Source organism: Phascolarctos cinereus, unplaced genomic scaffold (genome assembly GCF_003287225.1).
Source record: "Phascolarctos cinereus isolate Bilbo 61053 unplaced genomic scaffold, phaCin_HiC Scaffold_3;HRSCAF=262, whole genome shotgun sequence".
In the NCBI taxonomy this organism is placed as follows: Eukaryota; Metazoa; Chordata; class Mammalia; order Diprotodontia; family Phascolarctidae; genus Phascolarctos; species Phascolarctos cinereus.
The window spans coordinates 123,334,374-123,387,780 of NW_027555736.1; the positions used below are offsets into that span (position 1 = coordinate 123,334,374).

The 53,407-nt window shown below is 42.6% G+C and overlaps 1 protein-coding gene across 1 annotated transcript; it reads left to right on the forward strand.

The window, feature by feature from the left end:
* The first annotated feature begins 4,472 nt into the window (after positions 1 to 4,472).
* On the forward strand, positions 4,473 to 50,999 carry KLHL25 (kelch like family member 25). Its single transcript, XM_078151147.1, is given in 5 exon segments — positions 4,473 to 4,637; positions 4,890 to 5,000; positions 36,574 to 37,266; positions 37,269 to 38,396; positions 48,885 to 50,999. Coding segments are annotated over 3 exon segments (1,836 nt in total). The 5' UTR covers positions 4,473 to 4,637; positions 4,890 to 4,942; the 3' UTR covers positions 38,354 to 38,396; positions 48,885 to 50,999.
* Positions 51,000 to 53,407: the final 2,408 nt, after the last annotated feature.

Sequence of the window (53,407 nt, forward strand, 5' to 3'; positions counted from 1 at the left end):
AAGTGTCAGGGTAAACAGAGTCTGAACTAACCCTCCTTAAGGTGTGAAGGACTGATGGCTTCCCAACTTAAATCTCCCAGATGTGAATGTTTCCTAACTAAAATAAACCTCTAATTGGTAGAATTTCAGCTGGAAAGCAGACAAATATGTTTGAACAGAATAGTATTGCAATGGCTCTGAAAGCCTAAAAACTCTTGGCTATGTGGGTTGCTGTAGGTTACGGAAAAGGAGTCTTTGGAGCAACCTCTAGCTTGTTCCTAGCATTTCCACTGTCTCTACCAAGGGACCCCAGAAATGCATTCTACCCATCAGGGCTCACTGCCAGCACTCCTCAACTTCCAGAGCTATTCTCTTTCTTCCTTTGTTTTCCTGAGACCTGAGCTTTTGCTAACTAAATAACTTTTACCTAGTCTTCTTCCCTAGATCACTAACCAGGGTGACATAGACCTTCCTTCGGCACCCAACTTTGAGAAGGATAGCTCCTTTGAGAAGGAGAGGGAGAGTGAAGTATGACAGGAACCAGATTTGGGGTGGCTAATATTTCAATTTTAACACATAATCCTGTATGGAAAAATAAACCCAGCTTTGAGAAGGATAGTTCTAGACTCAGCTGCTTCCTCCTTGGCTGACCCCTCTAACGCAAGCCTTTTACTTCTTGGGAGCTTGGGTGGGACCAGAGGAACTTCCCTATCAACATGACACTCTAGTGACTAAAACTGCTTTGCCCATGATGTTCAGACAAAATGCTACTACCTATTTATTCAGCAGCTACTATCTGCAAGAAACCATGGCACAATCTAAACTCACTAAGGTTCTGTTGTCAATCATCAGAGCTCAGATTCATGCCTGAAAGAGCAAATACTACATAGGCAGTAATGTTAAAAGTTTGCCTCCCTTTTGTAGCTACACTCCCTGAGAAGGCTGTATACACTAGGTGCCTCCACCTGTTCTCCAGTCCCTCTCTTCTCAGCTGTTTATAATCTGGTTTCTGACCAAAACTTCTCCCTCCAAAATTACTAACAATCGTACAATCCATTAGATTGTAAGCTCCTTGATGGTGAGGACTGTCTCCTGCCTCTTTTTGTATCCCCAACATGGTGCCTGATACATAGTAGGTGCTTAACAGCAGGTTTTTGATTAATTGATCTCAATTGCCAAATCAAATGGCCTTTTCTCAATCACTCTTTCTCACCACCCTATTCTGATTCTCCTCTTACCTATCTGACCACTCCATCTTGGTCTCCTTGGCTGGATCTTCATCTAGGGCATGCATGCTAACCTTGAATGTCTCATGGGGCTCTGTCACAAGCCCTCTTCTCTCTCTATACTTTTCACTTGATGATCTCATCAGCTCCCATAGATTCAATTGTCATCTCTATGCCAATGATTCTAAAAATCTACTTATCCATCCTTCACCTCTCTGCTGACTTCAGGTCCCACATCTCCAACTACCTACTAGAAATCTCCCACTGGATGTTCCACAGACAACTTAAAATCAACACAGCCAAATTTGAACTCATTATCTTTCCCCCAAAATTCTTTCCTCTTCCTAGCTTCCCCATTACTGTTGAGGGTACAATCATCTTCCAAGTAACCCTAGCTTGAAACCTAAGTGTCATCCTATCCAGGGATGGGGAATCTGAGGCCTCAAGGCCACATGTGGCCCTCTAGGTCCTCAAGTGGGACCCTTTGACTGAATCTAAACTCACCCTGAAGTTTGCCATGTGTAGCCTCGAGGCCTCTGTAACCTAAAACCTGCCTGACCATGTGACTTGCCCTACTCAATAAACTCTAAAAGTTCCCTAACATCTCCAGGATCAAATATACAATTCTGTATTTGGTGTTTAAAGTTCTTTACAACCTGCCCAACCCAGCCATCTTTCCAGTCTTCTTACACCTTCCCTCAATCCACCCACTCTGGGATCTAGTGACACTGGCCTCCTTGCTGTTCGATGAATAAGAAACTCTCCTCTGCAAGCCTTTTTTCCTGCTGTATCGCATGCCTGTAATGTTCTCTCTCCTCATCTCTCCCTCCTCGATTCACTGGCTTCCTTCAAGTCCCAGGTAAAAATCCCACCTCCTACAAAAAGTCTTTCTCTATTCCCTTTAACTCCAATGCCTTTCCTCAGTCATGTATTTTCCTATTTATCCTGTATATGGCTGGTTTGCACATAGCTGTTCACATTCTCTCTCCCCCAATAGACTGTAAGCTCCTTAAAAACAGGGGCTGTCTTTTGCTTTTTGTATCACCAGTGCTTGGCATAGTGCCTGGTGCATAGCAGGTGCTAAGTAAATGTTTATTATTTGTCACTGACTGAGCTAGGGAAGCAAGGGGGGAAATGGGAAGAAAATTAATTTCTTTTTTTCGCCCTTTACATTTGAGTGCATCAACTCTATGCAGATGTTCTTTGACTGGCTTCATTTCATTTCCTATATTTTATTATATTCAAGCTACAAATTTAATGTAGTGAGGGGGAGGGGAGAGTGAAGTATGACTGGAACCAGATTTTGGGTGGCTAATATTTAAAATTTAATACATTATCCTGTATGGAAAAATAAATGAATGAAGTCTGTTTGATATGAATCTGAGGAACTTTTGCTTGTGGATTTTAGACAACAGCATTTATACAAGAAAACTAGCCTCACAAACTGTTAAAATGTTAAAACTGGAAATGTGTTTTTTCAAACAGACAAAATGAAGAGAGAATTTTTGAGGACAGTTCCCCACCACCAGGCCAAACCCATACTTAAAATCACTGGCTTGAAAGGACCTCAAGAGAACATTTTTGCCTCTGGAGAAGAATGTACTCAAACCATCTTGAGTGGTCTTTCACTCTTTGAAGTCTCTAGATTACACTGAGGGTCTGTTCTAACATCTGACAACTTTTATAACTCATCCTGGGTTTTAAAGCTAATTTGTCGTGTGCAGAGAACAGCCAAAGACAGATGGTTTTCTGTCCATCTTCAGTGTTCATTGAGTGCTATATATGCAAACACTGTACTATGGGCAGTTAATATGAAAAAGGAGAAAAGTGGCCCCCAACATTATCTAATGACAGACCCCGGAATACATAGAAAAACCACAACTAACATGAATTCATTTAATTGTACACTGAGCTTTTAGGAGAAAAAAAAAGGCAAACTTATATGAGCAATTTTGACAATGTATCAATTTCTTGGGATTATGTTAGAGTTATTACAATCAACCCATTCACTTGTACATTTCAACCCACCTTTCTATCCCTTTCTATATAAATACTTCATTCAGGCCAAATGGAAAATAGTCACAATACCTTGCACTTTCCCAACTATGTACCTTTGCAAATACTGAGCCTGCCACCTGGACTGCCCTTTCTCCCAAGCTCCCTGCCTGTTGAAATCCTAAGACCCAGTTCAAATGCCACCTCATCCAGGAAGCCTTTATTGTCCCTTGCTGGGGACTATAGGTCTCCTTTCTCTGAGCTCAGAGAGCACTTTTCACTTTTTTCAGGGCACTTAACATACCACCTTGTATGAATAGGTAGAGCATCTGGTCGGGAGTCAAATCGAGCCTTAGACGCTTTCTAGCTGTGTGACCCTAGGCAAGTCACTTGACCTGCTTGCCTCGGTTTTCCCATCCATAAAATGGGGATAACAATAATAGCACCTACCCCCATCCCATTGTTGGATCAAATGAGATAATAATTGTACAGTGCCTGGCACTGTGTAAGCGTTATATAAATGTTAGCTATCATCATCATTATTATTAAAGGAGACACCAATCGCATAGCACTTAGCACACGCCCCGCACATCGTAAAAGCTAGTTAAGCGTTAGCTACTTTTATGTAAATATCTCACCTCTCCACACTTGAATAAAAGCTCTCGGAGGGACCTTGTCTTACTCGTCTTTATAGTCCCTCACATTTCTGCTAAGCGCACCGCAGCCCCCCAATAAACCGAGGGTAAGGGAGCGAGGGGGTTTTGATGGTGGCTTAAATACACAGTTACGAACAAGTTACAGTTTCCTAGGGCTTTGTATAGCTATCAGAAAGGGGGGGGAAAAGCAGTTGCCGCAGACAAAGCACAGAGAAGTCTAAGCTTGAGCCAAACCTGCGATGAGAGAGAAATGAGTGGCTCCTTCAAAACCACGCAACTCCCTCCTTTACGAAACCTAGGTTATGTTGCGTTTTGTTTCCCAACTTCAGTCCTTTGGTGAACAAAAGCGCCTGTCCCTTTAAGAATCAGGACCGAAGCTCTTTTTTCCCCCCTCAGTTCTCCTTCCCTCCCACCCCACTCCAATTAGGCAACCTAGCCTTGGCTCCCACCCCTTTCTATTCCGGGACGGCGAACTATGGGTTCAGCTTCCCGTCCGTCACACTGGAGGCTCTTCTGATTGGTTTGTTGCCTTCAGGCGGGGGAGGGAGGAGCGAGGGCCGGGAAAACTAGTTTGTTTGCAGCGCCCTCGCTACATTGTATCCAGAGTGCTCGTTCTTGGGGTGGGCGAGGGGGAGGGACCGGAGAGGCTAGGGAGAAGCAGAGGAGGAGGAGGAGGAGGAGGCAACATGAGCATCGTCCGAGAGACCGGAGGTCACTGATTGGAAAGAGCGGCGGCAGGGACCGGGAACTGGGGATCAGCGGGCCACGGAGTGTCCCTGGAGTAAGTACCTGTGTCCGCGCTCAAGGTGCCCAGAGGGAGCGCTGCCCTGTCCGCGGGACGCACCGCTGAAGCAGGTTTGCCCACGCACACGCGCTCAGGCCCTTTGCAAAGTGCTGGCACCGGGGCAGCAGCGGGGGAGTGGGCACTGTCCGCCAGGCTGGCTCCTGTATGTGGGTCTGGGCTCTGCTAGAGGGTGGGGAAGGCAGCTAGGGAAGCCGGGTGTGAGAGCTGTCAAGCCTTCCTCCTTGACAGGCAGCCCTGCGGTCTGGACTTGACTGCGGGACGATCCACTGCAAGTGAGTTCCATGTACGGGATCCAGCAGTTCCTGGGAAAGAGGAAACACCGAGACAGGCTCACCCCAGGCAAGAGATACCACAGGGGCATTTCTAGGCTTTGAGTCTAAAGAGGACTGGCATCCTAACCCCTACACACACACACGCTTTTTTTTTTTCACCTTTAGGATTCTGGGAGAACATTTGTTGAGCCCCGGGTGAGGGAATGAATTGTTTTGCAAATGGGTGTTTGGCTCTGGGAGCCTAAACTCTTTCCCCTGGGAGTAGTTTCTTCATTAAGTCTACAATCTTTTTTATTATTATTGATCCTGGAAAGAGGAAGATGTTTGCTTTTGAGAATGCTGTTGTCCCAGCTTTTTTACCCTAAGCTAAAATCCTGTGGTGCTTTGCTCTGAAAGCCAGATGGTCTTCTTTCCATAAACCAAGATCCTTCATTTAAAAAAAGAAAGAAAGAAAGAAAATGTTGTATACAACATTAGCCCCTTCCAGCAACAGAGCATAGGAATTGCTCATTGTGGGAGTAAGGAAAAGTCCAGCATTCTGCTCTGATCTGTTTCCCAGCTGTGAGCTACAGTTGTGAACGGTTTAGGCATCCACAGTCCAAAGGAAGTGGGATGACTGGATGATTTGGGTCCCATTCTGCTTTGAAATGTTACTCTAGTAAAGTGCTTGTTAACTGGATGACTTAAGTAAACAGCTTTTTGGTTTTTGTAAGAGGATAACCCCACATATGCATTCTTACATTGATTTATTTATTCAGCTATCATTTATTAAGCACCGGCTGTATGCAGGGAACAGGAGCTGGGGAAGATACAAAGATAAATAAGAGAAGGCTGAGCCTGAGAGGGGGCCATCACATCCATATAAAATACTATAACTAGTGCAGAATATAGGATAATTACAAAGTTCCATGGATGATTGGAGGAAGAAACCATAATTTCTGACGGCATTGTCTACCCACATGATCCCATGGACATAAATATGCAATTTAGTGGAAATGAAGTCCTAAGGCAATGGTAGTTCTCTGGGACCAAGGCTCCTTAGGCGTCCTCAGAGGGAGCCCAATTGGTAGACTGCAGCAAAAGAGGATGTCTTGTCTGGGTAACTTTAGAGAGCAGCAGTTGAGTAGTGGAAAGATCAGGGAATTTGAAGTAAGTCAAAGAGGACTTGGGTCTATAAAGCAGGGAAAGCTTTGGTCTTGAGGCCACAGGTGGCCCTCTAGGTCCTCAAGTGAGGCCCTTCGACTCAATCCAAACATCGTGAAGTGGCCTCAAGGCCACAGCTTCCCCACCCCTGCCTCTAGCCCTATCTCCATTACTTATTGAGTTAGTCTTTGAAGATGATTTGTCCTCTCTTCCTCATGCGATAGTTTTGAGGATCAAATGAAGTAGTGTGTGCATATGAAAGTGATCTTAATATCAATAATATAAGGCAGGATACAAGCATAAATTGATGAAAGGGATGCATCTGTTGTGTTGAAGGAGTCTGCAAAGGGAAACATAGATTTAGACTTAGAATGGATTTTAGAGATCGTCTGGTACAAGCCACTCCTTTTACAGTTGAGGAAACCAAGGCCCAGAGAGATTTAAGGGACTTGCCCAAGATTCACACAGGTGGCAATTATCAATGAAAGCATTTGAACCCAGGTCTTCTGCCAATGAATCTGGTGTCCTCTCTGCTGTAGTATCACGCTGCTTCCTCTCTGTAAGGAAAAAGGCAGCTCAAATCACTATAAAGTTTACTTAGAATGCATCAAAACCTATGTGGGGTTTATGAGAGTAATTGGTATAGAAAAAAATCTGTTACCAGTTTGGTAAATAAGAGGAAATTTTCAGGTTTCTGGAGCTGCTAATGTTTACCTTTATTTTTGAGTGTGAACATCCTCTTTTGGGGATAAAGTTCACAGAATTGGAAGCTCTTTAATCCTGACTTAGTCTTTCATCTGCCTTTATCCTGGGATATATTCCTTTGCTTCTTTGGGCCTCAGTTTCCTAATCTGTTAACTGAGGATGATGTTTGCCAGCTAGGGTTCACTACCACAGGAATGGGGGGTTAGGATTCATGAGAGGATCTTGAGGTGCTGAGGAGAAAATGACTTAGAAATACATATCTGCAATTTAAAGAGCAGATTTCAGTGGCAGACTGAAAGCTACTTTGTATGTTTCTAAAATAGAAGTCCAGTGCTACCAGGAGAGGTTCTGAACAGCTTGTAAGGATGATTGAATCTATCTTTTCCAAGGCTACTGTAGTTATTATCATATTGAGTTCAAATGACTTTAAGGAGAATAGTGGAAAGGGAGATAGAAGTGTAAGAACCCTTCAGTTCCTTTGTATTTATGGTGCAGAGAAGTGGGAGAGTCAGAGGTCACTCCAGCAAGTCTGATGACAGGGTAATCACAGTGAAACCTACCTGTACATTCAGCATCCTTACTTGTAGGTCTTCTCATAGAGGTAAGAGAACAAGGGAAGAGGAGCTAATTACCTATAGATTCTTGGGCTCAGTGAATGTGTTCTTGAATTCTTTCAGATCTCCCTGCAAGGTATCTAGGAAGGAAAATTGAGACAGACATCTAGCTGGGAGAAAGAAGTTCCACAGTAACCCCTGTGAATACTTAGACCTCTAGCTTCTATACTCTGCCTCCTACCCCTCACTACTCCCAAAGCCACATTCCAGTCCAGGTTAGGAGTCAGGAGTTGGGGGGTGGGGGAGGGAGGAGGAGGAGGGTTGAAAATCGTAACTTGACTTTTAACCATCCCTGTCACATGTTCTCACTTTCACCCCTAACAGAAGCTGGATTGATTTTTGCTCTTGCCAGGGTTGGTTTTGAAGGTCTTGGACCAAACCGATAAACTGCATGGTGGAATGAATTGGATTTGGAATTCAGAGAGCTAGGTAGAAATTTTTCAGTGGATACTTAGCAGCTCTGTGACTGGGCATATTACTTATGCCTCAGTTTCTTTATCTGCAAAATTAAAGTAATAACACTGGCTGATCTTAAAGTAGTATTTGAATGGTGTTATATTATTATCATTGTCCATCTTCTCTGGGGCCATGTAGGAACCTAATTGGCCCCCTTTATGTTGGAAAGGGGAGGAGGCAAATACTGATTGATCTGGTGTGTTAGGTTCCTTATCAGTCTGTGAGTGTAACAGTTCAAAAATCCCTGTTCAAAGACGTCCCTCCCTAATGGGGGAAGGCTTTAGTTGTCCTGAGAAAATGCAAGCTTAAATGAATTGGTTAATTGAGATTCTGATTTTCATTTAATTTGGTAAATTCAACAATTGAATTATCTCAGCCCCAGTCAATGTTCCTTAAATCTCTCCCAGTTGGAATGAATGCCAGCTAGGAAGCATTTAGCAACTATAATCTACATCCACCACCCCTCCCCACTTGACCTTTAACGAGTATTACTTCAATGGGTCTTTGCTTATCAACTTTACATCCCCACAGTGGCAGTTAGCCCTATTCAAGCAATCAAAATTCCTCCTTAGCAAAAATGAACCAGCTGCCTTTCTCAGTCCAAGGATTCAGTGCCACCCCAACATCAAGGGCAGAGAGCTGACAACATAGCAACTTGGTAGGCATTTAGTTGAGGGGCAGAACATTTCCTGCTCACTCTTCATGTCAGGAGCCAAGGAAAAGACAAGCAACTTGGAAAGTGGAGCTGCTGTATTACTGGTTTGTAGTGATGGGCAGTGGTTAACATCATGTATCTTCATCTGTATTTTTGAGATTTTGGAACAATTTCTCAGCCTTCTGACTTGTCTGTTTCCTGACCCTAGTTCCTAGCTATGCACATTCCTCCTATTTCCTTCCCCCCCTCTACATTTGCCCTCCATTTTTTTTCCTGAGGAAGCAAGCTGGATTTGGAGGCACAGGACCAAGGTTTAGATACTTTTTTTTTTACTACTTAATTAACTATAACCTTTTGACAAAGTAATTTCCCTTCTCTGGTTCTCAGTTTCCTTACCTGTAAAATGAGGATAATGCTTAATTACTTAACTTCACTGTATTGTTTTAGGGATCAAATTAGATTACATATATCAAATGCTTTGTAAATATGAGTGAAGTATGATATAAATGTGGGCTGTCGTTGTGATGAGGATAATGATATTCTTCTAATAGCTCTCATTACTTCATTCAGACCAGATAGGATAAGCCATGGTCTCCAGACTGTGGGTTTCTTGAAGACAGATGTAAGCTTTCTCAATAACTTTACTGAAACAATTTTTTCCCAACTGTAGCTGCTTGTTCCCCCCCCATGACTCCACCCCCCCCATTTCCATTGATTTAAAGACTTTGAATCTTGTTTTGGTGAACTCCCAGCCCCTTAGACTGACTTGCAAGCTTCTATGTACTTGGCTCCCCAATCCTTTGGCATTTCCTGCCCAGGGTGTGATCAATGGGGATGAGTGAGCAGACAAAGTATACACAAGCTATGAATGAGCCCTTTCACCTGCCCAGGCCTCCCTGAGCCAAAGGATAATGGCAGAATGGAGCCAGGTGGGGTGAATGGAGAAACAGGTGTGGACACAAAAGAGACAGGTGAAGGATGCATTTCAGTAGAGGTGGTGCTGATTTACCAGGGGCAAGGGAACTTGGAAGCAGATGTTCGGAGATGTCATGTGTCACCCACCTCGAATCTGACTAGAGAATTCTGTCCCAAACTGGAACCACTGGCTTCTGTGATTGAATGTCAGGGTAGGGTGTTGGCCCAAATCAGAGTTAGAAAAACATCCTGGAGGTGAATGGCTCAGCTAAAAACCCAGGAATACAAAGTAAGTGTAATCTTATCTTAATTCCTTTCCCTCCTTTTCCCCAATTTCCCTTAGGGACTCCTATAAGATTAATAAAACCAGATGGATTGATCTGCCGAGGAGGGAGAGAACCAGCAGGGGTAGATAAAAAGCTAGCATTTATATAGCGCATTAAGCTTCTCAAAGTACTTTATTATCTCACTTATGTGATCCTCACAAGACGGCGAGGAAGATATTATCCCCATTTTACAGATGAGAAAACAGGCTTAAAGAGGCAGTGATTGGAATGCCTCTTCTGCTTCCATTCATCTGCTGATGCTGTGTTGGGTGAACTGTCTGCGGTTCAAGGGCCACACCTCCTACAGAAATCTGTCTGAAGAACTAAAGCTGTGCCTTCCGCCCCCACCACCACTGCCAAGAATAAGCATTAGAGTTCTGAGATGTGTTGCCAATACATCAGAAAATGTAGGGATGGAAAGGGAAAGACCTTTTCTGGTAAGAGGAGTATGAGGTAGCTCCTGCTCTGCCTGCTTCCTCTCTGCCCACAGGGGAAAGCTGTGATAAATCAGGACGTTAATCAATTACCTAATTAGAATAAGAGAAACCTTTCTCTTTCAAGGTCCACCAGGCTGCCTTGCCCAAACTATTACTTGTGTGTTGACAGTTGGCAAATTGTACCTTTTGGTGTTGGAGATAGTGAGAAGAGAAAAGGGAGGTGACAAAACTCTGATCTCTAAAATCAGGGTGATTTCTTGATAAGACGTAGTGGGGGAAGTCGAGAGAATTGGCTTCTAGATACGCCTTTGCACTAACTAGCAACCAATTAATATCAGTCAGTCAATAAACATTTATTAAGTGCCTACTGTGTGTCAGTCCACCTTTCTGGGCCTCAGTTTCTTCCTCTAGGAAATGGGGCTGCCCACTAAGATGATTGTGAGGAAAGTTTCTGGGAAACTAAAGAGCTTTAAAAATTGTAGAATGATTTCTTAGCTTTGTTGCTGTTGCAAAGTCATTCTGATTCCTAGGGAAACAGAAGAGTTGGAGCCCTTTTATTCTCACAGTGAAAACCAATCTGAAGCCTGTGTCACTGTAACAGCCAACATATCATTAGGCTCTTCACATCATAGCCTATGGGTGGTGGCATTGCCCTCAGAGCAGGGGTTATTGAGGGTTGGGGTTTTCTTTTTTTTGGTGATATGGACCCATCCCTCTGGAAGTCTGAAGCCAATGGACTCCCTTCTCAGAATAATGTTTTTAGATGCTTAAAATAAACTACATGGAACTACAGGGAAACCAGTTATAGTGAAATATAATTATAAAAATATTTTCTTTTTATTTTTAATTTATGGAATAAAAAGCATTTGCCTAACATAGTGCAATGAAAAAAAGATTGTTGCACATGAAACTACAAATCTGCTATGTACAACTTGCTATTCCTTTCAAATATACAACAAAATTATCATGTAAATTTCTTTTTTTCCTTCCTCCCCCCTCCCTCCCTAGAGATGGCTACCATTAGACACAAATAGGTGTGTGTATATGTAAAATTATTTTATACATACTTCTGTTTATCATTTCTTTGGATACAGATAATATCTTTCTTCATATGTCCTTTATAGTTAATTTGGATATTTATAACTGTCAAAATAACTTATTTACTCAAAGTCATTCTTAAAACAATATTGCTGTTATTGTATACAATGTTCTCTTGGTTCTGCTCCTTTCGCTTTTCATTATTCGCGCGTCTTTCCATGTTTTTCTAAGATAATTGAGCTCATCATTTCTTATACCACAGTAGTAATCCCTCACATTCACTCATATCTCACAACTTGTTCAGCCATTCCCCAATTGATGGGCATCCCTGCAATTTTCAGTTCTATGCCACCACAAAGAGAGCTTCTATAAATATTTTAGAACAAAGAGATTCTCCCCCATTTTCCCTAGTTATCTTCAGAAATAATAATCTTCAGAAAGTAGTGGTATTGCTGGGTCAAAGGTTACAGGCGGTTTAATAACTCTTTGAGCATAATTCCAGATTGCTCTCCAAAATGGTTGGATCAGTTCACAATTCCACCAATGATGAATTAGCATCCCAATTTTTCCACATCTTCTCCAACATTTGTCACTCTCCCCTTCTATCATTTTAGCCAATCAGGTAGCTATAGAATGTTATCTCAAGGTTGTTTTCATTTGCATTTCTCTAATCAATGATTTAGAACATTTTTTCATATGACTATAAATTGTTTTGATTTTTTTTATCGGAAAACTGTTGATATCCTTTGACCATTTACCAATTGAGGAGTGACTCATATTCTTATAGATTTGACAAATTTTCAAAATGTTTTCAAAACAAGTTCATGGAGCCCAGGTTAAGAACCCCTAACTTAGAGGGTCCTAGCAGCACTTGTTCTCCTTCAGCAAGGTCATGCTATTGAGCCTATCACTTAGTTATGAAGAACAGTTGGTTAAATAGGATGCTACCAGTTGGTGGTTGTATCCTAGGTGAACTCCCACACCCCAGTCCTCTCTCATGGGCCTTTCTAGATCTTAGTTACCACATGTCAGGGAATGCCTTGGAATCTATCTTTATGAAGCCTTGCATCCTGAGGCCTGAGTACTCTGCTCCAGGTTTCCTGACCCCCAACTGAATTTGTCCTTAAAACTTAATTGCATTCATTCAGCAAGCATTTATTAAACATCTTCCACATTCGAGGCACTTGAGATGCAAAGAAACTGTCCTTGCCTTCAAGAAGCTTACACTCTAATGGGGGAGGGGAAGGCAATGAGGGTAGAAAACCTGCATACAGAAAAGTAAATACAAAATCTATACGAGGTAGATACAAATAATTTCCAGGGTGTGGCAATGACTCCAGTAACCAGAGGAATCAAGACAGGCATCCTATAGGAAGGAGGGACCATTTGAGGAGAACTTTGAAGGAAAATGAGGATCCTCTGACATGGTATGAAGGAACATGTTTCAGGAATGAGATGAGTAGCAAACATCCTGTGTAAAGTCACAAAGGTGAGGTTTGGGAAGCCATGAACAATCAACAGCCAATATGTCAGATTTGGCTAGACTGAAGTGTTCAATATGCCTGGATAGGAAAGCTAGAGTCCAACTGTGAGAGGCTTTAAAAACCAAATGGGAAACTTTGTGCTTTATTCAAAGGGCAAGAGGGAACCACTGGACCTTCTTGAGCGTGAAGGTTACTATGGTGGGACCTGTGTTTTATTTATTTGTTTGTTTATTTAAGGCAATTGGAGTTAAGTGACTTGCCCAGGGTCACACAGCTGGTAAGTGTCAAGTGTTTAGTCTGAGGTTGGATTTGAACTCAGGTCCTCTTGACTTCATGGCAGGTGTTCTATCCACTGCACCACCTAGCTGCCCCCAGGGACCTGTGTTTTTAATATCACTTTGGAGGCTATGTGGAAGATGGATTGGAGAGGAAAGAGACTAGAAGCAAGGGAAATAAACTAGGAGGCTCCTGCTATAGTCCAGGCAAGAGGGGATGATGAGAGCCAGAACTCCAGTGATGTGAATGAAGAGGAGAAAGATGCAAGAGAGAGTGTGGAGGAATGCCCGTGGTATGGTTTATGGTGCTTGCCCCATACCAGGAGGGCCAGTGTAGAGTTGCTAGGTCCAAGTCACATTCTCAGTCCAGAAATTGGCATTGAACTGCCAACTCCTGAAGGGCTCAACAAGAAACTTGGCATGGCAGTAAGTTCCCTCTGGAGTAGCTCATTACAGGTGGAATTCAGGCCCTTTAGGGAACCACAGCCAGACATAATTTCCATGCCTCAGGCACATTGTACAAAAAGAGTAGCAGCCTCTGGGAAATGACTTGAAAAGGGTTTGGTGGCCTGGCTGTCTTGGGTGATGATTCCCCAGTTGACCTTGAGATGACTCACACCTCTGAAGGATGAAATGCTCTCAGTTATCCTTAGCAGGTTTGCCTGGGCAGTACTCACTTCAATAGCCCTTGCTTCATTTCCTGCACAGGAAGGCAGAACCCACAAAGATAGACAAACAAAAGCTTTCAAAGGAGCATAGGGCTAGAGACATATAGGTGTGTCAGTTTTGTTCACAATCATTGCTGGTCTAGCTATTGCTTGTGTAAATGTAACAGATGGAATATACAGAAAGCAGCTCCCCTTAGAGAAAGCAAACATTAGACATTTGAAAAGTTTCCCATCTCAAAGGGTTGGGAGACTTTGGAATGCACTGAGTGTTTGAGGATTCTATAATGACTGGTTTCGCTCTCTCTTCACCTGTTCATCCCACTAGTTTCCTTGGTCCCTACATCTAGGCTTACTTAACCCCCAACCTGCAGGCTTCGCTTTGCCCCAGGTCCTGAGGACTTTGCTCCAAGTGTCACTTTGATCTCGTATCCCAACTCTGTTCACTGAATATACTTCATCCATTGTAACATTCTCCTATCTCCCCCCCCACTCTACCCTCTCCCTGCCACCCTGCTACCAAGTAGTTACACCAGTCCCAGTGATTAGTCACTGTCATGTTTCTCTCTTCCTAAGTTTCTGCCTTGGTGTACCCTCCCCTGTGCCTCAAACCCTCCAGGATGGAATCTTTCCCTTGTTCTTGCCAGTGTTTCTGGGGACTAGTTTTACCCCTGGACCACAATCCCTATGGCTAGGCCCTATACCTTGCAGCTAGATTCCCCCAACATTGCCTTTCTACCTAATTGAATCTCTGCCTAGTGTATTACCTGCCTACCATTTCCCCTACCTTCTAGGATAACTCCACCTATATACCTATCTGCTTCTTGCTTTGATCTCTATTATCTACTTCTATAATCTCCTTTACTCCATTCCCCTGTATTTCTTCCTTTCTATATTACTTCTGTGGCTCTCTGTGATCATCTGCCCCAATCTCTGTGGGCCCATTTTGGATCTGTCCCATCCTTCTGGACACTGAACTTTACTTTGACAGACTCCTGCTTCTGAGGCTTTGCTAAATCTTGGGTAAAACAGTTGTTCTAAGTAAGTTGACTTAGGGATCATCCTGCCTACAGGCAGGAGACATGAATTACAAGACTTTCCCAGGTCTTCTAGATTGATTATTCTGTGAGTGTCTGAAGATCATTTCCTTTAAGGGGTGGAAGGAAGTTGACTCTTTGAACCGTATCCCCTTTGACACCCAGATGCCCTTCTGGATTCCCCCAGTCTACAGGCTCCATATTGCAGGATGTTACGGTTGCTATTTTTATCATTCCAGCCAATACTGTTTACTGGAAAGGTATAATTAGTAAAAAACAAAATGTCTAGTGTTGGCTGGTCAACTAAGCCATGTATGTAGCTTCAGGCAGGGGAGAGAACACAGGGCTGTTACAGATTTATGGTTTGTTGGTATGTAAAACAAAATACATGCACGTGCCCAGTGTTGGAATTGTCTCCTCTGAACCATGCTCCTGTTTCTTCTGTTTGGCTCACGGAGGTTTCTTGGAAGGGGTTTGCTCAGACACTCACATCTCAACTTGATGCAAGACAGAAGTGTAATAATGCCACCAAGTAAGCTCAGGTGACTGATTTCTTCTTCGGCTGCTTTAAGGGAGTGGCCAGGACCAGTGATATATTAGTCCCGTTGTACCCTGCCCTTGTGGAGCAGCTAGGTGGCACAGTGGATAGAGCACCAGGCCTGGAGTCAGTAGGACCTGAGTTCAAATGTGGCCTCAGACACTTACTAGTTATGTTTGCCTTAGTTTCCTCATCTGTTAAATGAGCTGGAGAAGGAAGTGACACTTCAGTGTTTTTCCAAGAAAATGAGATCCCAAAAAGTCAGAAACGACTCAGCAACAACGCTGTGCTGTTGGCAGGATGCAGCTAGAGTACAGTACTATGTTCTGTTCTAGGTGCCACATTTTATGAAGGATGTTAATAAGCCAGAGACCATGGGGCAGCTAGGTGGTGCAGTGGATAGAGCTCCAGCCTTGGAGTCAGGAGGACCTGAGTTCAAATGTGACCTTAGACACTGTACACTTACTAGCTGTGTGACCCTGGGCTGTCACTTAACCCCGATTGCCTCACCAAAAAGCAAAAACAACAACAACAACAAAAGCCAGAGAACATCTAAAGTTAAGGTGGTGAAGGGCCTTTTAGTTGATACCATATGAGGAACTCAGGATGCTTACCCTGGAAAAGAAGAGTCTAAGGTAGAATATAATAGCTGTCACATAGACTTGCATGCTTGGTCCTTGAGGGATGAACTTGGAGAATCGACTAGAAGTTGCAAAGAGATAAATGTAGGCTTGTGGTAAAGAAATTGGTGCTTTCCCCAAGTAGAACAGGCTGTACAGGATAGAATGATAGACCTGGAATTAGAAAGACCTGGATTCAAATCCAGCCTCAGACATTTGAGCCAAGGGGGTACTATGATGAATGCTATTACCATTTGCTAGCTGTATGACCTTGAGCAAGTAACTTTAACTACTCTTTACCTCAGTTTCCTCATCTGCAAAATACAATAATAGCTTTCTAAGGACAAAATGAGGTATTTGTAAAAAGTACAAGCAAATCTTAAAACACTATATTGTATACACACACAAATTACTGTTGTTGTTTGCAGTTCCTCACCCTCTATCTCTTCAAGCAAAGAAAGCTGGGTGACCTGGTAAACTGTAGTTAGGCTTCTTGTTCAGGTATGGGCCTCTGAGGCTCTTTCCAATTCTGAGAGGTTGAACCCTGGTGACATGTGGCCGAGCAAAGCAGGCTGGCATTCCTATGCTGCCAAGCTTTTTAGGCAGTTTCCAAAAGCAGCAAACCTTTGCTATTCGTTCTGCCCCCAGAAAAGTACAGAAGGTTCCAGTTACCCACATGTACATGTTATTGCTACAGTCCAAATCAAGACTAGCGTCGCCATCAGTTGCATTCATTGGCTAATGCCCAGCGTGTGTTTGAACAATTGGCAATTCAACACCAGCTGTTTGACTGACGTGAATGACATAAAACTAGGGTTGAGAATATAGCCTTACTGCCTATCATTTGTTTTTATTCTTAGCTTAGCTAGGGATTTGGGTTCATTTGTTCAACCAATATTTACTGAACAGTGGACTTAGGAGTCAGGAGCCTAAATTCAAATCCTAGTTATAAATCTGTTTCTTCGTCTATAAAATGGGCATAATATTTGTACTGGCTGTTTCACAAGGTGGTTGTGAGGTCTGTGATTCATTCATAAACTTTAAAGCGCTGTATAAATGTGCTGCTATTTTGTTTCCTGTGTATTAGGCTATAAAGTAGTAAAGTAGGAGCCACAAAGACGTATTCTATCCAGGGGGTAGACTAGCTGACCTCTTAGGTCCTTTCCAGATCTAGACCTGTGATGACCCTATGAACTTTATCTCCATCTATATAAAGGAGCTTAAAAGCCAATTTTAGAGACAAAATGTAAAAACAAAAATGAGTCAATATGAAAATTAATAGGTTTTTGAACACCTGTAATATTCTTATACAGTATCAAACTTCAATATAGCATCAAATCAACAAGTATTTATTGAGAATTTAGTGTGTGCAAAGATTGCATCATATGACACAAAGATCTATTGTTTTGGGGGGGGGGTGTAGGGTGTTCCAAAAGCCTTAGTGTGGTTTTAGACTGTTAAAGCTTAAAACTGCACTAAGACTTTTGGAACACCCTATATTTGTCATGTATTTCCAGTTGCCTCCTGGATTATTCTGTCCAGATGTCCCAGTAACACTTTAAATCAGGGGTTCTAAGCCATTTTTGTGTCATGAAGTCCTCTGGAAGTCTGGAAGAGGCTATGGACCCCTTCTCAGAATAATGGTTTTAAATAAATGAAGTGGTAAATTTCACTTAGATATTAGTGAAAATAAAGATATATATTTTTCCCCATCCAAATTCATAGATCCTCCAAAATCGGTGTTGTGTAGTCCCCAGGTTAAGAACCTGTGCCTTAAATTTGTGTGTCCAAAGCCAAATTTAACATCTTTTCCCCAAAGACTCAGCCTTCTGTCTTTCCTATTTCTCTGTGGTGTTATCTTTCACTGAGTTACCTGTGCTCAAAACCTTAATGTTATTATAGACTTTTTTCCTTTTCCTTTACCTTACCTTATCATCCAGGTACTTACCAAGTCCTGTCAACTCTGCCTCTCAACTAGAACTGAAATCTGTCCCCTCCTTTCTATTCCTAATCCAGGCCCTTATCCATATTACCTGGACAACTGTGAAAGTTACCTAACATACCTTCAGTCTCTCCAGTCTTAATCTCTCCTTCCTGTTACTACCACATTAATTTTCCTAATAGACAGATGTGATCACGTCATTCTTTAGCTAAAACCCATTCAAGGGCTCTCTGTTGCCTACTGAGTAAAGTCCAAGCTCCCCAGCCTGGCACTGAAGGTCATCTAGCCCCTGGGACCTTTCTATCTTTCCACCTTATCTCACATTCCACTCCTATACATATCTTGTTGCTGAAGGTAATCTGGACTATTTACTGTGTTTTATACATGCTTTTTTCCTTCTCTACCCTTTATCTGGAATACATTCTACCCCCATCCCTGAATTTTGAAATCCTACCCATTTCTCAAGGCCAACTTCAAATATTGTGACTTCTATGAAGTCTAACTTTTCAGGACCACTCCCCCCCCATCTCCCAGTGGAAATTTGTTTTTCAATCTCAAACTCACATATAACATTTTGTACCTTTCTTGTGCTCTTATGTTATATTCTATTCGACACTATACTTACATGTAGCATTATGCATTCATATACATGTGGTCTCTCTAAATTGTATCTATGAGGTCAAGGATCATGTGTTTATATCTCCACCAAGACTTAACATGGTGCTTTGCATGTAACAAATATTTAATAGGTGATTATTGAATGAATATGATAATTAATACAATTAAGTGACAAAGTGATTTAGAAATTAAGATCAGAGGAGGAAGAAAACTATGTGGTTTTGCAAAAAGAGGCCTAGATTTGTAATTACAGGATACAAGCTTGAATTCCAACTCTCTGGCCCCTAACATGCTTTGTGACCTTGAATAAGTCACTTCTTTCTGGCCCTTACTTTCTTCAACTGTGAAATGAAGGGATTGAACTAGATAATAACTACTATTATGTAATACTTTAATATTAATATAATGACTGTTGTGTAAAGTTATGCAAAATGCTTTCCATATTTGTCTAATTTCTTTCTCACAACCCTGTCAGAAATGCATTACATTTAGCATTATCCCTATGTTACAGATGAGGAAACTGAGGCTTAGAAAAGTTAAGTGACTTGCCCATAAAGATGAAATTAATAGGCTTTGGAAGTGGGATTTAAATTTAGGTCTTCTGACTCCAAGTATAGCATTCTTCCCACTATACCACACTGCCCCTTAGATACTAACATCCCTTCCTGTTCTGATATGACATACATGTTGCAGTGGTCAGAGAAGGCTTCATGAAGAAAATGTAGGTGGAGTTGGAAAGGACAGGTAGAATTTGGTTAAGCAGAAAGAGAAGTAGAAAGGATATTTCAATTAGAGGAAATAATGTGAATAGTGGATGAGGGCAGGAAAACACATGATATGTCTGAGAGGACAAAAAGAAAGCCCTATTAAGCTGAAAGGATACTGGATGTAATAGGAGATACAGCTGGAGGGAAGTGGGTGAAATCAGATTGTATGAGGCCCTCGAAGGTCAAGATAAGGAGTTGATCTGTAGGCAATGAGGAGACATTAAAAGGTTTTTCTTTTTTATGGTCTCTCTACCTCATTAAGAGCAGACTTGACCATATCACTCCCCTACTCAATAAACTCCAATGGCTCCCTATTGTCTTTAGGGTCAAATATAAATTCCTCCCTTAAGTTTTTAAAGCCCTTCACAACTTTGGCCCAACCTATCTTACCAGCCTCGTTGCAAATATTACTATCCCAGATGGGATGCCACCATCCAGGTAAGAAGTGCTGAGGGCCTGATCCAAGATTGTGCCTATGGGACAGAAAAGAAGCAGGCAGATTGAAGAGATGTTGGAGGTAGAAACAACAAGATTTGGTGACTGATTGCATATGTGAAATGAGAGAGTGAGAGGTTAGGAGATAGCACCTAGGTCATAAACCTGGGAGTCTAGAAGAACAGTGTTATCTTTGACAGAAGGGAAGTTTGGGAGAGAGGCATGTTTAGGGGGGAATGTGAGTTCTATTTTAAACAGATTGAGTTTGATATGTTTCTGGACATCTGGTTTGAAATGTCCAATAAGCAATTGGTGATGCAGGATTAAAGCTTAGAGGACAGACTGGGGTTGGCTGTATAGATCTGAGTCCCCAATAGAGAGATTATGATTAAACCCATAGGAGCTGATGATAGATAGAAGGGGGATGGATGGGGACTTGGGGAGCACCCAGAGTTAGGGGACAAGACACAGAGGAAAAATCAGCAAAGGAGACTGAGGAGGAGTAGCAGGTAAAACAGGTAAGGAGGCAGTTAAAGGCAAATCAGGAAAGAGTAATAGCTTGAAAACCCAGAAAAGAGAGAGTATCCTAGAAGACAGGGTAGTCGACAGTGTCAAATGCAGTAGATAGTCACTAAAGGATGGAGGTTGAAAAAGACCTTCAAACTGAACGATTGAGAGTTCATTGGTAACTTTCTAAAGAGCAGTTTCAGGTGAGTAATAAGGTCAACCTGAAGCCAGATTGAAGACTGAATGAAGAAAAATGGAGTAACAAGGGTAAATAGCTTTTTGCTAGGAGTCTGGCTCAGAAAGGAATGTGTGATAGAAGACAATATATATATAGTTTGAGAAGATGGCAGCGTTTAATAGTTTTTTCAAAGATAGGGGAAAACTTGGGCATGTTTGAAGGAAATAGGGAAGGAAACGAGAAAGGAGGCTAGAGAAAGGAGGAAGGACAGGGGAAAGGGAGGTGGGGAGAGTGGGAGGGAGAGAGACATGGAGAGACAGAGACATCTAGATATCTATATCTGTATTCATCTTTTCTTTTCCAGAGTCATATAAGGGATCTCTCTATTATGGATATAGAATCTCAGGATTGAAAGGGATGCCAAATGCTTTATATCATCAACCAGGACTCCTTTACCAGCTCTCCCACTGCCTCATTCCTTCTGAACCTGCATGTCCTTCTCAAAGTGACCTCTAGGCTTTCAGTCCTTTCCTGTTCTTCACTTGTATCTGTTATTCTGGCCCTTGCTTCACATTCCTTGATTCTCTATCATGGGTTCTTACCCTAGGTCTGTGAGATTTAAAAAATTTCAATAACCATTTTAATATAATTGGTTTCCTTTGTAATCTAGTGTATTTTATTTTATACATTTAAAACAACGTCTTGAGAAGAGGACGCAAGAAAACTTTAGAAGACTTTCTCTAGATAATCAGTCTGACAAAGTACCCCCCTCAATTACTGAATTACCTGTTAACGTTATCTTCTTGCTCTTCGCTCCCTTAACCTTGGATGTCCTCTTTCATCCCCCTTCACCCATACTCCAGAGGCTTTCAGTGCTCCTAGATGAAGTCATGAACATCCTTGGTCTCTATAAATTCCTGTTATCTAACCTCAGCCCACTCCTTTCATCTTGTCCTACATATGTGATATACACAAGGGCTATAGGCTGTTACCATGACAAAGAAGCCAAAGGACGGGTCTCGGTCTTCTTTACCACTGTTATTGTTGTTCAGTCATTTTCAATTGCATCCACTCTTTGTGACCCCGTTTGTTGTTTTCTTGGCAAAGATACTGGAATGGTTTGCCATTTCCTTCTCCAGATCATTTTACAGATGAGAAACTGAGGCAGGCAGGGTGAAGTGACTTGCTCAGGGTCACAGTTAGTGTCTGAGGCCAGATTTGAACTCAGGAAGATGTCTCTTCCAGACTCCAGGCCTGGCACTCTATCTACTGCACCTATCTAGCTGCAATCACCAGTACCTGGGCCATAATGAAAGTCTTCTGTATTTGGGAGAAAAAAAGACAAAAAGTTTACTATATTTAGCATGGGAATTTTTTCAGTATTACTGAGTTTGGAATATAATAGTATCTAACATTTATATAGTGCTTTACAAATATCTCATTTTATCTTTACAACAACCCTGGTGCTTCTATTAACACCCATTTTACAGATGAGGAAACTAAGACAAACAGGTAAAGTGACACAGCAAGTAAATATTTGAGACAAGATTTGAACTTAAGTCTTCCTGACTCCAGGCGGAGCTCTATATGTAGCTTTTAATGAGACATATAGAGGAAAATCTAGGTCTGGGGAAAATGTTAAATTGCTTAGAAAATATACCTCATTTCTGATGTGTGCTATTAGAGCAGTATTCTTAAACTTTTTTGTATCATAGACCCCTTGGCAGTCTGGTGCCTTCATGAACCTCTTCTCAGAATATTTAAAATGCATAAAATAAAATACATGTTGTTAAAAAAAAAAAAAGAAAGAAAATGAATTATACTGAAATACATTGATCATAAAATTTTTTTTTAAAAAACCTCTTAGACCACAGGCTAAGAACCCCTGAATTAGAGTTTTTGTGATAGTTTTAACTAGAAAGATAAATTTGTTTTCTCCTCACCACCTTCATCAAAGGCATTTAATGTGTGTTTGCTTGCTTGCTATGTCAAATGTGGCATATAGAAAATCACAGAACTCCCTGAGGAGGGCTTAGGAGCAGAGCCAAGAGAAGGGATCTGGGCTAGGTAAGCATCTTTCTGGGGCACAACACTCAAGGTGGAGTGCCATGAAGAGCTGCTTCTATTCGTTTTTATAATTGCACATTTTTAATGCCAGAAAATTCTGTACTGCGTAGAGGTATTATAAGTCAAGTCACACGTGCCATGGTGGAGGTTTAGAACATCTGGCGAATATTAAATATATGCAGGCAAACCTTGCCTAGAGTCTGCAAATACTTAGTTCCAACTCTTCCTAACAGGAATAGAGAAAAAAGACCACCCTCTCATATCTAGAAGATGCTTCTGGGTTCATTGTCAAAGTCCCAAGACTTCAGAAAGTATCTACTTTGGGACTCATCCTACCCTGTTCATACCATTTGTCACTGTTATCATAACCTACAAAGATTTTGCAAACCTTGGAAGTGCTATATAAAAACTAGCTATTATTATCATCCCTGATGTCCAGATGGTGCTGTGAAGTTTACAAAGAATTTTACATATATTATCTCACTTGATCCCACCTCCACCACTTAGTCAATGAGCATTTAGTGCCAAGCGCTGTACTGAGCTCTGGGATTTAAAAAAAGAAAAGGAACAAAAGAGAAAAACCATCATCCCTGCCCTCACGAAGCTCATATTCTAGGCCTCGGCGTCCTCACTTATAAAACAAAGGGTTTGGATTTGATGGCCTATCAGGTCCTTTCCAGCTTCAAATTTGTAATCCTCACAGCTGCCTTTTAAAAGAGGGATTAAAGGTATTGTTATGATCAGTTTCTCAGTGAGGAAAGTGAGACTCAAAGAGGTTAGCTGACTTGTCCATGCTTACATGTTGTGTCAGATGGAGGGAAATTGGACCCAGGCTCTTCTGGCCCTAAGATGAGGGCTTGTTCTACTCTGTCTCCTTTGAAGGTTGACACTGTAGCCCAAGAAAGCTTCAGGTAACTACCATCTTAGGGGTCAGATTTTCCTGATTCATGCGTCAGCTGTAGTATCTCTGCCACTCTCTTCCTGCTCAGTGGGTGGTTGTCACAGTGCAGTGTTAAAAGTCAGCTAGGTGGCCCAGTGGATAGAGTGCCAGCTCTGGAGTCAAGAGGACCTGATTTCAAATGCAGCCTCAGACCCTTACTAGCTGTGTGACCCCTCGGCAAGTCACTTAACCCTGTTTGCCTCAGTTCCTCATCTGTAAAAGGAGCTAGAGCAGGAAACGGCAAACTGCTCTAGTATTTTTGCTAAGAAAATCCCTCAAAAATGGAATGGGGTCATGGAGAGTCAGACATGACTGAAACAACTCAACAGCAGTGTTAGAGTGATGACAGGTTCCTAGTAGCCTTTTTGTAAATGACTAAACAGCCTTAGTCAAAGGTAAAGTGTCCTTGCCGTTATTTAGGCTCTGGTGGAAGTACCACAACACAAATCTCCTTCCTGTGATGTAAAGGTGATCCTGATGTCTTATTTATTTGTTTATTTATCTGTTTGTTTGCCTGTGGTTTTCAGCATTCACTTCCATAAGATTTTGAGTTTTACATTTTCTCCCTCTCCCTCTCCTCCTCCTCCTAAGACGGCGTGCAATCTGATATAGGTTCTACTTACACGTTCATTTAGCATATTTTCCCATTAGTCATGATGTAAAGAACATTTAGAACTAATGGGAGGAGCCACAAGAATGAAGTAATAAAACAAAATGACAAAGGAAAAGGAGAGCAAATAGTAAGCTTCCGTCTGCATTCAGACTCCATGGTTCTTTCTCTGAATGTGATAGCATTTTCCATCGTGAGTCTTTTGGAGTTGTCTTAGATCCTTGCATTGCTGTGAAGAGCCAAGTCTGTCAAAGTCAGTCATTGCACAGTGTGGCTGTTACCATGTACGATCCTGGTGTCTTGAAGGCCACAAGAGCAGAACACAAACTCTAGTGGGTTCTACCAAGCATGAAGGGCTTCAAGCAAAGCATCAGCCTGGCAGCAGACTACCAGTCTGTTGCCTAAAAGAACAACAGTTTCTGAAAACAATTGTGTTTGGAAAGTAGGATTCAATGCATCTCACTTTTAATAGAAGATTAGCTACTAGGTCACGAATATTTTTTGACCATTATCACCCATCAGTTTACTAAGCTGTGGAGGGAGTGCTCACACTGAGGAAATTATCGATCTTCTGAAGTATTGAAGTAGGTTCTGAAAGAGGAAAAGTCTTCTGATTATTTTCCATATATCTCTTCACACTTGGTGGTTTCCTTCTCCTTTAGCTCTTACTTCTTTTATATCTGACTTACAGAATCCCAATGCTTTGCCAGGAGTTTATTCAGTGGGCAAGGGTAAGGATCTTTGTTGCCTTCTATCTCTTTTCAAACTAAAATTCGGAGCATGTATGAAGAGGCAGAGAAGGAATCTATGGGAAAAATTAAGAGGAGAAGAGCAGTCCTCAATCCCAGGCACTGATTCACAAATTATCTAGCCTTTGGGAAAAGAAGCCTGGACTTGAGAAAGAAAGAAAGAAGGAAAGAACGAAGAGTGTCCTTCGGTCTGTATTCAGACAACATCAGTTCTTTCTGTGGAGGTGGACAAGCCTGGACAAGAACCCTGAATAGATAAAAGGTAACTTGAATCAACAGGCATTTATTAGGCACTTACTGTGGTCCAAGCACTGTGCTAAGTGCTGGAGGCATTACAAAAGGATCTGAGCCACGGCCATTGAGCAACAATAAATATGCTAAAATTTATTTTTGTCTTACTTTGCCCTTTATCTCGTGAGAAATCTGCGTGTTTCACCTCCTCCTCTCTGTCCCTCTAGATGACTCAATGAAAGCAACTTCAAGGCTACAGTTTCTTTTAGCAAGACCAGTGTGTGTGTGTGCTAGATGATCTGATGGGAAATTCAGCAAGGGATATGGCTGTGAGCCCTCCCTCTGAAATGCTGCTCCGCTTTCCCACTACTGTTCTGAGATTCACCTGTTTTCAGAAGAGCACCATTTGTCTGCAGAGAGAATGCAGTAAGATGGAGAAAGTGCTGCTTTGACTGTGTTGTGTTCTTCCCCCTTTTCTCAATAAGAGGGAACCAAATGATTACAACAGATGGGTCAATCTGAGCCTTGAGTTACCCAGCCACTCTGCTATTAGAGTAATGGGATCATTTCATGAACTGTCCCTGCCCTCAAGAAACAGCTGTGCTTATGAAAACGTGTCTGACTCTAGTTGGAAGATAGGAAAGGCCAAAGGCTGAATGTAGGAGAAATAGATATGAGTCCTCTGGAAGAGGAAATATTCCAGCTGCCAAGGCTGCTTTGGTCTCTGTTTTTGCCTGTCAAGCTGGAGAAGATGCAATCTGGGAGAAGGTATACTCTTTTAAAAAATAATATTTTGTTTTTACCCAATTACATGTAAAAACAATTTTAAACATTTCTTGTTAAGTTATGAGCTCCAGATTCTATACCCACCTCCCTCTCCTGAGGTGGTAAGCAATCTGATACAAGTTCTACGTGTGCAGTCATGTAAAACGTTTCCATGTTAGTCATTTTGTGCAAGAAGACTTGAGAAAGAAAGAAAGAAGGAAAGAACGAAGAGTGTCCTTCGGTCTGTATTCAGACAACATCAGTTCTTTCTGTGGAGGTGGACAGCATTTTTCATCATAGGTCCTTCAGAATTGTCTTGGATCTTTGTATTGCTGAGAATAGCTAAGTCATTCACAGTTCTTCATCATACAGTATTGTTAATGTGTACAGTGTTCTCCTGTTTCTGCTCACTTCACATTGTATCAGTTCATGTAAGTCTTTCCAGGTTTTTCTGAAATCATCCTGCTTATCATTTCTTATAGCACAATAATATTCCATTACAATCATAGGTATCCCTTTTTTTAAGAAGGAAGAAGTGGAATGTACTCAATAAATTTATATGTACACATAGGTATACACAGATATATGTATGCATATCATCTAAATACGGATTTGTGTATATTAACTGCTTTTCTCATAATGATCAATATGATATTAATTAATCTACATATACCATATATTTAGATCATGTGCTATGTCCAAAATAGTTAATATACATAAATTTTTATTTAGAGCATAAATATATGTTCTCATGTACAATATGTGTATGTATTATGTATACATGTGTATATTTATGTGGGCATGTGTATAGATATATCTATATATACGTATATACACTTTTTGAGCACTGACTGTGCAAAGCAGTTAGCTTACTATAAAAGGAGTGCATGAGCTAGTTCCTGCTCTCAAGGAGTTTAGAGTCTAATTGAGAAGACAAAGCATCACCCTGGCTATTTTCTTGCAATTCATCCTACCTTTTCACCCTCCTATCAGGCCTCCAGAGACTGTGCTCCCATGCTTATTGGTAAGTACTCGAGCATAAACTCACATGGTCAACTATAACTAGTTGTTTCCAACCATGACTTCCATCTCAGCCTTCTTACCATCTGATATGCATTGCCCACCTTCCATTTTTTGATTTGGGCAACCATAATCAAATCAGTGTTGCCAATGCTATGGGAAAGTGCAGGTCAATCTAACTCCCTCATGGTTCCACACAATCCCTACAACTTATCAAACCAAAACACCTTCTTCCCGACTACCATTCCCCTATATATGATATCTAACCTGTTAATGTGTAAGCTCTTTGAAGGTAGGGGTTGCCTCATTTTTAGATTTGTATCCCGAACACTTAGCACAGTACTTGGCACATAATAAGTACTTGATAAATGAATGCCTCATCATTCTTTAATTCATGGGTTTTTTTAAAATGACTAATACAAGACATTGGGTGGCAGCATGATGTGGTGGTTTGTGGCTGGCCCAGAATCATGACATCTGGCTCTGAGTTCCATTTCTGACACATGCTGGGCAAGTCACTTAACTTCTCAGTACTCCAGAGTTCTAAGACATAAGTCCCAATCACCAATCTATACTGGTAGAGGAGGAGTTTTCTTACTGGGAATGACTTCCCTCAGCCAATGAAATCACAGACCTGGACAAAAAGAAAGTACAAGACATTACTGACAGTTGTCTAGCACTTAAAGATTTCCAACATACTTTACATGCATCATCTCCTCAGATCCTTAGAAGAAGGCTATGTGATAGGTGCTACAGATATTGATTATCCCAGTTTTTTTTAGATGAAAAAACTATGGCCCAGGTTGGTTAAGTAATTCACCCTTGATCATCCTTACAGGTAGAAAGAGTTGGAAGTGAGATTCAAGCTTGTGTTTTTCTTAACTCCCTCCAGTTTTCTTACTTTCTAATCTGCAATTTTGCTATTCTCACTAGCAAGTTATCTTCATCGACTGGTGTATAAAAGTAGTACAGCAGTAGTAGACTTTGAAAAACTACAAGTTTTTCAGGGGAGGGAAGGATAGAATTTCAAACTCAAAACTTTTCAAAAATGTTAAAAATGATTTTTAATATGTAATTAGTGAAAAAAATAAAATATTATATTTAAAAAATAAAGAAAAACTACAAGTCTTCTTTGGGCAGACATACACAAGCTTAAATGATTCAGAATTCTGAACAGTTCCAGGTAAAAAAAAATAATAACTTCTTATTTACTTAGTCTTCACTGAAAAAATAGGCCACAGCAGAACCACAGAAGGTTAACTCTCAAAGGTACTTCAGAAATCATGTAGTACAAATGCTTGGTTTTACAGGGGAGGAAATTAAGGCATTACAGAGTACACTCAGAGGAAGAATATTCCTATTAAAGTAACCTAAGAGTGGAACTTAAAAATTCTGTCCCTGATCATTAGATCAGTGTGATTGATCGTATGCAGGCATGTCATTGATTTCTTTCCAAATTGTAATACGTGGTGCCATGTTATGGAATTGTGGAGTAGAGCACCTGGTTTTTTGAGGTGTTGTGGATGACCCCTCACAGAATCACAAGAGTTGGCCCAGACATCAGAGACCAGTCTGATCCATACCTGAATAAGACCTTCTATAATATACCCATGAAGTGGTCCATCTAGCTTTGGGGGGAAGACTTCCCAAGGAAGCCTTTTCTACTTTGGAGGTAGCTCTAATTGCTAGAAAGTTTTTTTGTATGTCAGACCTAAAGTTGGCAACTTCAGCTCATTGTGCTTAATTCTGCACCCCACCCCATCCCCACTCCCACCCTACAGTCAAGTCTAATTCTTTGTCCCTGTGACAGTTCATCAAATGCATGAACACAGCTCTACTGTCTCCCCAGAGTCTTCTTTTCTTCAGGCCAGACATCCCCAGGGAAAAAGCTCCTCTGACCCCCTAATACAGAGACTAAAGAAGTGTATAAGTAGAATTCCTAACTGTCTGTCTGCAGAGTATTGCTTCATAATCTAACAAGGGTTTCGTGTATCATTGTATATCTCTGCCTTTGTTTTCTTTGTTTGTTGGGAATGCAGGGCAGATTTCTCCAGAGGGAGCCTGCCGTCAGCCTCCTGTGTTGGCCACATCCTTAAGTTCTGGCCCGTTGCTCTAAACAATAAGGGTATTTCCATTTCAGTGAAGATGGGCATCAATCTCAATAGCTTCTTTCAACTGTAGTAATAGCTCTTGTACCTTGGGTAAGAGAAACGTTAACCAGCCTGGGTCTTATCGATCACAGTAGGCTCAAAGAGGATACTGTTGATTCAAATGTATTTAATGTTTCAGTGCATTAAGTAAAAAGGTGGAGGAAGAAGGAGATAGGGATAGGGAGAGGCAGCAGAGTATAGGTGACAAAAAAGCTTGCCTGGTATATTTGAGTATTTTGGCTTTTCTTCCCCTTCCAGTAGTAAATGGGCAATCAGAAAGCAGGGTCCCACCAGGGAATCAGGTGAGAAAAGATGGATGATTCCATGTTATGGGAAGTCAATACAATCATGGGTTCTTTTAAACATGCTTTTTCATTTACTAGCTGTACTCTAGCTCTAACATCTTTATGGAGAGGCTCTGATGGGCCCCAGGAGGGCCGTTAGGTTACACATGACTGAGGGGAAAAAAGGCACCATCCGGTCAGGCAAGGGATATAAAGAAGGCCAATCCATGCTGCCTCCCTGTGAACATCTTCCTGGCTTAAAGGAAAAGAGGACTGTGGAGAAATGAAGCAGCAGGAAATGCCAACCAGGTTGTAAATTTTAACATGTCCCTGTGCCAGTGAATTTGTAGTCTTACTGATTAGATATTGGAATAAGAGTGGAATAGGTGATAGATTGAGGCTATGTGGTATGGTGGGACATCATCTGGATAAGGCTTCAGAAGACCTGGGTTCAAATCCTGGATGTGCTTCTTATTATTTATATGACCTTGGACATGTCACTCCCCATCTCTTGGGTTTCAGCCTCCTCCTTTGTAAAATGAGAGGGTTGAAATAGATGACCCCCTTCCAGCTCTGGAGCGAAGATTTAACGATAGCCTAGCTAGCTAGGCTAAAGACATTTGGCTCCAAGGCATATGTTATACTTATCACATCAAAGTTGTCTCTTCCTTTTCTGACCTCCTATAGCACCCATTGGTCCATATCACTGACACTTGTAAAGACTGCACTGTGTTGTTGAACGGGAATATAAGCTTCTTGAGGGCACAGGTCATGTCTTAGACTTCTGTGTATCGCCTTCAGTGTCCACTATGTTCCTTTGCACAAAGTAGATACTTAGTAAGAATCTTTTGATCAGTGACACTTGGCATTACTTTCCATGTGTATGTTTGCCAGGATGGCACTCATGAGACTGTCTCCATATTCTTAGATACTTGACCTGAATTTGGGTAAAATGCTATAAGAGGGACAGTGGTGTCGTTGCCCAGCGTCCATCTTCTGGAGGGATAAGTTCAACCACTGAAGTTCAGATAGATATCTCTAAGCTGAGCCTGTGACTTCTTGTTCACAACTTCAGATATACTTCAGCACAGTATAGAACCCATGCACAGATGCCACGCCCAGACTCCATGGGGACACAGGCACGCTCCATAGTAGCTAGCATTTATATAGTGCTTTAAGGTTTGCAGAGCACTTAACATATATTATCTTATTTGAGCCTCCTAGCAACTCTTTAGGTTAGTGCTGTTGTTATCCCCATTTTACAGTAAAGAAACTGAGACTGAGAGATCTAAGTGACTTACTCAGGGTCACACAACTAAGTAAGGTCTTCTAAGTCCAACATTCTATCTACTATACAACTTAGCTGTGTAGGCTCCTAATCAATTCTCCCAGGGGTCAGCAGGCAGACACCATGCACAAGACAAAAGAAAACAAGAAAGAGCATCAGACTACTGTAGCTGAGACCTTGAACTTCTCCTGTGACCTTTAAAGCTTGGTCATTTGCTCCCTTACTTTCCCACACACCACATAATGCATACCACCAAAGGTTGGCAGCTTTGACATCTGGACACCATTGCCATCCTCTAAAGTTGACTCCACCTAAATCCTCTCCTCCTATGACCAGGCTTTGAAGAAACCATTGGTGTCTATCTCCAGGTTGCAGCTGTATCTAGATTCCTAACACCTTGCTTGAGACCTGGTGGTCTGAACAGCTAAATTTTCCATGGATATGTTTAACAGAGAGGCATACAATCATGCCTTGATATCAAGTTTCTGTTTTTGTTTTTCTTGGCATGAAAGGCAATTGCCATCAAGAACCACAAAAAGAGAATAGCCTCCATTGATTCTGACAGGCTTTGGCATTAGAGCCTCCTTGGTTAGAATGATGGACTGGCCCAACACAAGATTGGATGATTCTTAATCATAATCACAAGGAGAGAAATATTATAAAATTCTTAAACTGTAGCAGAGTTGCAAGAGAAGAATACATGAAAAATACTCTAGCTGACAATTCTACAAAAATGGCACCTGGACTACTGAGGTAGAAGTGATCCCATTCTGATTTCTGGCTCCAGGAGGTTACACAAAAAGACCTCAAGTAAGCTTCATCTGCTGTTGCCTGAAGCAGTTCTCGGGAACTATGTTGTATGTCTGTATGTTGGCATAAACCCCCAAAAGCCTGTGGCTAGGAAAAAGCTTCCAAAGCTGAATGGGAATTAATTCTTAGACTCCATCCTTATGTACTACTTTGTTGTCTAAGGCTTACGATACGTGGTTATTGGCATCCAGTTCAAAAGAGAGGGAAAAATGCTCTTTCTGAAGTCCTTGTCAACCCACCTCTTTCCTCTCCTAACAGAATGGGCTGGTTTGACAGGATGCAAAGGATTTCCCAAAGATGAAAGGAACCTTATTCTGTTGCGGGAGTGCAACTCCAGGTCTAGCCTGAAGGATCTATTGTTGGGATACAGGGCAATCAAAGGAGGCTGTCACTAATGAGTACAGACCTGAGTGGTACCTGGTCCAAACTGGGAATTGACCAGGCAACCAATGTCCTGAACAACAGGTCAATTCCATTGAACAGTTAAGGTCCCAACCCTAAGTTTTGCAGTCCGAGGTTTAGTGTTGACATTTTTATGACCCAATACCCATTGAAGGGAGGTCAGCTTGACAAAGCTCTCTCCTGAGGGTCACCAAACCTCAGTGGATGGCACTGAGGCTTAGTTTTCACGTATCAGAGACCTGAAATAGCTGCTACCTTAATAGTCTGACTTGTTCAGTGAATACAACTCTTCTTTTTCAAGTCAACAACAATTTCTTATGCCCTTTATTTTAGCGCTGTGCGAAATGTTGGGGATACAAATGCAAGCAAAAGGAATAATAGTCCCTCCCCTTAAAGAGCTTATACTGTAATGAGGGAAGACAACATATAAAAAGGGAAAGGGGAAGGAGGTATATATGCCTGATAGTTAAGTGCAGAGAGTCCGAAACAGAGCTGGGAGAGGAATGAAGATTTGCTGGCCACTGGGCCCTTCCTCAGAATGAAGGTTCCACCAAGAACTCAACTCTTGGAGCAGAAAGATGCTCCAGGGTAAGAAGGCCTCATGGAGTCTTCTCCAAGAAAATGGGGTGCTTTTCTGCTAATTCTACTCGCATCACCCTGGCTACTTAGTTGATCTGTTAGAAACCACTTCTGAGCACATTTCCTAATTTCCCAAGGATAATTGACTTTGAAGGATTAACACATCAGCTGGATCCTGGGGTTTGAGAGCCAGGCAGAAGTAAGTGGGTATATTCTGAAGCTGGATCAATAGCTTTTAGCAGAATGATAAATTTTAAATCTATCTTGTTGCAGTGCCCTGCAGTTAAGTTATGTCCCTTAAATCCATCAAGCGCTTGAGCTACAATGAGAGAAAGAGGGCTATTCTGAGGCCATACTAATTAATTATGGTATGGAAAGGTAGGTGAACCATGAATGCTAACAGTAGGGAAAAATTAGGCCTCCCAGTGGCTGGCTAGACTTTGAATGTACATCCCTATATCCCATCTCCATCTTGATTCCCATTCTTGCTGCTAGGAAACTGGAGGAAATCTTCATTCCTCAAGAGCAAGGCCTCTATCTTATACTGCTATTTTTATCCCCCCACCATTAACAGATGACCCTCAAGGTAAACAGATCCTGTATAAATTTTATCCTAGTGCACTGAAAGCACTATCAGATAGAACTCTCGAGCTAGTACCTTCTTTTCCCCATCCTTCCCAAGTCACTGGGTGAAGACATTTTGGAAAGGGGAGGAGATAGAACTGGACAGAGGTAGGAATACAGATTAGACAAGGTAAAGAGAAAAGGACCGGGCTTCTGGGTCTGGAATACCAAAGTGGGGCTTACATTTCCACCTGCTTTAGAGTACATTTGATTGGTATCTCCAAAGATGAGCAAAGCAGGGCCCCTGCCCTCGGGAAGCTTATCATTTATCATGCAGGATATTTGACCTCCTGCCTAAGTTCTTGCCCCACATTTTTTTCCCTCTAAACTGGACAATGGCTGAATTCCTAGGTTACCTATGCCAGTTTCTCCCTAACATCAGCAGTAACTGTGACAAGATGTGTGCCAAATTCAGTTAAATTCTACAGATGCATATTAAGCACTTACTGTGAATAAGAAACCGGGGACACAAAGTTAATAATTGTCACTCTTGCATGTCCTTTGCAATATGAATAGAGGATCAGGGCTAAAAGGATTTTAAGAAATCATCTAGTCCAATCCTTCCATTTTACAGATGAGGAAATTGAGGCCCAAAGAATAAAATGGCTTTTGGCCAAGATTTCACAGCTTGCAAATGACTTGGCTGGGATTCACAGCTCAGGTCTCCTGACTTCTCTTCTGGGGGCCAACTGCTCCATGCTGTTTCTCGTATATGATCTCATCTAAAATTGGGAAATTGGCAAGTTTTGCAATAGGGCTCTGCCTACCTATTAGTTATTGTGAACTTACTTTCCTTTTCAATTTCAGTTGCCCTAAATTTAGTACGTACTGGGAAACAGCTAAGATAACTCAACAGGATTAATTCCTTGGGAGACTGAGTGTGAGATAGGCCAGTGGGAAGTGTAGCAGGAATAGGTCCTGGAAGAAGACCTCAGACTCAAAGGTAAGGCAGCCTCAGCAACCTCACTGGCACCAGCCCAACAACTTGTCTGTATTTTCCAAGCAGCCACAGTGGATTTAATTTGTGGGTGTTTTTGTTTGTTTTTGTTTTCTGGGGAAGGGGAGGAGGAGGACAAAGAGAGCCAGAGAAACAGAGACACAGAAACAGACACAGAATCAGAGAGAGACAGAGATGTAGAGACACAGAGAAATTAGGAGCTAAATTAAAATATAACTTGGGACCATGGTATCTCCTTCTGTGGAAGTGCTCTCTGCTAGTTGGGATCTTGTTAAAATGAGAAAGTTGTGGGAAGCTGTTTTTGTCGGGCTTTTAAATTTATCTCTTTGGTTTTGGTGAATGGTCTGGAATCAGAATTGAGAGCATGTGCATATATGTTTTGGTCAAATGATTTACTCTTTTAAAACAATTTTTATTAAAGGCATTTCATTACTTTTCTTTCTTTGAGTGGGTTCAGCACCAGGAGGTGGGCTACTAGAATTGGAGTGGGGTCTGAAATCCTAGGCTGGATTCCCTGTGCTACCATTTATCCTAACTATTTGCTGTCTGCCTTAGATCTTCACCCAGACCACTTGTCCCTCTCTTGTTTTCCATGGCTATAAAATGAGGGCCATGATTCTCAGGACTAACTAGTCTTTAAAATGCATTTGGAATCCTTCCAAATGACAACAATAATCATTATTATTATCATTGCTATTAATACTGAAGAATATTTATTGCAGCACAGACCTAGACCTCTTGGCACCTCGTGGCAGTGACTGGGAGAACTGAGGGGAGACAGGTGTGAGTCTAGTTGTTAGTGGAAACAGCTTGAGAGGAAGGGCCCATTGTGTAAGACCATTAGCACAGACTATAACTGTTCGGTTTGGGCGTCTTCAGCTCAGGTAATTTTAGAATCCTTAATTTTGCTTCCTGTCTGGATTTTGGAACACAGTATTGTCTGTTATAGGCTGAGGGTCCTGGGCATATTCTCCTCTTGACACACTGAGGCAAGAGTTGCCCCTCTGTTGGGTTAATCCCAGGCAGGAGTGGGGAGGCCCCATGTGGCCTCAAGGCTGCAGGTTCCCCCACCCTTGAAAGAGTTGACAGCTTGGATCAAAGCTAAAAATCAGTTGTTTCCTACCAAACACAGTGGTCCAAACATATGTCCAGGAAACCTAGATGCCTCCGAGTTGAACAGAATGTTGAACAGCCTTAAGCAGAGAAGGATACATCTACTATCCCCAAGAACCATCCCATTTCCTTTCTAAATTTTCTGAACTCATGTTGTTCTCAAAAAGTTGGTACTAATTGTACAGAAGAGAACAGAAGGATAGGAAGACAAGCATGACAGCTTTGGAACTAACATGTTGAATTTGTTATGTTCTTTTTAAAAAATGCAAGTTCTGCATAGTAATATTATCCTGTACAATCCCACTAATCTGTTTGGTTCATGTTTGTCTGTATATGAAAATGCTTATTTGTCAAGTAGAGCACAACAAAAAAAATACACACACATATGCACATATTTAAAGGGGAAAGCTAGATGTCTTAGTGGATAGAGATCTAGGTCTGGAGTCAGGAAGACCTGAGTTCAAATGTGGCCCTAGGCAGTTACTAGCTGTGTGACCCTGAGCAAGTCACTTAACCTCTGTTTATCTTAATCCACCAGAGAAGGAAATGGCAAACCCCTCCAGTATCTTTGCCAAGAAAACCCCATGGACAGTGTTAGTATGCTGTGGTCCACGGGATCACAGACATGACCTGAACAACAACGTATTTAAAGATGGTACCACTCATGACAGGGAGCAGCCAGGACTTAATATGCTAAGTGGTATAAGATCTTCAGTAATTTCTTTTGTATCTTTTGATCCTGAGTTGGAAGGAGCTAGGTGTTGTGTTAGAGTGTTGGACTTTATCCAGTCAGAAAACCTGAGTTCAAATCCATCCTCAGACAACCCCTGGCTATGTGACCCGGAGTAATACCCTCTGTTTGCCTCAGTTTCCTCTGCTATAAAATGGGGATAATAGCACTTATATCCTATGGTTGTTGAGGAATCAAATGAAATAGTATATATAAAGTGCTTTACAAACCCTAAAGTACTATATAAATGTTAGCGCTTTTCTTTTATGGGTGCAAAAGCAACTATTTTTATGACATATCAGTCTTTCTCCAAAAGGAAACAGTAAAATCTAAATTAAGCTAGTTTCAGGTGCAGTAGATAGAGCACCAGCCCTGGAGTCAGGAGGACCTGAGTTCAAATCTGGCCTCAGACACTTGACACTTCCTAGCTGTGTGACCCCAGGCAAGTCACTTAATCCCAACTGCCTCACCAAAAAAGCCAGTTTCTCTTCATTATTTAAAATAAAAAGTTTCTTTTACCAAAGCAAGTCAATACTATATTCTCCCTATATACTCATTTATCTGATAACCATAGAAAGCTTCCCCAAATCTTGGCCTATTATGAGTCTGGGGCTGCATCAACCCTGGGGCAGCTACAATCCAGAGAATGGATCTAAATTTGAATTCGATTCCAGAACTGAGATAACTCTGACTAGAACCAGATTAACTTCTGAGGGACTGTAATTGAATTTGCTGAATTCTGTTGCATGTGATCCTGTGTGAGGCTTTGGCAGAGCCAACCAACAAGAGTGAATGAGGCAAGCGGGGGCAATCTCTTGGGGTCTGTGGAGGCTGATGGTTGGGTAGCAGGGTGATAGCCAAGAAGAAGAGCCATTGGCTGCAATGCAGGCAAAGAGCTAGGACGATGACTTTGTAAAGGATAAGTAGCGGCTCTACTGAAACATTTGCTTTTCTTTCCTCAGCAGACTCGATCAAAATGTCTGTCAGCGTCCACGAGAACCGCAAGTCCAGGACAAGCACGGGCTCTATGAACATCACCCTTTTCCACAAACCTTCCCATCCGGATTGTGTCTTGTCCCACCTCAATACCCTGCGGAAGCACTGCATGTTCACAGACGTCACCCTCTGGGCTGGTGACCGCTCATTCCCTTGCCACCGTGCCGTGTTGGCTGCCTCTAGCTGCTATTTTGAGGCCATGTTCAGCCATGGTCTACGGGAAAGTCTGGATGACGCAGTCAACTTTCACGACAGCCTCCATCCAGAAGTGCTTGAGCTGCTGCTGGACTTTGCCTATTCCTCCCGGATCATCATCAATGAGGAAAATGCTGAATCCCTGCTGGAAGCAGGGGACATGCTCCAGTTCCATGATGTGCGAGATGCCGCAGCTGAGTTCTTGGAAAAGAACCTCTTCCCCTCCAACTGCCTGGGCATGATGCTCCTCTCAGATGCCCACCAGTGCCGCCGCCTCTATGAGCTCTCCTGGCGCATGTGCCTGGTACATTTTGAGACAGTGCAGCAGAGTGAAGACTTCAAAAACCTCTCCAAGGACACCCTGCTGGACCTGATCTCCAGTGACGAGCTTGAGACAGAAGACGAACGAGTGGTCTTTGAAGCCATTATTCAGTGGGTGAAACATGACTTGGAGGAGAGAAAGGTGTACCTCCCGAGCTTCTACGCAGTGTACGGCTGGCCCTGCTGCCCTCTGAAATCCTGAAGGAGGCTATTGCCTGTGAGGACCTCATTATGGCGGATGAGCGCAACAAGCTTATCATGGACGAGGCTCTCCACTGCAAAAAGAAGATTCTACAGAATGATGGAGTGGTTACCAGCCCCTGTGCCCGACCCCGAAAGGCAGGCCATACCCTTCTGATCCTCGGAGGCCAGACCTTCATGTGTGACAAGATCTACCAGGTAGACCACAAGGCAAAGGAAATCATCCCCAAGGCTGACTTGCCCAGCCCACGGAAGGAGTTCAGTGCCTGTGCCATTGGCTGTAAGGTCTATGTGACAGGTGGAAGAGGCTCTGAGAATGGTGTCTCCAAGGATGTCTGGGTGTATGATACTGTCCATGAAGAGTGGTCCAAGGCTGCTCCTATGCTGATTGCCCGCTTTGGTCATGGCTCAGCTGAGCTGGAGAATTGTCTTTATGTGGTAGGGGGACACACCGCAGTGGCTGGGGTTTTCCCAGCCTCCCCCTCTGTTTCCTTGAAGCAAGTAGAGAAATATGACCCTGGAGCCAACAAGTGGACGATGGTGGCTCCTTTAAGGGATGGAGTCAGCAATGCTGCAGTGGTGAGTGCTAAGCTTAAGCTCTTTGTCTTCGGTGGGACGAGTATTCACCGGGATATGGTGTCCAAAGTTCAGTGCTATGACCCTGCAGATAACCGATGGATGATCAAAGCAGAATGTCCTCAGCCATGGCGCTATACAGCAGCCGCTGTCCTTGGCAGCCAGATCTTTATCATGGGAGGTGACACAGAATTCACGGCTGCTTCTGCCTACCGCTTTGACTGTGAGACCAACCAGTGGACACGGATTGGGGACATGACAGCCAAGCGCATGTCATGCCATGCCTTGGCCTCAGGGAACAAGCTCTATGTGGTAGGTGGGTACTTTGGTACCCAGCGGTGCAAGACATTAGATTGCTATGACCCTACCTCAGACACATGGACCTGCATCACCACAGTACCTTATTCCCTCATCCCCACAGCCTTTGTCAGCACGTGGAAGCACTTGCCTGCATGAGAAGCCCTTAGGACAGCGACTTTACCCCCAGGAACTCAGACAGGTAAGGCCTTGCCCCTTTTTGGTGCCCTGCTCTCCATGCTGGGGCAAAAAGCTCATGAACATTTCACCATCAGGGGATCCATCTTTGAAGCTAGGCTCTTATTTTTTACTGTAAATCTTGGCAAAGTCACGGGGTCATAGGATCATAAAAGACCTTATCAAAGGAAAAGACCTTAGAAAAACACCTCTCTCTCAGCTCAGATATTCTTTAGTCTACAGGTTTCTTCTCATTGATATTCTATGATCTAACAAGGTGGGGAACGTGCAGCACATGTGGTCTTCTAGGTCCTCTGGCGTGGCCTTTTGACTGAGTCCACGTTTTACAGAACAAATCCTTTTGATTGAGGGGATTTGTTCTGTGAAGTTTGGACTCAGCCAAAGGGCCACATTTGAAGACCTAGAGGGCCACATGTGGCCTCAGGTTCCCCACCCCTGATTAAGATCTCTCCCAGCTCTCTGTTCTATGAATGACCCCAGAAGGCTTTGGAGAGAGGTGCAGCAGGTAAAAGATGAAATGACTGAGGCAATAAAGGTTCAAGCTTCCAAATATCGATTTATTAAGCAGTGCATGGCAGTTGCCCAGCAAACTGGAACCAGACCTCTTCAGCTTAAGCCTGGACCTCAAATACAGGGGGAGACAGATTTTATACATCAAAAACAATTAACCAAATAAGACCAATTAATTAAAAGGAAACAATCCAACATTAGGTAACCCGATTTCTAATTGGATGAAAGATTAGGGACTTTCCAAGTTGGGAGGGGGAGAGTAAACAGGAACCATTCCCTGAAATCAGAAAAGGAGGTATCCCACTCCTCACGAAGGACCATAAAGGAACATGGAAACAATAACTTTTTGATCAATATGGGGCCAGTTTTCAGATAAGACATATGGGTTGTGTGAGATGTACAGTTGTGAGAAAATTCCTTGCCTCAGTGTTTGGTTCTGACCAGGTTTCTGGTCAGCATAACCTAGGTCCTTGGTTAAGAGTTTCTAAGCAGCAGGTAGTCCAGCTTCCCAGCCATGCAGAGAAACAATGAAATCAGGTTTTCTCCCAATTCCCACAACTGAATAAAGTTTTCTCATAATGCAGAAATTGGATTAGACCCATAATTGAATAGAAAGAGAACTGAGCTAGCTCCAGAATTGAGTCACAAAATGGAATCAATGTGGTTCACTAAATTCCCACAATTAACTACCTGCTGTCCTAATCCAGCTCCTCAATTCTCTCAGAGGACATCAACCAACTAAATTCAATTAAACAAAGATTAAAAGCACTGGTCCCCCCCACACACACACACAAAAAGAAAGCAAATATTTAGTACCAACTGTCTTATTATAGAGATGAGGAAATTGAGGCTCAGAGAGGTCTATTCTTATACCTATTCTACGTATAGCCTGAACTACCATTTAGATACATCACCTTCCCATGATCACATAGCTGACAAGTTGGCAGAGGCGTGCTTTGAATCCAGGTCTTCCCAATTTCAAGCTGAGCACTCTATGCTGTCCCTCTGTCAGCATTAGGGATAAACAAAGTAAGCCTAGGCTTTGGAGAGTGGACTGAGGACTTCACGCCAAGCTGCTGAGCTGAATGCTCCAAAGTTTATTTTATATCTGAGCATGCCTGCCCTGATGATAAGTCCAGCATTCCCCTTGCTAGACTGTATTATGCCTGTGAACAAAACAGACAGTGGAGAGGAGGTGCAGCAACAGACACTTGTTAATTTTTTTTACAATTATACCTTACTTTTAGTGCCTGAAAAATTTTCTGTTTATCACAGAGATATTTGTTTTATGATAATCGAAGTTCTATGTCTTTCAGTGAAGCTTCAGAGCCTCTGATGGACGGTGACACAGAAAGGATGTGATTTGCAAATGCACAGACTCACTGTTTTCAAATGTTGCCTAGTGTACACGTGACAGAGTCCCAGCTTTGTCTAATAATGATCTCCACATTCTCCCGCAGTGGCATGGCTTAGTCATCTTCCTCTAGAAGCTCTCCAGTTATCAAAGCCAACCCTCTGAAAATGGCTTCCTTTGAAGTGAACATGCATTTTCCAGGTGTAGCCTGACCAGGACTGGGACTTCTCTTGTTCTTGACTCTTGTCTTGCTAAGATCACATTCATTTTTATTTTTGGCAGTTGTACTGTACTTCTGACTTGTGAACCTATTTTCTACTGAAATACTCAACTCTTTGATGTGTGACCTGCTTTTTAGACATTTCACCTTCATCCCATCCTTGTGCTGATTTAGTAAATATAAATGTAGGAGTTTACATTTATTCCCTGCTAAGTTTAATAGTTAAATTGGTCCAGTCATTATCATCCTTTTTGATTCATCCTTTTTCTATCCTGATGCTGTCATCCAGCAAATTAGTTATTCATCCTAACTTCATGTTTGGTTTTTAATCTCTTCACTTCTCTTGAGCTCCTTGAGAAGCAAGTTCATAGGCTCCTAGGCCTAGAAAGGAACCTTAGGCACCAGTGAGTCTAACCCCCTCATTTTACGGAAGATCATATCATCTCTTTCGATGCTTCTCAATCCAATTAAACAAGCACTTGTTAAGAACCTGCTATGTGCCAGACCATGGAAATATGAAAACAAAATGTCTTTATGGAGCTTGTGTTCATTTAGTGGGAATGAACTTGGGAGTGTAGATAAATGTAATACACATTGATAGTTCAAATTCACTTGTTATTCATAATCTACATTGGTGTATAAGCATGTGACACCATAAAAATTGTTCCCTATGCTCTTCTGAATTATATTCTCATCTGAATTACTGGGCACCTTTTCCACTGTTACTCTTTCTCTGTCCGTACTCCATAGCCCCTGGAATTTCAGTTTTAGCTAAGACATTCTTCCTTTTTCCCCTCCAGTTTAATATTTAATCCTTTTAGTCAGATCAGCAAGAGTCTAGACTGCTAGTTCCTATGAAATGTATTCCACCCCTCCCCAGGAGTCTTTTTGATCTCAGTAGGAATCCCTTGTAGTAAGCAAAGCATAAATTCTTATCCCCATTTTACAGAGGAAGAAAACTGAGTCATCAAGAGATGATGTAAGTAGCAAAGTCTTTCTTTGAGTATACTGTACTGCCTCTCTGTTGTTGCTATTGTCACACATATTATTATATAAAAACATAACTAGGGCAATCCTATAATTAGGTTTAAGTGAGTGGCATGGGCAGTAGGTGCTTTAGAAGTACAGAGAAGGGAAAGAACGCTGTGGGTTGAGGTAATGAGGGAAGTCATCATGGGGGAAGGGAGACTCAAGCCAGCCCTCCAGACAGGATTAGTAGTCATGTAGAGAAGAGTGGGGACAGTTCTTAGTCACCTGGGATGTGAACAAATGCATATGGATGGGAATACAAAAGCCTTGCTTGAGAGACAGGTGTGGACCCATTGAGATGATGTTGCTGGTTTGTGTTGAGGGGAATAGATGGAGATGACATTAGAAAGATGAACTTAGAGAAAGCTGAATTCTAAATTCTGTGTGCCTTTGATTTCCTGAGTTGCTTTGGGAAATTCAGGAGAATAAAAGGTAAAGAACAAGCAAAATCCCTCCAGATCTGATGCTTAGACTTGGGGAATAGAGCTGAGAACTTTGTGCGAAGATGTTAAATAGATTAGCAGGATCGGAAGCCTATTTTATGTTTCAGATATGTTTTCTCTTATGTTCATAGGATGTCCAACCTTTATCACCTTGGTGGATAGGATTGCAGCCAAATTAGAGGTGTGGGTCCATGATCTAATTCTTTATCTCTCTCCATTTGTCAGGGGAATGAACCTACATAGATTCCTGCAGTAAGAGGCAGGATGTCCTTAACACAAGACAGAAAAATGCAAAGAGAGTATGTGAGAAATAAATGGAGCACATGTTCTGGGTGGAAATGGGAAGGCAAGATTTGATAAAGGGGGATCTCAGAAGTATGCTCTGGCATAAGGAGACTCTAGGGTGGGAGTTTTTAACCTAGGGTCTATGAGCTTGTTTAAAAAATATTTTGATAGCTATGTATTAATATGGTTGGTTTCCTTTGCAATCCTCCATATTTTATGTGTTTGAAAACATTATTCTGCTAAGCAGGCCAAAAATTGCACCAGACTTCCAAAGGGATCCATGACACAAAAAACCCTTGCTTGTGGTGGAAAGGAAGGGAATGGGGTGCTTATCTGGGAAACTATAGAGATAACTCCCCACCAGCACTCAAGGATGTGAGATGGAAGGGTCATCGTAATAGAACAATTCCTTGTGTTTATGTTTATGTGCATGTATACTTTGAGTCCCAGTGTTACCAAACTGAGTTGAAACCCCCACCTCCCTGAAGCCAGGCTTCTCTCTTATGATTTCTTCACCCCAGAGAGTGGCAAGGCCCAGACTGGGCCAAGACCTGTAGGGTGATTTCAGAGCAGTGTTTTCAAAGCCCAAGATGCCATTTATTTCTTCATGTCCAGCTGGCAGCAGATGAGATGCTGTTGGCCCAGAGTAGAGGAACATTCCTCAACCCTGCCCACTACTGGTCTTCTTTTCCCCCTTTCCCCTTTTTCTTTCTTTATATTAAGTCACTGCTTTCAGCCAAGGGGCCAAGAATTTCTAGGAAAAATCCAGCTTTGGGTGTTGAGGGCTTAGCTGGTGGCCATCTCTAAATTGGAGAGGGTTAACCTGGATTTGCATTCCAGTTCTCCATGCCCTGAATAATGGCTTTCCTTTCTTCCCCCTCCTCTTCACTTTATTCCCCTCACCCACCCCTCAGCTCACTGTTGCCTAGCATCTGTCACAGTTGCTCAACTAATCTAATTAACTGGCACTCAGCTATTAAATATTGCAACTAACAGTGTGAAGACTCCATCATTCTCAGTTTGGGTCACAAGGCCACGCCTCAGGAGCCATCCTGAGCTGAAAAATTAATTTTCTCAATGAGCTAGTCGCTGCTGCCATCTCAGAATGCTGAAACCTCTGGGCCAGCAAAAGCAATCTCACTGATGCTGGGATTGCTTCTAAATGGAAGCTGATGTCTCAGCTATTAAATCAAACCCCTCAAAGCTTTTGAGTCCCTTAAAGGAATACACACATGGTGTGAGGAGAGATGGGCAGGGCCCCCACATCTGAGATTGGCCGATTAGATAGAGGCAGTTTTGTTTCATACAATGGAATGGAAACAGTTTTGTCCTTTCCTTTTTTCTCCTTTTTTTCCCCCCTGATTATTTTTAGTTTCTTCTCCTTTGTTTTGCCCTTCGGTAAAGTCTAGAGATAAAACTGACCAGCCTAGTTTCTTGGTTCCCTAGGGAATGAGCTACAAAAAAAGATACTTACTTCTCTAACATTCTTTCAAAGGTAATAACTCTGAAGGTTACTTAGAAACCTTGGAGGAAGGTGGGGTTGAGGAAGAACTGGTTCCCAGTTGTAAGTGAAGGCTTTTTTTTTGGGCAGCAAAATGGAGCCTCCAAGCTGGCTGACTAAAAGTGGTTGGCAAAGCCATGTCTGAGTATGACTGTACATGGGAGCCACCTTGACTGCTGGTTATTTTCTCTCTCTCTCTCTCTCTCTCTCTCTCTCTCTCTCTCTCTCTCTCTCTCTCTCTCTCTCTCTCTTTCTTCCTCCCTCCCTCCCTCTCTCCTTCTCCTCCATCTCCCTTCCCTTTTCCCTTCTCCTGTCCCCCTCTCCTCTCTCTTACTCAGAGAGACCACAGCTGTGAAGGCTGGTGGTGCAAGGGCTGAGTGAACCTTTCACTCAGTCTGGAGAACATGCCTTTACTGTTCATCTTTCAGCCTACTCTGGCCTTAGGCTGAAGAAACTAAAAGAGAGATGAAAGGGAGTGGCCTTATTTAGGATGTTTCATTCTGTTCTGCTCTACTCTGCTCAGCACAAAAAGGAAGTAGAGCAGAGGTCCTGAACAATCCACAGGATCCTTGAGTTGGGAAAGTGCCTCAGAGGGTCATTTGATTTCATTCCTCAAATCCCCCACTCCCAGGCATGCACTTGCTCGCGCATGCGCGCGCACACACACACACACACACACACACACACACACACACACACACACACACACACAGAGAGTAAGATGGTTGGATGGTAATCCTAGTTTAATTCCCAAGCACAGATCTTCTGCTTTTGACCCTCTCTGATTTTTCTGTTCTCAAAATGCAGATTCAAACTTGACTTGTTCATTTTTTTCCTTTCCCCATCCTTCTCTTTACATTACTAGTCTGCTTTCTTTTCTGTTCCCTTATGTTCCGAGTCGTCATTGGTAAATATGTTGCAACCTATGTTTGCTCCACCAGTGGTTGCCATATAGGTGCTTAAAATTCTGGCTCTTACAAGAGAGTGGTCTCTGTGATTTGTATCTATGCTAATTTGTCTCTCAGGAGTTCCTTCCTATACTTCTGTCAAAGAATCCCAGAATATCACAATCAGAAATGATTTCAGAAATCATCTAGTCCAAGGTGTACCTGAACAGAAAGCCCCTGTATCATCACAAGAAAAATGTTGTTGTAGACTTCTGCAGTATTTCATAGTTTGGAATTATTGTATAATTTTCCAACCATGAGCCACTCTAATCTCTTCTAATAAAGAAAGGATTAAAAACTGGAAAGTATGGGACAGAAATACTTAATGAGTTCAAGCCACCAAGTCTGAGCAAACTACACTGTAGGATATTGAAATTGCAGGCATAAGAGCAGCCCTGCTTGTAAGACTGATCTTTGAGCAATTATGGAGAATGGAAGAGGTTGCACAGAACAGTAGATGGGCAATTTTTGTCTTGATTTTGGAAAGAAAATAGAAAGTGAATTCTTCAAAAACAGGTGCTGAGCTTGGCTTCAATTCCTGGCAAAATTCTAGAATGGTTTGTAAGCATTTAGAAAATGAAGCAACAATTACTACAAGCCAGCAAGGGGTCATCAGGAGCAAGTCACCCCAGGCTAGCTTCCTTTCCATTTTTTGACAGGTGGTTATTAGCCTGGTAGATCAGAGGAATGCTGCATACATGGATTGTTCAGGAGGGCATTTGACCATATCTCTTGTGATAGCCATGTGAATGAAATAGAGAGATGGGCTGGATTGTAATAGGTTGATTTGGTTGAAGAGTTGGACCCCCAAAAGTGCTAATTAATGATTAAATGGTATCAAGCTGGAGGAATGTTTGTAATGGATTGCCACAAGGGATGCATCCTTGGCCCCATTCTGTTAAACATGACTTTGATAACACATAGATGATATGCTTCTCTGAGCACAAAGCTGAGAAGACCATCCAATGTGCTAGACATTAGAATTGGGGTTCAAAAAGATTATTACAGGCTACACCAGAAGTATGAAGTTTGTGGGACCTTCAAATCTCCTGAGTGAGGCCAGACCAGATTAAATTGCAAATGGGAAATGTTTAACAAAATAAATAAAATAGCAACAATATAGATGTTAATTTTTGATTTTCTAATGTGGCCGCAGGGATCCACTGTTATTTGAGTTTGACCCCACTGGGCTAGATGATGAATCATCTCTACTTAGGTGGGATTCCATAAGGCTGAATTTAAATCTTGAACTTGATTCCAGGGAATCAACCACACAGCAGGATGAGCGAGACATAGGGGTTTTAGAGGACTTTGAACATGTGTCAATATTGTTACACAGCAGACCAAAAAACAGACCCTATCTGAGCCTGATAAGCAGAAATAGTATTTCCAGAGTAAAGGCAGCAATAAAATGATCTGGAATAATGAACTGAATTTGGGGAGTTATATTTTAGGAAGAATATTGATGAATTGGAAAGTCCAGAGGATGATGAGCAGAATGATAAGGGACTTGAAAACTGTGCACTATTAGGATCAACAGGAGGACCTGGGAATATTTGGATTCAGTCAAAGGGCTACACTTGAGGGCCTAGAGGGCCACACATGGCCTCAAGGCCACAGGTTCTCCACCTCTGACTTAGCCTTTAGAAGACAGTATTTAGGGGATGGACGGGCATGAGAGATAATTGCTTTCAAGTATTCAAGGGTCTGTCATGTGGAAGAGGGATTAGATTTGTTTGGTTTGTCTACAGAGAGCAGGACTGGAAGCTGCAGAGAGAAGATTTGGGCTCTCTGTAAAGAAAAACTCCCTGATGCTTATAGTTGTCCAAAAGGGAAATGGGCTGCCTAAAGGAGTAGAGAGTTCTCCATCATTGGAGATGGTTAAGGGATGACTCTGTGAACAAATGTTATGTAGGAGATTCCTTCTCAGACAGGTGTTTGTACTAGATGACCTCTGAAGTCACTCCCAATTTGGGTGGTCTGTGATTCAATGACAAAGCTGTAAGAAGGACCCTCCTGAGACACACTTTGGCTAGTTGTTTCCAGTCCCCTTTCCAGTAATTCCTATCCTTTGACCTTGATCCACAAGTTCCCTTCTAAGCAGCAGTTCCTTTTCAGGACAGAATTAGCCTTCCTAAGGGAGGAAAACTCAGTACACTGTGAGTTGGGCAGGAACTTCTGGCATTGTCTCACAGCCTTCTCAGGGCTGGCTAGTGGGCTTGACAAGGAGCCCCTGTCCCAGAAGTGATAAAGGAATGGCAACTGGCCCTATTGGCTGCTCTACAGATCTATGTTTCTTCTTCGTGGGTTGCTGAGAAGGTAATTACAGCTCAAAACATTCCTTCTCATTCTCTCTTTGCTTCCCTTCATCCACTCTCTTTCCGTTGCTCCCAAGTCACAGCTCCTCTGTTTTCTTAATCTGCTTTTTTTGCCCTGTGAGAGCAAGGTCAAATGATAGTGCTTGGGAGGTTTTGCTGACCAGACTCTTCACCACATGGTCACTAGAGTCCTACTCCTGAGGGCTGGGCTCCAAGTTCAATTTAACCCTCAGATAGATGGAATTAGTTGTTTATTAGGTTCTCCCACAGGGCATTTGGTTTCTGCTTTCTAATGGATGGCTAACAAATTCTATCCCACTTTCAAAGAGACTACCAAAGTGAAGTGTATCTCTTCCAGGGGTGGGGAACCTGCAGGTCTGAAGTTTGGATTCAATCAAAAGGCAGCACTTGAGGACTTAGAGGGCCACATAGGGCCTCAAGCCTGCAGTCTCCCTACCCCTGCTAACCTCTGATTTGAGAGAAGATAACCATTGGCCTTTTTGAGCATGGCCTTCTATTTCTGTTGTTGTCTTTGTATCCCCAGTGAATTTTACTTATCTGACCTCAATTCATGGTTTAATCCATGTGAGGAACTCCCTTTACCAATGTGGATTGGGCTGGCCTTCAGTAGAGACTTAATGAATACTTAGGCAATATATTCTACTGACTTTCACATGGTGAAGGGCAACTTTCCAAGAGGCTGTGCAAAGGTCCTGGTGTGGTAAGACACTTTCAGATTAAACATTTACTAAGGACACTTTGGTGTAAGACAGGAAATACAAAGCTAAAAAAGGACTTGATTCCTGCTGTTGAGAGACTTACAGTATACTTGGAGGATAAGGTAGTTACACAAATAACCCCAATAGGTTAGAAAATAAATGGACAGCTACGTGGAGCCATGGATAGAGCACTGGGCACAGAAATCAGGAAGACCTGGGTTCAAATCCTGTCTCAGGCACTTAGTAGCCATGTGACCTTGGGCAAATCACTCAAGCTTCTTAGTTCTCAGTTGCCTCACCTGTAAAATGAGGTGGTTAAATCTAATGGCCTCTAAAATTCCTCCTATTTCCAAATCTATAATCCTAAAAAAGCATGAGAGATCAAGGAGGGTGGGAGGAATTAATTCCAGCCTCATGAAGGAGAGAGCATAGGATCTAGGCCTTGAAGGGTGGGATAGGTGTCAAAAGATGAGGGATAAAACTTCCTATAGGAGAAGACTTTTGAGCTGAATCTTGAAGGAAACATGATTACAAGGGGTGGAAGTGAGGAAGTGCATTCTAGAGGTGGGATATGCAAGTACAGAGGCATGGGAGATGGAGTGATGTGTGTGAGGAATAGCAAGGAGCCCATTTTGGCTAGACTGTACAGTGCAGTTGTGGAATTTATGGCTTATGAGGTTGGGAAGGTAAATTGGGACCATAATGTGAAGGGCTTTAAAAGCCAAATAAACAAGTTTGCATTTTATTCTAGGCAGTAGGGAGCCACAGCAACATAAGCAGGGGAATAACATGGTTCAGCTTTCACTTTCAGAAGATACTTTTTTGTAGACAACAGACTGGAGAAGGCAGAGAGAAACTTGAAGCCGGGAGATCAATTAGTTATTGCAGTAGTTCTGGGCCATTTGATGAGGTCCCTGAACTAGGTCTCTTAAGTAGAAAGAAGCTGTCAGATGTGAGGGGTATTATGGATTACAACAGCAAACCCAAGCAGCTAAACCAGAGCTCTTCCCTTCTCTCCTGATTATCTATCTCTATTATCTCTCATCCTCCCCCTAGAGCTTTTAGCAGAGATCATTTGGCTAAAGCTGGGTTTCACTTCTCTGGAGAGGGGAATGGGAAGCATCTTGGTGATGTGGTAATGAGGTCTCTCTGATTTTCCTCCCCAGATGCTGTCATCATGTTTAGCCCCATCTCTTGGCTGCGGCCTGCACCATGATGGAGGTTACCCAGCCCTGGTCTCTCTCAGGGAGCCTTAGTACAACTCTTCACGCTTTCCCCGTCTGAATTCTCCAGCACCCAGAAGACTGAATTGGAATGCTCAAGAGCAGTACCCAGCATGGGGAGGAAATAGTGGCATGCTGCCCTTCAGCCCACAGGATAATTAAAGCCTCTGGAGTTTTGAACAAGAAAGGAGAAGCTGCTTCCACAGAGACATGTTGGGACCAAAGACCCTTTGAGCTGCAGTTTTAGTTTGGTGAGGGGAAATGAAGGCCAAGGGAGAGCGTTAGGGGATGGTGGTGTTTCATATATGACAAAGAACTATATACTTGCCTGTCTGTTTCACACAACATGCCTGTCCCCACTAACCCTTTGAGGATGGTGAGAAAGAGGTAACAGCATTCTTGGTAGAGGGACAGGAGTGAATCAGGTGAGCCAAAAGAGGACAGGGAACTGTGGAGAGTCTATGGCCTCCAACGCTTTGCACTAAGGTTTGCCATTTCCTTCTGAGCCTGAATCGACAGTCCAGTATTAGCCCCAGAAGCGTTTAAATCAGGAATGTTATAAAACCTCATTTCAAAGTTTATAACTTGGATGAAGTGTTTCAGATGCGACACACATTGGGTCACCCGGGAAGGGGGCGGTGATGGGGAGGGAGCTTCTGAATGCTCAGTGTTCAGGGAGTTCTGGCTCTGTCAGGCCCCCAAGGGCTGAGGGGGCATCATGACTGAAAGAAGACAGGGGCCTAATTCAGACAGGCTGTGTGAAGAACACCATTTAATGATAAACCTGTGGCCAAGGAGGCCGCTAAACTTGTTGAAAATGCCAGCCTTAGGATGGCATTGACCCAAGCCCAAGAGTAGACACCTCCCAGATCTCCCTCCAAGCCACCTCGTACCCTCTCCCCAAAGTCCCCCAGTGGGGCTTTGCCACAGTGGCTCTGAGACAGATGTAGGCCTTAGTGCTAACGTGTGAAGGTGAGCCTCCCTGCCCTGTTTGCTGCCTGAGTCCCACTCCCTCCCACATACCCGGGAAAGAGGCAAATAGAGGGAATACTAGAAAGAATTGCCAGGCCTCCTAAGTCATTGATGTCCTCACTCCAGGCCCTCACTTCTGGCAGGAGCCACCATCTGATACTTCCTTGGATGTCGGTTCCAGCTCATGTCACTGTTTAACAAATCTGTTTTTTAATGATGTTTTTAATGATGAAGCTTGTCCAGACCCAGCGGCACTGATCTAAGGGAGAAGAATTGTTCATTTTTGCAAGGGGCTCAGGAGCACACTGAATCCTACTGCAGCCCCAAATTGCAGCTATGTAGTGGGACCATTGAGGGAACCGTGCCTGGCTTGTTAACCATCTGCCAGTGTGGGATGCTGACTTCATTAGTCTGACCCAAAATGACAATGCAGTAACTTTCGAGAACACTGCCTTTATTCCCCTGGCCCTCCTGCCAGCCTCATCTGGTAGTTTCTCTCTTTGCAAAGTAGGATTGCTAGTCAGGATTGCCTAGCCATGGAGTTTGAGTTTCTGCCTCTTACTGGGTGAACAGCAGGTTAGGTTGAATTGTTAGTTTCTTATGCTATAGGGCTTTCCTGGGTTCCAGGACATTCTCCATCACCCACTTAGCTCTCTAGAATGGGCGATTCCATCACCTCTATGAGTCCGTGAATATACATTCTGAAGAATTATCTTGCCAAAGATCCAGTGGGCCACTCCACAATCCCACAGGAAATGGTTGTACCTACGCTGTTTGTTACATAATAGAGAAGGGTCTCTAGACAATATCCTGTAGGGGTTGGACCCTATTCTGGCCTGGGGTGGAAAGGTGACCTGCAAGAACACTTGCAAGATGTTAATGACCTACTGCCCATGGCTTTTGAGAGGGATGGGTTGGCTTGAGTCTGCATCCACAGTTCCCTTTGACTTCATCATTGGTGGTTAGCTGAGAAGAGCACATAGACCCTCACACACAGCCTTCATATGCACAAGAGACAGTTCTGTTGGTTTACTGAAAATTGTGTAGCTTTTACCCAGTTTTCTAACAATAAAAGGTTATAGGAAATGCTTTGCTTTTTTTTTGGTGAGGGGAGATGAGCATGTGGAGATTTTGCTTACTGTACTGGGAATGTGTGTGTGTATTGGGGGGGGGTACTACTGAGGGGGAAGAGAAAGCCTAGCTGCTGCAAAGGATTACAGCACCTTGACAGGCCCACTATGAGCATTATTCTCCCTTGCTTTCAGGATCATCTGCAGCACTCTGTCCAAATAATAATCGAGGCATCAGAACCCCATTTGTCTGCTAACAAATTCTGGTACTAACAAAAAAAAGTAAATCAGAAATCAAAGCTGCAAGCCTGACTGAACCTTTTCTATCCTCCCAGGGGCATAGGGGGGAATTCTTGTAAACCACAACTTAACCTGGGGGTTTTCTCTCCTCCAGTTTCTACGTTCTCCAGTGGTTCCAATATGACAATTTATCTGTTCTCCAGAGGGTGTGAACAAAGGCTTCTGCTACTTTTCTTGATAAGAGTTTCACAAGGGGACAAGAAGTCAAGAGCAGGGAGAATTGGACCCTACATCGGGTCCAAATGGGTCAGTATGGTTAGGGGAACTTGAGTATGGGGCTGGAAATTGGGAAGAGAACTTTTGCTGTTCCCACACAATGTTCCATTCCATCTCTAGACTTCACAAGGCTATTTCTAGCTCTGTCACTAGTCATAATAACAATAAATAATTATAATAATAGCTAACATTTATATAGTGCCTACTAGGTGGCAGACACTGTGTTAAATGCTTTATAAATTTTATTTAATCTTCACAACAACCCTAGTAAATATTTGCTATTATTACCTCCATTTTACAGATGAAACTGAGGCAAAAAGCAGTTATGATTTGTCCAGGGTCACACAGAAAGTAAGTGTCTGAGTCCACATCTGGAATCAGCTCTTCCTGATTCCAGGCCCAGCACTTTATCCGCTGAACCATGTGATTCTGGACAAATCATTTAATTTCTCTGAGTATCAGTTTTCTTTTCCTGTAAAAGAAAGGGAGATAGAACTTGAATTTCGAAAGTTCCCTTCAGGTTGGTGACTAAGACTACCTCTTCACAGATTCCAGTACTTGGGAGTTGGAAGGAACACTCAGGAGATCATCTAATTCCTACCCAAAGCACAAATTACAGCACAAACCCAACAAATCACCATGTCAATGACTATAAGTCATCTATTGGCAGAAAGCTTGCCTTCTCCCAAGACTGCCCATTTCTTTTCTCAGACAGCTGTATGGATTAGACAATTTATCTTCCTAAAAGATAGCACCAGTCTAGGTACAACTCTGAGTCCTCCTAGCTGTGGAAGAACCAGGAGATCTGAAAGCTGGTTAAGTCAAAGTTGAGTTTTACAAGTTGCACCATTGGGGAGAACCTTAATTGAAAAATCACTCCATTACTGAGCAAAAAGCCCAGTCTCTGTTTCTGTCTTCTTAGCTGTCCAGGGTAAAGGAAGAGACTGGCTTGGAGTTTGGCAACAGTCTGTGAGAACTCCCTTGTCAACACTGTGGACAGGTAGTCCTCCATAGGTGGTGAAATCTATTTCTTGGAGTAGGAACAAAGGCATCTTCTGTTACCTTTCTAGATGAGAAGGAGTTTCACAAGGGGATAAGAAGTCAAGAGCAGGGAGAATTGGTTCTACATAGTGTCCACTTGGGTCAGTATGGTGCTGGAAGAGAACTTGCTGTTTCCACACAACATATAGTAGGGCTTCTCCTTTAACTCTATAGCCAAACATTTCAATGAGGTGCTGACCTCTTCCTATGAATAGTGTCCTTGTCTTCCTACTGCTGCTAGCCTGCTATCTGCAACCATGGGTTGCCAGTCTTCTCTGTTCCTCTTCCTTGGCTTCCAAGCACTTCTGGAGAAAGTCATACAATCCCTAAAGACTGGGTTCATTCCAAATTTGTGCTAACATCAATTGGGAATGTAGCTACTACATGCCGATCTCTTTGCTAATCTCTGCCTGGTTTCCTACCGTACACCCCATGGTGACTGTTCCAAGCCTCTTCTTTCCTCAGGGCTCCATATCTACCCCATGCTACTCTCTGCAAATGACTTGACTTCTACCTTACTGAGAAGACTGAAATTCTTGACTGTGAGCTCCCTCATTTATTCATAACACAAAATCTCCCTATGTCCTCATTTCCCTCCAGGCTAGAGGATGAAGTGGCCTTCCTTGCCAAGACTAACCCATCTGTTTGCATTTTTTTAAAAGGCAATTGGGGTTAAATGACTTGCCCAAGGTCACACAGCTAGTAAGGTCTGAGGCCAGATTTGAACTCGGGTCCTCCTGACTTCAGTGCTGGTGCTTTATCCACTTCACCACCTAGCTGCCCCCTGTTTGTTTGTATTTTGATCTCACTCCCTCCCATCTTCTCAGAAGCCTTGCTCTATCCATCATTCCCTTTACCTTTCTCATT